Source organism: Herpailurus yagouaroundi, unplaced genomic scaffold, assembly GCF_014898765.1.
Source record: "Herpailurus yagouaroundi ecotype Mexico unplaced genomic scaffold, PumYag 222, whole genome shotgun sequence".
Classification (NCBI taxonomy): domain Eukaryota; kingdom Metazoa; phylum Chordata; class Mammalia; order Carnivora; family Felidae; genus Herpailurus; species Herpailurus yagouaroundi.
The window spans coordinates 10,942,891-11,013,259 of record NW_024412453.1 but is presented as its reverse complement, the minus strand read 5'-3'; the positions used below and the strand labels follow the sequence as shown (position 1 = coordinate 11,013,259).

The following is a 70,369-nucleotide window of genomic DNA, read 5'->3' as shown; positions in this document are numbered from 1 at the left end:
GCACCTGGGTGGCTGAGTCGGTTGAGCGTCCGACTTCAGCCAAGTCACGATCTCGCGGTCCGTGAGTTCGAGCCCCGCGTCGGGCTCTCTGCTGACAGCATAGAGATTCTCTCTCCCTCTCTTTCTGCCCCTCTCCTGCTTGTTCCCTCTCTCCCTCTCTCTCAAAATAAATAAACTTAAAACAATTTTTTTTACATCAAAAAAAATGAAAAGAGGATGCCACAGATAGGAGCTGAGGAACTGGTGTGGGTGAATTTAACAACTTCGTGTCCGCCTCCCTGCTCTGGTGAGGGAGGAAACCAAGGCCAAGAAGGGACAAGGGACCTGCCCAAGGTCCCATGGGAACAGGAGAACACCAGGGCTGGATCAGAGCTCCAGGCCGAGCTCTGGCTGCACCATCCTGCTAGTTGTGGGTTTCAGTATTAAGCAACATTCACGCAGTTCTTGATTGTCCCACTTGCCTAAGGCCAACTCGCGGGTACTGGGGTCGACCCTTCCTCCCAGAGACACAGGCTGCAGGGAGGAAGCTGTCCGGCCCCCAGGGTGTGTGTGTGGGGCGGGGGGAATGGTGCTCCTGGCTCTGCCTCCACTAACATCCTCCCTCCAAGGGCCTCTCCGTGGGTCCAAGCAGCCAAGAACTTCCCCCACATGTGGGAGCTCTGCCCAGGATCTGGGGCTGAGCAGAGAGCAATGGGGGGCCCTCCCTCTAGACAATGGGGGCAGGACAGAAGAAGGGCCTCAAGGAGCTGACCTTCAGCTGACCTTCAGCCACAAGGACACAGAAGGCGGGCAGGGCCCCATCCTTCCTCTGGCCAGCTGCTGCCCCCTGAGCCAACACTGTGTCATGCTGGGCTTCCATGTGGAAGAGGTGAGTCCTGCTGGGCGGGAGCCGGGGCAGCGTGCTAGGTCACCTACAGACAGACGGTCAAGGTCAGCGGCTGTCAGCACGTGCTGGGCCGCTGCCCTAGGAGCTCCTCTGTGGCTAAGAGCCTCAGGCGTAAGAGACCCGTAAGTCCCCAGCTCTGTCATCCTACGCCTTCCCCACTCCCCCACCATGCATCCTCAACCTGAAGTGCTCTTAGGATGGGGAACTCACTACCAACAGAGCATTCGATCCCACTGGCGCAGAGTCCTAAATCAACGTTGTCCAAGAGAAATATGTGAGCACACTGATGGCGTTTCCAAAAGTAAAATGAAATAAGTGAAACTCATTGTAAAAATGTATTTTCTTGAACCCAACATATGCAAAATGTGATCAGCATCTCACCAACATTTAAAAAAAGGTAGTGGCATGTTTTTTTTTTTTTTTTCAACGTTTATTTTTATTTTTGGGACAGAGAGAGACAGAGCATGAACGGGGGAGGGGCAGAGAGAGAGGGAGACACAGAATCGGAAACAGGCTCCAGGCTCTGAGCCATCAGCCCAGAGCCTGACGCGGGGCTCGAACTCACGGACCGCGAGATCGTGACCTGGCTGAAGTCGGACGCTTAACGACTGCGCCACCCAGGCGCCCCGGTAGTGGCATGTTTTACATTTTATTTTTTGCACTGGTGTTTTATTTAACACTTATGCACTTCTCCGTGGGGTTAGCTCTTCTGGCGTTCCACGGTCACTCGGGGCTGGTGGCTATACTGCTGGACAGCGCAGCTCTCCGTCCTGGACTTTTTCCTCACGCTGAATTAAAATCTAACACCCTGACATTTTTACACGTTGGCTTTCTTTTCATTCACGGTGCTTACAGATGGACCAGCTATTTGATAATCACTAGGAACGACAAGTACACTGTTATGCTCTTAACTCTGTGCCAGCCGGTGAGCCCGGATGCCTTATGTGAGTTCCATTTAAAACCCACATAGCCCCATAGCGCCATTTTTCAAAGGAAGATGTGGAGCATTAAAAAGGTCGTATGGTTAGCCAGTGAGAAAGCCAGGACATGGCCCCAGGTCTGTGATCTATTCACTTAGTCTCTAACACCACAATGTCCAGCATGGTCGCTGCCACCCTCTGTTACTGCCGAGCATTCGAAACGTGGCTGGCCTGAATCGAGGCATGCCATAAGTGTAAAACACACACCAGATTTCCAAGACATGGTATCAAAAACCAATAAATAATTTTTGTGTTGACAACATGCTGAAATATTAAGTAAAATGTGGTCTTAAAATTGATTTTACCTGTTGCTTTTTTTTTTTTTTTAGAGTAGCTATTGGAAAATTTAAAGTTTCCTACGCATCTGGCATTGTATTTCATTGGATAGCACTGCTCTAACCTGTTTCCTTCAGAGCTAAATATTTTCCTTTCCTTTAATGGTTCATGCATGATATCATTTCTGATCCCTTCCCTGAGGTGCTCCTTTGGATCAGTGCTTCTTGCAGTGAACAACGGTTCAGCTGACTATTCTCCTGTGATCTGCCTGTTCATGTCTTTTGCCCAGTTTGGGTTTGAGTGGTCTTTCCTTTTTTTTCCTGTTGATGATCAGACTTCTTTGTAATTAGAGGCGTTTACGTGTATGTGTCCATTGCCATGTTGCAAATATTTCCCCCCAATCATTATCAGGCTTTCAATTTTTTCTGTGGTATCTTTGGCTATGTACGTTTCTGTCTTTATGCAGCCAATTTGCAAATAGTTTCCTTTGGGGGCTTCTGGATTTCGTGTCATGCAAATCCAGGGCAATCTAAGATTTTGCCCACTCCCAAATTATCAAAAAGTATTATCTGCATTTCCTTCTGCTACATTCACTTTTTAATCCTTTTTGCTTTCATCCAACTGGAACCATTTCTGTTTGTGATATGAGGAAGGGATCTGACTTAATTTTCTACCAAATGTGTAGCCAATTGTCCTATTTAGTGAATAATTCATTCTTTCTTTTCTTTATGAAATGCCATTTTAAAAAATCATCTTTAGGCTCTGTTTTCCCTCTGTTGGCAGGCAAGTCAGCCACCAGCAGCTCCAAATTTACATTTCACCAGCTCAACAAGCTCAGCAAATAAAAGTTTTCTCTAGGTAGTCCCAGCATAAGTCCCAGGGCTGACTCTCAGTGGACATCTTGAACCAACATGATGGCTGGGGATGGATGATGCTGACTGGCCAAGTCTGACCTACCTGTCTCCTGGAGTAGAAGGGTGAGGACACTTGAAAAAATGGGGAGGGTGGTTCCCCAAAGGGAAATTGGGATGCTGGTGAGACAAAAACATGCCCAGCACAGTGTGCATTCTCCTAACTGGTCACTGGGTGCCCCAGAGCCCCAGCTCCATAGACATTTTGAGAGGAGGTCCTTAGGTCCCCAGTGTTCTAGCCAGGCTTCCCCTTCAAACATCAGCGAGGGTGGTGTCTGCCCCAGGAATTCAGATCTGACTCCAGATGCACTCTTTGCAGGGGGATCCCTGTCAGTCTGGAAAATCAGCCCAGTGGGGTTGGGGTGGACTGTCTTGCCCACTCCTGCCCCAGGACCCTTGGTCAGGTTCCTTCTCCCTGCCAAAAGGGGTGGGGCTCCGGGAGGGCTGGAAGAAGGAAGGGTGACAGCAGGGCACGGTCAGTGTCTACAAACAGAAAGTGGCTCTTTCCTGCCTGTCCCTGAGAATGGTACTGTCTGGGCTGGCTCAGGAAGTTGAGCTTCTGCAGGGAAGGTCCCCAGAATGCCTCTCTGGCCTCCGTCCAAGGGCAATCCCTGGGCCACTAGGGAACAGCCTGAGGATCCAGAGATCAGGCTCTTCTGCAGAGACGTTTTACAACACAGGCCAGAGTGTTGATCTTGGGGAGCAGAAGCCTGTGTTTCTACATAGGATGACCCAGCCCTCAGAGCATCATGCCACTGAGGTGGGCATGGCAAGCCCCACCCTCTAAGCCTACACAGGAGCAGGGCGTCAGTGGGTGAGGCCAAAACCAAAATTCTTTTGGTAGCTCCCTGTTTCCACTGAGCTCTCCGAAGCACCCCCACTAAATAATAATCATACACTAAGCAGAACAATAGTAGCTGAAAACACTATATAAAATGAGAATAAAAGTCTCTTTAGAAAACTTTGCTCCATCGGGTGACATAAAACACATCAATTAAACAAAAGCAGGCTGCTTGAGATGCAGGGTGAGGACACCCAGGTTCAAAGCTCAGCATTGCCACTTGCTGGCTGTGGCCTGGGCAGCTTGTTAAACACTTCATGCTTTTGCTGGTTGCTCTTCAAAATGAGGCTGAGGACAGCCCTGCCTCATAACATTGTTTGAGGGGGCACCTGGGTGGCTCAGTTGGTTAAGCATCCGACTTTGGCTCAGGTCATGATCTCACGGTCCTTGGGTTCGAGCCCTGCGTCAGGCTCTGTGCTGGCAGCTCAGAGACTGGAGCCTGCTTTGGATTCTGTGTGTCTCCCTCTCTCTCTGCCCCTACCCTGCTTGTGCTCTGTCTCTCTCTGTCTCTCAAAAATAAATAAAGATTTTTAAAAAAAGATCGTTTGAGGTTCCACGAAACGAATGACTGCAATACATGACCAACACCAGCAGCAATGTGTTGGGTGACTGTAGCACATGGGAAGGGAGATGGATGGTAGCCATGTTGTAAGGGAGGGAAGGGAGAGTGTGGGAAGACTCTGGGAAGCCATGGAAAGTGGATTTAGATTAGATGTAAATATATCTTGCAAAACCTCTAGGACAGCCACTAAGCAATTTTTTAAAGAAGAATAACTGATAGGCAAGGAGAGGAAGAAAAAATAGAATCATATAAAACAATTAAAAATGCTCAGCACAGAGCTTGATGCAGGACTCAATCCCATGACCCTGGAATCATGACTCGAGCTGATATCAAGTAGCTCAAATGACTAAGCCACCAAGTGCCCCAGGATGGGAAGCTTTTTTTTTTTTTTAAAGGAAGAAAAAGGGCACTGAGGATTGATTTTAATCCAACTGCACCATTATATTAAATGTAAATGGGCTAAATACACCAATGAGGAAACAGAGACTGGCAGAGCAGATAAAAAATAAGACTTGTCAACCAGGGGCACCTGGGTGGCTCAGTTGGTTAAGAATCCGACTTTGGCTCAGATCATGATCTCATGGTTTGTGAGTTTGAGCCCTGCATTGGGCTCTGTGCTGACAGTTCGGAGCCTGGAGCCTGCTTCAGATTCTGTGTCTTCCCCTCTCTCTCTGCCCCTCCCCCACCCATGTTCTGTCTTTCTCTCTCTCAAAAATAAACATTAAAAAAACAAACAAACAACCACCCAAGACTCAACCATATGTTGTTTACAAGAAACCCACTCTAAACACCAATAAATGGGAATGGAAGGCAAAGGACTACAGAGCCAAATTGCCCAGGACTGACCCAGCTACCTCCTCAACCTCACTGAGACAGTTTCCTCTGTTGTAAAATGGGGATAGTAGTTCTGATCACATAGAGGTGTCATGAGGATTAAATGGGCTAATTCATAGGAAGCATTTAGAATGAGGATTGGCACAGAGTAAGCACTGTAAAATGATAGGTTTTCAGCATCACCATTCTTATTATCCACGTGCAGGTTCACGACTTGTCGAGCTCTCACTTCCAACCAGCCTTTCACTGAAAAGCTTCCCCTAAATAGAAACTCTAGAGCTACCATTGTTTCCTTGAGTTTTAAGACCAGGATCAGCTACATAATTTTCAGGGCCCAGTGGAAAATGAAAATGCAGGGTCTCTGGCTCAAAATTACTAAGAATTACAAGATCATGCGCAGGCAGAACATTAAATCAAGTGCAGGGCCCTTGTGAACTTAGGGCCTAGTGAGATTGCATAAACCAAAAGGACAAAGTCAGAATCTAGGATGCCAAACACCCCCCGTTCCCCCTCCCCTGGCCCAGCCTGCTCCTCCCCATCCAGATCCGGAATACGGTGACCTCCTGACTCTGAACACACCTCGCCCCTTCAGACCTATGGACCCTCAGCCCAGATGTAACCCCTGCACCCATTCGGAAGCAATGCTTTGCTGCCTCCTTTCTTTTCATATCCTGGACCGACCCACGATTTCCAGGGGGCTTCCTTTCTGGACCCACCCAAGCTGGGGGGCCAGGTTTGGTAAGGGGAAGGACAGAGAACTAAGAGTTTTTCTGGGATCCTTATTTACTGCTTAGCTGAGAATCCCTGGCCCATACAGTGCCCACCCTCGGTCACCCAGTTGGCCACTCACAGTCCCTACTCCAAGGAGTTAGGGCTGGCCGGAGACCCTCAAGGTTTTGGGTTGTGTTGTTTTGTTTTGTTTTGACCTCTGGGAGCCTTGTTTACCAGCCTGGCAAAGTCCAGGGGCTCACTCACTCTGGTCCCTCCCTGCCCTGTCCCAAAGGTCACCACCCAGGGGCCTTTGGCCTTTGCGGCACTCTCAGGGCTGCCCTCGGGGATGCGGGATGCAGGCGTGGAAGAGGGGTGCCTACTGGCACAGGCACTGGCATAGGCAGCCCCGAGTGCCCAGCCTAAGGCGAGTCCCAGCAAGTGTGGGCAGGAAGCAAACAAGCCTTTAGTGTCAGGCGGCCCGCCAGGCTCTGAACGCGCCCCCTCGGTCCTGGGGGGTGGGGTCTGATAGCAACCCCTCGGGGGACTGCAGGGCAACCCGCCCCCACAGCCTGTCCCCCTCCGAGCCTGACCCCCTACACCCGCCCGTGTTTTGCACACCCATCCCTCCCAGGCTGCGTCAAGGGGGAGGGACTCCCTGCAGGCCTGGGTGCCGGCCAGCTGGGTTTTGATCTGGAAGATACCACCCATCCCAGCCTGGGCAGGGCACTGGGACAGCCTCTTGCTCCTCCGCCTCTTTCCATTCTCTGCCCCCTCAGAAATGAACCTCCCAGGCGTCCTGCCAAGCTCAAAATCCTGAAATGCAGGCAGCTGCCTTGTGGGGGCTGGCTGCAGGGTGGGAAGCCAGGAAGGGGGAGAGCTGGGGTGGGGCGGGCTCCCTCTGATGCACCGTGATCCCTCCCCCTTACCCCTCCACGGCTGCATCAGACAGAGGGGCCCCCCCGTTCCGGGGCGGTGGCGATGTTTTCAGAACCCCAAATCCAGAGCCCGGTGCTCGCAGGAACACTGGTGGGCAGAGAGGGCTGTTTGAAATCCGGGACCCAGCAGGGTGGAAGGCAGGAAAGAGCTGTTCGGATAGGGAGCTTGACACTTGGCAGAGGTAAGGAGGGAGGGAAGGGAGAGGAAGCGAGCGCAGGGCACCAAATCAAGGGACTGTCTCTGCCCAGCAGCTACTGGATTGCGAGAGCGGACTTGTGTAATCCCAGAACAGGGCCTAGCATCATAGGGGTGCCAAAAATGCGGACCTTAATGATTGTTACTATCCTAATTGTTGTTACCCTGGCCTGGTTCCTCGGTTCCCCACAGGTGTGAACGGTTCGTTGGCCTCCGCCTGCATTGGGGGTACGATGTCTTCCCAGGGAAGGGGGAGGGTTTAGCCTCAGGATGGTCTCGAGGACACTTCTGTCCTCTACCGGGGCCTCAACGGCAGAGGCCGGCTCCCACTGCCTCTATCTCGGACCCCAGCGTGGGTGTGTCAATGTCCACTCTCTTTCAGCTCACGTCCCCAGGGGTCTGTCAATCTAGGTAGCTCTAGAGTTTCTTCTCCGGGTGAGCTAGTCTTGGGTAGACAGGGCAACAAGTACACTTGGGATTGAATTAAAGTTGGTCACCGGAACTAATTCCATTCATTCTGCAGTCATCCATTCATCTGACAAATATTTCCCAAGGCCTGTCACCTGCCAGACGCAGCGCAGGAGGTACGGTGGTTAAGAATTGAAGAAAAACATGGAGCCCATCTCCTGGCACGGAGTCGACCAGGGGTGCAGGCAGCGACCTCCCACGGTGATGGACCAAACCACCCGAGGGGCGCAAAAAACAGCACCCTGTTGGGTTCTGATGCCAGGGCTGGGGATGGGCCCAGGAAGCTGTATTTTTAAAAGTACTTCACGATTCTCCTTATTGAGATAGTTTGGAAACACTGCCCCAAAAGAACAGGGATTTTTTTTTTTTCCTTAGGGAGAGAGAGGATGCGTGCTGGGGAGCAGGGCAGAGAGAGAGAGAGAGAGAGAGAGAGAGAGAGAGAGAGAGAGAATCCTAAGCAGGCTCCATGCTCCGCAAGGAGCCCGATGACACAAGGCTCGATCCCACGACCCTGGGATCATGATCTGAGCCAAAATCAAGAGTCAGGCACTCTACTGACAGACACCCAGGTGCCCCGAAACAAGAATTCTCAACAGAGCTAAGCACTGGGAAGGAAGGGAAGCTGAGAGGGCCCTGCGGGGGGCTCCTGCTGTCCTGAGGCAAAAGGCTGGTATCTGGCTGAAGGAGGGAACAGGATGTGCAAAGGCCCTGGGGGGAAAGCGGGAGGCCAGTGTGGCTTGAGCTCAGGGGGAAGGCGGAGCTGGAGAGGTGGAGCAGAGTGAAGGTTGGGGTTGGGGGCACCCTAGGAGCATTGGGGAGCCCTGAAAGGTTTTGGGCAAGAGATGCCAACATGATTGGTGTTCGAAGGATTTTTCCTTCAGCTGATATGCACGCTGAGCCTTACAGCCAGATTGGCAAAATCAGGCTTCTCTCGAAATTCCCTTCTCCTGTGGGGCGCTCTAGAGGGAGGAGGGGGAGTCCAGGTAGCCTGGAGGCCAGCCTTGGCAGACAGGAAGCTTTGGACTTGGTTTTTGCTCCCACCTTCGGAACCCACCCCCAGGGGGGAGGCTCTGGAGGGAGGAGTTTGTTTTCCAGTCCCACTGCCAAGATCCACCCCCTGGCTCCCTAGGCCCTCAGAAGCCGGTGCCAGGACCAGCCAGCACCCCATTCCACCCACCTCCTCTGCCCCCCTGGGATCTCCTGCCAAGATGTTAACAGAGCACAAGGGGAACACAGAAAACCAGACCCTCAGCCCCACAGGACACGCTTTTCCTCATCCACGTACCTACCTGACTGAGCCCCTTCTCCCACCGCCTCGGGGCCTGCGGTGTGGCTGGCAGCCAGGAGCTGGGGGGGTCCCAGCCCCTCCTCAGCCCTGCAGAAGCCAGTGGGTAGGGAGGAGGCACTTGGGGAAGGTGGGCAGTGCCCACGAGGAGTGGGCTACCAAGGGTGGTTGGCACTGAGCTGGCCTACACCCTGTGTCCATTCAGGGACTCGGCGGAGGTGGGCGTGGCGTGGCTAATGGGGCGGGGCTACAGGCTGGGCCTTATTTGCATACAACCATGAGGGGTGGGGCCAAGGCTCAATTGTCTTCATCTGCGATCTCCCTACCTGCACAGTAGCCAGACCCACGTCTCCACTGCCTGTCCAGCATCTTTGCTTCTCTGGACCAGTTAAACGTGGAGGGAGGGCAGGAATGACCCCACCCCCCACCCCGGTCCAGTGAACTGATGGAAACGCTCCTGGGGCCATTTCTGGGCAAAGCCAAGTCCCCTGGGATTTGTGAGCAACCAGGATGTGGAGGCAAGGTGGGGACGCACCAGCGTTTTCTGCTCCTTCCATCCCAAGGGTGATTCACCCCCTCCAATCCCTTCCTGGGGGCTTCAAACCCGCTCCCCCTCCTCTTGTCCCAGGGGCAGCAGTGAGGACCCCCTCACCAAACTTACTGTGTCCCGTATGCTAGCTAGCAAGTCCTTTGAAGGCCCCATCCCCCCGGCCCCTCCCCCGTTTCCAGCCCCAGAGCTCTCTGGGTGGTGGCAGGAGGTCCCTGACCGACAGTGGACAAGCAGGGCCAGCTAGCCAGCCCCTGCTGTGTGCCAGTCTCTGCGGCCTGCAATTCATGTACCTTATCTCCCATAACCCTGGCTGAGCCCCCTGTGAGTAGAAACCATGAGAACACTGTCCCCATTTTACAGATGAGGAAATCAAGTCCCGAGGCACTGAAGACACTTGCCCACAGTCACCCAGACAGTGAGCTGGAGAGCGCAGATTTAAACCCAGGCAAAGGGGCTTTGGACCCCTTGCAGGGAGTGCTTTTAACCCTCATGCTGACTCCACCTGGCCTGTGGGGAAAGGGGAAGAGGGTGACAGGAGACAGAAGCCCAGAGCACCCGGCGAGGTGACTGGGGGCAGGGCGAGGACCAGGTAAGGCAAGCCAGGAGCAAAGGGTCAGGAGGCCCTTGGTTCCGGCACGCGTGGACCTTGTCCCGACAGGCCCCTGAGCCCAAAGGGCCTCCTTACACTCATGTGCGTGTATCAGTTTAGTATGTAAAATGTCAAGATATTTTCCAATTTTTCCATCCACACGTTTTCTTACATCTAATGGAAATGTTCCAGAGTCCACACAGACATTTACTTAGGGAGGAAAATGAGGCTGGAAGGAAGGAAAGGCCACAACTCCTTCTCCTTCTCCGTCTTGGCTAAAACCGAGGTGAAATTCACACACCATAAAATTCACCGCCTCAAAGTGCACCACTCAGGGGTCTCTCCCACCTCCACCGTGTTATGCCGCCACCGCCTCTGCGGTGCCCGGCTCCAAAGGAGGCCTGTGTGCCCATCGAGCAGTCCCCCCCACCCCACCCCCTTCTCCCCAGATCCCTGAGAGTGAGGCGCACCTGAGAGGGAGCCCCTGCTTGCAGTCCTGCCCTGCTAGGGCATGAGGGTTCCCTGCCTGCTTCTCAGTGCCCTATCAGGATGACCCCTTATTGGGACAGCAGGCCACACACCCCTTGGGAAGGCCAGTTCTCGGACTCACAACCTCGGCTGATGGGTCTCCTTTATCTTCTGAGACCACCAACAGCCTGCGGCACTCACTCCCGCCCTCCAACCCCACACACCCTGCCGGGCCTAAACCCGCCAGCCATGTGGTGGGGGGGGGGGGGGGCGGGGAGGAGTGGCGGTGCCAGCCTGGATGCCCCCCACTCAGGCTATCCTGGCCTCCGCTCCCCACGGGTGCCCACACCCCTGCCTGCTCCCACAGGAGCGCCAGGAATCCCAAGCAGCTTAGTTGGGTGGGGAGGAGGGAAGGACCAGCTGTCTTTGGGACACAGAATTCCTCCCTGGAGCCTGGCTGCAGTCAGTCACATGGCACCGGAGAAGGTACAGCAGGAGGCTTACAGTCCAGCCCCCAGCCCAACAGAGAGATCAAGAATGTTCTGTGCGTGTTTTTAGGGGAGGAATAGAAGGACTTCACATAGTTCCTTCGGAATTTAATTGTGTGCTTTGAACCTGCCTCCCATTCCTTCCCCTCCGCCCTCAGCCTTCGTGAGGGGGACACTTGTCAAGAGTGCCCCGGGAACGACGGGAGCAAACAGCCAGGACTTTGTGTGATGGTGACGCACTGGCATTTCTGGGCAAGACAAACACGCAGCCGCCTCCCTCCCAGCGCCTTGTGGCCTGATGCTGGCTGCTGTGTGTGTGGAGCGGGGAGCGTCAGCGGGGAGCCCCCTGGGGGTTGGGTAGGGCCAGCTCGTCCTGTGTCACTGCAGGCGAGTGACCTAGCCTCTCCGTGCCTCAGTTTCCTTGTCTGCAGGAACTCTAAAAGATGAGAGTGGAATGACTTGGGCCAGAGGGGGAGACACCTGGCATCTCACGAGCATCAAAAGGTGATGTTTGATTATTATTACCGACGTATGTTAGCCAAGGAGGAGAAATGCTGTTCCCCGGGCAGCCGCTGGGTGAGTAAGGCTGTGGGGGCCTCTCTTCCTGTGGGACTGGCCTTTGCCAGTAGCCTTGCCAGACCCCTCCAGGACTCTCGGTCCCCCTCATTAATACCTGGCCTTTATGTGGGAGGCTGTGGTCAGCGGCTCAGACCCTGAAGTCACACAGCAGGGCTGAAGTCCTGTCTCGGCACTTCACTACTGTCTGTGTGACCATGGGCAAGTTTCTTAACATCTCTGTGCCTCTATTTCCGCTTCCATAAAATGACATAAATAGAACCCATGTTTCAGGGCCGAGCAATGATTAAATGGGACAGCACTTGGAGAAACTATCTGGGCCAGAGCAGTACTCAATATATGCAAGCTGGCGGGGCGCCTGGGTGGCGCAGTCGGTTGAGCGTCCGACTTCAGCCAGGTCACGATCTCGCGGTCCGTGAGTTCGAGCCCCGCGTCGGGCTCTGGGCTGATGGCTCGGAGCCTGGAGCCTGTTTCCGATTCTGTGTCTCCCTCTCTCTCTGCTCCTCCCCCGTTCATGCTCTGTCTCTCTCTGTCCCAAAAATAAATAAACGTTGAAAAAAAAAATTTTTTTTTAAAAAAAAAATATATGCAAGCTGCCATTTCTTTTCTTTCTTTCTTTCTTTCTTTCTTTCTTTCTCCCTTTCCTTTCCCTTTCTTTCTTCCCTCCTTCCTTCTTCCTTTTCTTTCTTTCTTCCTTTCCCTTTCTTTCTTTCTTTCTTTCTTTCTTTCTTTCTTTCTTTCTTCCCTCCTTCTTCCTTTTCTTTCTTTCTTCTTTCCTTCCTTCCTACCTTCCTTCCCTTTCCTTTTCCTTCCTCCTTCCTCCTTTTCTCTTTCTTTCTTTCTTTCTTTCTTTCTTTCTTTCTTTCTAAGAGGAGTGCTTAGTGGGAAATTTATATTTATATTTATTTTTAAATGTTTATTTATTTTGAGAGAGAGAGAGCGAGCACCAGAGGGGAAGAAAGAGAGAGAGGGAGAGAGAGAGAATCCCAAGCAGGCTCCATGATGTCAGCGGTCAGCCCAGAGCCCAACACAAGGCTTGAATGTACGAACTCTGAGATCATGACCTGAGCCGAAACCAAGAGTCAGACACTTCACCAACTGAGCCACCCAGATGTCCTATCTGAAGTACTAGTTTAAACACTGTTTGAGATGTATGATGTATGTTTTCTGCCCATGTCTTGATGCTCGTGCGGGCTCAAGGAACTCCTCCTGGCAATGCTGAGGCTTCCCTGGGGTCCTTACAGAGGGCAGGCTTATTTATGCTGGGGGCACTGAGGAACGGAGAGGTTGGAATGGCCTGGGCTTGGTGAGTGAGGAGAGAGGAGGGGCCAAGGCTGTGGAGGGCGGTGGGGGCGATCATGCATTCGTGTGGAGTGCAGTCGGAGTACTGGGTTTCACTAAAACCGCAGGGGGAGGGACAGCAGACTACTCAGCAATGACAAGCAACCAGCTATGGACGCACACAAATGGACGAATCTGTTCCGTCGTGATGCTGAGCGCAAGAAAGCAAAAAAGGGGGAGAGTACAGAGCATACGACTCCACTTGCATAAAATCCTAGAAACCACAAGCTAGTCTATAGTGATAGAAAGCAAATCCGTGCTCCGCCGGTTGAGGGGGAAGGATGATGGTGGGGGGCGGGGGGGCAGCACTTGTCAGGGTGATGGGTTCATTCGCTATCTTGGCCGTGGCTGTGGTTTCTTGGGTGAATAGGTGTGTTAAAACTGATCGGGTTGAATTCCCTAAATACAGGCAGCCTGCAACTGCTCACACACTTCCCTGAGGCTGGGGGAGGTCTCTGGGGGGGACTCAGGGGAGAAGGGAAGAGGTGTGGGATGGCTGAACGGACCTGGGGAGGGGTCTGGGTTGGAGCAGCACTTGGAGGAGCTGCCCAGGCCGAGCTAAGAGCGGCTAATCCCCGTGGAGCAGGCGGAGCTCAGCTTGAGGGAACAGGAGTAAGAGAAAACCCCGCAAATTCACTCTTTCAAGAGACGGGTGCACACTTGAAGCCCATTTTTTAAAAAAATCTCACTGGACTCCTCAGGGAGACAGTATGGTCTCCCCCTGGGATGCTGACAGCCAGCTGAGGACCTGAGTCCTGTGAAGATAGGACTTGGCCTGGTGTGGTCCCTGCTGGGGCTGCAAGGCCCCGGACAAGTGTTGGCATGTTCCAGATGCTCGGGGAGTAGGTCAAATGAAGGTGTGAATGAATGAATGAATGAATGAATGAATGAATACAACCTCCTATGGAGTAAGGTAGCTTCCAAGGGCGGCCCTCCTGTGCATCCTAATTCCCAGCCAACTTCATTCCCAGACCAGATGGTGGTCCAACTCTTGGAGTCTTCAAGGTCACCCTCGGCAAAGACAGACCCAGCCTGACCCCTCCGCTGTCCTACGGGGGCAAGAAAGTGGACAGAGACCCCTCAGCAGGGTTCCCGCCAGCAGGCCCAGGAGTTCCGAAGAGAGTGAGAAGCAGTGGTTTCAACTCTAACTTGCTGTGTGACCCTAAGCAAGTCACCGTGCCTCTCTGGGCAGGGCTTTCTCTTCTCAAGAAAAAGGGGTTGAAAGTGACACCTGGGGAGGCCCTCACTAGCTCCATCCGTTCACTGGTCCATCCAGTCATTCAAGAAACACCCTGTGGTTCTAAAGCCTTTGGGATCACCTTTGTTAACCAGAAAATGAAAAATCCCCAGGACTCTTGCATTGCTGTTGAGGTTTTACTATACTTTTCCTGGACTTGGCTTTGCCGAACTAGTGAAATAGGACTGGGAAAGAGAATACATGAGAGCATTCAAGTTCGTAAGCGTCTGGCCTCCTGCAGCTCTAGCCTTTGTGTCTTAGACCCCATGCTCCTTTTAATGCACCCTGAGTGGGAAGCAGACCACAAGGCTAGTCGCTTTGGGTGTCTGGTCCAATGATAAATGATAAAACGATGCACACGGGGGGAAGCGAGGTATGGCAGGAAGTCAACAGGACAGGAGCCAAGCACCGTGGTCCCCACTCCAAATTGGCTTCCTCTGCAGTTGTGTGACCCTACGTGAGGTCTCTTTTCTTCTCTAGCCCCTGGGTCTCAGTTTTGTAGGCTGGATCAAAGGGTTTTTCAGGAAGCGTCAACAACCAAGAAGTAGCAAATCAGCTCCCTAAGTGGTCAGCAGGCAAGATATGGGGTGGGGGTCGGGTGGGGAGCAGGACCAGTGTGTGGCAATAGGGAGCAGTGGAGATTGTGTGCTCCCAGCTCGGAATATCAGCCACACCGGGGAATGTGGGTGTGGGGTAGTCAGATAAGCCTGCCTTTGAGCGAAGCCCCCAAAATACATTTTATTGCAGAATTTATTATTTAAATGTTCGTAATGAGTTCAATACATTTTTGAAGGCTTCCTACAAATCGAGACTTAGGTCCACGCCCATCAGCCTTGTACCCCCTACATCTGCAATCCTGTCTCCTCTCTTGTGGCCTCTCACTTTGTCTCCAAAGTCTGACGAATTTCTAGCACAAGCCTGGTCTTCTGAAAGATGCTAAAATGCTGGATTAGTCCACGGGGGCAGGAGAAGGCCTCGACGGTGGGCACACACACACACACACACACACACACACACACACCCCGTTCAGGGAGTGGTATGTCCCCTGGAGCCAGGAGGGATGGGGAAAACAAGTCGATCGGGAGCCCCCCCGCCCCCGAGTTCTCCCAATTTGTCCCCAGGCCTGGCAGGGAGCCAGCACTGGGGGTTGTCTCTGGGATTTCCCGCCCGGGCTCCCGTGGGGAGACACCCTGCGAGGCTGCGGTCGGCGTGCCAGCTTCTGAGGGCCACACCGGGACCTCACGTCACGGGGCTCTGGTGTTGCAAACAGAAGATGGACTGGAAGGTTCACCTCCCCTCCCCCACCCCCGGTCCAAACGCAACTACCCTTTCTCCTAAAACTCAGCCACAGGCCACAGTCCAAGACAGATATATATACATTTGCATGTGCTTTTTGGCCATTTGTGATTCTCTAAAGAAAGTGTTTATGGGATACACGCTATGTGTGGGGACTGAGGGTACAGAGGTGACTAAAATCTCAGGGTGTCGCTGTTCCTCCAGTACACCTCACGCCCCATCACTCTGCCAAAACCAATTCTTACAGTTCATCCAAAGCCTCCTGGCACCAAGTCTGGCAGTCTGTCTTTTTTTCTTATTAAAATTTTTTTTTAGTAGAATCCGAAGCAGGCTCCAGGCTCCGAGCTGTCAGCACAGAGCCCAACATGGAGCTCGAACCCATGAGCCATGAGATCATGACCTGAGCTCAAGATGGACGTCTAATGGACTGAGCCACCCAGGCACCCCAAAATATTCTTTAAAAAAATGTTTATATATTTATTTTAACAGAGAGAGAAGGAGAGGCAGTGAGCAAGTACACAAGCAGGGAAGGGGCAGAGAGAGAGAGAGAGAGAGAGAGAGAGAGAGAGGATCCCAAGGAGGTTCTGTGCCGTCAACATGGAGCCAGACTCGGGGCTTGAACTCACGAACCATGACATCAAGACCTGAGCTGAAATCAAGAGAGGATGTTCAATGGACTAAGCCACCCAGGAGCCCCTTATTAAAAAAAATTTCGTGGGGAGGGTTGATGGGGGGTGGGAGGGAGGGGAGGGTGGGTGATGTGAATTGAGGAGGGCACCTTTTGGGATGAGCACTGGGTGTTGTATGGAAACCAATTTGACAATAAATTTCATATATTGAAAAAAATTTCAAAAAATAAAAAAATAATAAAATCATACCTTCTTATGACGTTAAAAAAATAAAATAAAAAATAAACATGTTCTTTGCAAAAAAAAAAAATTTCATGGGGCACCTGGTGGCTCAGTCAGTTGAGCGTCCGACTTCGGCTCAGGTCACGATCTCACGGTTCACTGAGTTCGAGCCCCACATCGGACTTTCCGCTGGCAGCACAGAGCCCATTTCGGATCCTCTGTCCCCCTCTCTCTTTGCCCTTCCCTTGCTTGTTCTCTCTCTCTTTTTCTCTCTCTCAAAATAAATAAAGTTAAACAAACAAATACATAAAATTTAAACATTTCTGAACAACGAGCACACCCAACATCACTCATCATCAGGGAAATCAAAACCACAGGGAGGTACAACCTCACCCCCATGAGGATGGGTACCATCAAAACCCCAGAAAATAACAAGTGTTAACCAGGATGTGGAGACATGTGAACCCTTGGGATGGGATTGGTGGTTCCTCAAAAGATTAAAACTAGAATTACCACATGACCTAGTAATCCCTCTCCTGGGCACATATATACCCCCAAATAAGTGAAAGCAGGGTCTCAAAGAGATAGTCGTACACCCACCCACGTTCATTGCTGCGTTACTTAGGGCAGCTAAAACACGGAAGCAACCTGAGCCTTCATCGACAGACGGACGCGTAAGCAAAATGCGGTCTATACATACAACGGACTGCCATCTGGCCTTTAAGAAGGAGGAAAGTCTACAACGTGCTTCAACACAGATGAACCTCGAGGATATTATAGTAACTGAAAGAAGCCAGTCACAAAAAGACAAATAATGTACAATTGGGCATGTATGAAGTAGACTCGTCAAAATCATAGAGACAGAGAAGCGCTTGGGTGACTCAGTCAGTGAAGCGTCCGACTTCGGCTCGGTCATGATCTCACGGTCCGTGAGTTCAAGCCCCGCGTCGGGCTCTGTGCTGATGGCTCAGATTCGGATTCTGTGTCTCCCTCTCTCTCTCTCTGCTCCTTCCCCATTCACGCTCTGTCTCTCTCTCTCAAAAATAAACATTAAAAAAAATCATAAAGACCGAAAGTAAAATGGTGGCTGTTGGGGGCTCGGAGGGGGGGCTGGTGAGTTAGTGTTTGACGGCTATAGAGTTTCAGTTTCACAAACACAAAACCAAAGCACGACTCTTCGGAGAACTGGATGATTCTAGGTATAGAGCAGGAAAGAAAAAATCAAGATGAGCCTGAAACATCTTGTAGGGCCAGAAGTAAGGAAGTGCTCAAAGATCGGAAGGCGGGGGGGGGGCCCCCCCCCGAAGACAAAGGCTCACAAGAACCAACCTGAACGAGCTCCCAGTGGCCAAGGCAGGAACAACTGGAGTGGCACAGTAAATGACTATTATTAGCTCATAAGCCAAAGCATAAAACCAACATCCCTGAGTGCATGGACCCAAATAAACGATAGGATAAATAAGGCCGAAAGGGCATACTGAGGAAAGAATTATGAATGATGTGTGTAGATACTCTCCCTTCAAGATGGCGGCCTTAGTCCCCCTGCCCTCCAGCGTGGGCTGGGCTTAGAGACTTCTAGAGCATGGGAAGGAAAACGCAGTAACACATGGTGGAGACACCTGGCAGGCACCACCTTCTGCGAGGAACGGAGTCACCATCACCGGAGTCGTCACCCACCATGTGGATGTCACAAAAGCCCCGATGGGAGGGGACAAGACAGGCACTCAACCTCAGTGGTCTCTCCCCGCCCCCCAAAACCTGTAATGCCAGACTCATCGTGAGAAAAACATCAGACAAACCCCAATTCAGGGACAATTGACAAACACCTTCAAATCCCCACAAACACGAGTACTCTTCAAAATCGTCAAGGTTACAAGAAACAGGGACTGAGTTTAGTTAACAGTAACACACTAATGTTAATTTTTCTAGTTTTGGCAAATGCACCTTAAGGACAGTTAGGTAAGATGTCGCCGTCAGGGCAAGGCAGGTGAGGGGTACACGGGAACTCCCTGGGTCCTCTTAGAGACTTTTCTATAAACCCAAAGCTAGCGCAAAGGAAAGTCTATTTATAAAAGCACTTCCTCCTGATTAATAAAGGAACACATGTTCACTGCGGATAATTGTTCATATAAACAAATAAGAGACCAGCGCTTGCTTAGCATTGACCGCGAACATTCCGGTGTGTTTCAATACAGTCTTTTTTCCTGTGCACTTTTGGCACAATTGAGGATAGGTTAACACCACCATCTTGTGCTTGGGCTTTCAGCCTTGGAAGCACATTCCCTCCGTATTCAAGCGTTTCGCATTTGCCGTTGTTTACGTAGCTACACCATATTCCACGCCTTGGCTGTGCCTGCTTGGCTGCTGTCTCTGCTGCTAGATAGAACAATTTTCAGAGGTCTCTTAGAGCAAATTAGCTGTGACGCGTACATCTGGGTCTGCATTTGGGATAGCTTTCTAAAGAGAATCTTAACAAAGAGGTTCGTGAGTGGAAGGGCGTAGGTATCTTTAAGGCTCTTGACGTCGCCAATTTGCTTTCCAAAAGCGTGACACTCAAGGGTATCTGGGCCAGCGGGATACTTAGAACACCTGCTTCTAAAGGGCTTTCTTTACCCCCACGCTTGCCTGTCCATCTGCAAGCCCCTGGACACCGTTTCCTCTGGATGCTGTTTGCCCCTCTCGGTGCTCCCTGTGCCCCTGTGTCCCCGAATTCCGCAGCCTCGAATTCCAGCAGTGCGTCTCTGTCTCACTCTCAGGACCTCCCTACCCCGGCCAGTCTCTTCCGGAGGCTTTGGGTATCTCCCCGGTCCCCAGACGCAGCCTTGGTTAACCTCTCTGTTGCGCTCCGAGACCACATTTCCAACTTCCCTCCCCTCTTGACTCCTCGGCACAAGGAATTATTTCTAAAACACCAGCCTGCTCACTTCACATCCCCACATTAAAGATCCTACGGCCTCCTGCCTGCAGGAGGGCCTCCTTAGATCCGTGCATTCAAGGCCTTAAACAGCATCGAAACTCATTAGTAGAAAAAGGGACTCTGTCCTCTTTCAAGCAAGCTTACCTCAAGGACAGTCTCCACAGGATGGTAGGTCATCTTTAACACCTCTTTAGGACTTGATCTCCTTTCTAGAACAAAAGGAGAGACAAGATCACCTTGGGCGGACAATACTTCCTGAGCCAACATCATTAGCAATATTTTGTTTTGCTCCACTCTGGGCACAGGCTCCTGTCTGCAGTCATGCCACAAATTCGCCTTTGAAACAAATCTAAGTTGGTTTTTTTCTTTTAAGTGTAACAATCTAAAAGATAGAGTGAATAGGGGCGTCTGGGTGGCTCAGTCGATTGAGCAATCGACTCTTGGTTTTGGCTCGGGTCATGATCTCATGGTCGTGGGATCGAGCCTTGTCGGGCTCCACGCTGAGCAAGGAGCCTGCTTGGGATGCTGTCTCTCCCTCTCCTCTCCCTCTGCCCCTCTACCCCACTCCCTCTGTCTCTGAAATTTAAAAAAATTAAAAAAAGTTTTTTAAAAAGATCGAGTAACAGTAGGGGTGGTGCTTGGTCACAGCAGACTGTGCAGGTGTTACTTTTACTCCAAGTGTGGTCCCTGGACTATCAACCCCACGCGGCTGTTTGTCAGAACCTCAGGACTCAGGTTCTGCCTCAGACCCACGGCCTCAGAGCCTGCACTTAGCAAGGTCTGCAGGTGATCGTGCACGTGCACCAAACACTGGGAAGCACCGACGTGAATAACAAAGCTTGGGAAACACTGGCCCCAGGAAAAAAAGTTGAAACTCTTTCGAGACGATTCCCGCACCTCTCCAAGGGCTTCTGCGCCTGGGACCATAGCTGCCTGCCTTTATTCAGGCCGTTCATCTCACCAAAAATCCCACCCTCTAATAGGACTTTTTTTTTTCCCATTTAATTGAGGTGAATTTCACGTGACATAAAATTAACCACTTTACGCGAGCAATTCTATGGCATTTAGCACATCTGCAATTTGTGCCACCCCCGGTATGTAGTCCCCAAACATTGCCATCACTCCCAAATAAAACCCTGTAGCCACGGAGCATCGCTACCCATTCCCCTCTCCCGGGCAACCACCAATCGGCTGTTTTAGGGATTTGCCCATTCTGGACGTCTCCTATGAATGGAATCACACGATACGTGGCCTTTTGTGTCTGGTTTCTTTCACTTACCGTGATGTCCTCAAGGCTCATCCGTATTCTAGCAGATGTCAGCGCTTTGTGCGTCTTATTTTATGCAGAACAAAATTCTATTGCATGGACAGGGTACCTCTTGCCTATTTATGGACATTTGGGTTGCTTTCACTTTTTAGTTATTGCGATTAACCGTACTATGAGTATCCGTGTACCAGTGTTTTTTTGAGTACCTGTTTCCAACGATCCTGGATATATACTTAGGAGTACAACAGCTGGGTGATACGCTAGTTCTACGTTTAACTCTTCAAAGCAGTGTGACTTCTGCCTAGAGCTCTCTCTCAACCCTCACCTGCCTCTTCCTGCCCCCCCCCCACCAGAACTGATTTTACCTCCTTTTTCTCCCATAGCGATTTCCAAAACACCCCACATAGCAACGCTGGGATTCACACCCAGGACTTGTGGCTCCAAATCCTGGCTTTTTGCCCGGCCCCACACAGCTGACAGCGGCCTCCACCTTGGACTGACCTCATTTTGTACGTGAGGGTGCTCCGGCTGGGAGCCCGTTCAAGGCCACCCAGCTCCGAAGTGACAGCTGGGTTCTGGCCAATCTCAGCTCCGGTATCCGGTCTTCAGATCCCGTGGTCTACACACCGTGCTCCTAAAGGGACAAATGGGTTGGTCTGTTTGTTTTTTAAATGTGGTCTGTTCCATTCCCGGGGGTGCCGAGACCCTCTCAGTGCTCCGTCCCCAAGAAATCTGTCTGTCTCCTCCCGGGATCCGCTACGAGGCCGGTTTCTGCAGCAAAGAATGACCTCCAACATCTTGGGTTTGGGCACATTTATTTGGGCTCTTCATACATTTTATATATATAGTTTGGGGTCTTTCCCATGATAGGAGGAAAGGGAAGAAACGACACTTTATTTTATTTTTCTGCCTTTTTCATTTTCACCCTGTGCAGGGAATGGGCACAGAGCAGGATGCCAGGGGCCGGAGGCGGCCCCTCAGGTATAGCCCACCAGGCGCGGGGTGCAGGGGAAGGTCTTGCGCATGCCCATGCACTTTTCCTGGTCGATGCACAGCGTGTTGGCCTTGACGGTCAGCTCGTGCTCCAGCCGGCACTTGGTCATTACCAGCAGCTGCAGCGTGTCCTGGGTTTCCCGCAGCCTCAGCCTCAGGGTCTGCAAGGTGTCGTCGATGGTGAATACCTCATTCATGAGCCTGGGGCGAGAGCAGAGAAGGCACAGTTGGCACCTGCCAGGGGCCAGGAACTGTGCCAGGCGCGGGGAGGCAGCCCTGAGCGAGACGGACGAGGCTCGGCTGTCAGGGAAGACAGAGGTGGGACAGGGAGACAAGGCGGTTCGCGACGGGCGCTGCCGAGGTCGAAAAGCGCAATGGAAGACACGGAATGTGTGGGGCAACAATCTGGTGGGTCCTCATTGAGTTCAGTGTCGACTTACCACGTGACCCAGCAATGCCGCGCCTCGGTGTATACCCACGAGAACTGCAAGGAGACCCTCGAACAGATATTTGGACGAATACCTGTGCGGCACTAATCACAAGAGTCAAAAGGTGAAAACAGCCCCACTGTCCTCCGACCGGAGGAATGGCCAACCGAAAGGTGGTCCATCCATATGATGGGATATTATTCAGCCCTAACACGGAGGAACAAAACCCTGCCACCTGCAATAGAGGGAGGACCCTTGAAGGCTCATGCTGAGTGAAAAGAAAGCAGACACAAAAGGTTATGTATTATGTGAATTACATGAAACTTCCAGAACAGGCAAATCCACAGAGACAGAAAGAGGAGTGGTTGCCCGGGGCTGGAGGGTTTGTGGGGTGTCCTTTTGGGTGGAATGAATGAAAATGTTCTGGAGCTAGACAGTGCGTGTAACTGCACAACACTTTGAATGTTGTTGGTAGATTTTATGTTGTATGTATTCTGTTCCATTAAAAAAACCAAAAAACTCTACTAGCTTGGCTAGCGCCATGTGGATAAAAGATGGTCAGGTGGGGTGTCCCGTCTTGGCGCCCTGCTCGGGTCCCCATTACTGGCTGGGGCACCCGTCCTCCCAGCTGCCGTGTGCACTGGCCATACATATTGACCTTCATAGGCCCACGCTTCTCCAGAGAAGCCAACGGCTCACCCACATAGGGGTACAAAAGGCTGTCCCCTGCCTCCAGGTGGGACCACCTCCATGGTGCAATTCATGATGCAGAGACTCCGATGCGATCAGGACGAAGCCGGGCTCCCCTATCCTGCCTCCCCCCACTCCCTTTCTCCCGAAGCTCTGCTTCTGGGGAAACTTCCAAAGGCATCAGGAAAGGCCCTTCTGGGGAGGGAGCTTGTGACCCGAGAATAAAAGATGAGAACCAGCTGGCTGCATGAAGCCCAAGAGGGAACGTATTCTACAGGACAGGACTTCCCAACGCTGGAGATGTTCTATACCTGCACCGTGCTCTCTGGGCGCCACTGGCCGCGTGGGGTCCGTGGGCACTTGCAATGCAGGCAGGGCAAGGGAGAAACTTGTTTTTGTTAATGGTATTTCATTTTAACTCACTGAAATGTAAATGGAGAAGCCACATGTGCAGCTGGTGGCTACCCAACTGGACAGAGGGCAGGGCTAGAGCATAGAGCACAGCAAAATCCAAAATCGAGGGGGCTGGGTTGTCCTCAGGGCCGTCGGAGGCCCCTGGGGGGTTAAATGGTGTGCGAGTGTTGGAGGGGGTGTGAGTCGCTGACTCAAATTTTGGGAAAATCTCCGGGCCACCGCCTAAAGATGAGATCGGAAGGGGCAAGAACAGGGGTGGGAGAGGCGTTACGAGGTTGTCACAACATCCACGTGGAGTGGGTTGAAGGGTGGCCCCCAAAGATGCGTCCAAGTCCAAAACCGCAGGGCCTGTGAAGGTGATACCATTTGGAAATAGGGTCTTTGCAGGTGTAGGTGATCCTGAGGTGAGGTCAACCTGCATTCAGGATGGATCCTAAGCGCAAAAACGGGGCCCCTTATCCCAGGAAGGAGGGGGAGATGCGAGGCAGAGAGAGACACGTGGGAAGAAGGCCGTGAAGACAGAGGCAGTGGCGGTGATGCGGCCCACGCCAAGGGCATCACGCACGCCCGGCAACACCAGAGGCCAAGAGGAGTCACGGTGCACACTCTCCCTCTCAGCCTCCAGGGGAGCCTGCCCTGCCACCGCGTCGATTTCACACATCTGGCCTCCGGAAGTGTGAGCGCATACAGAAGCATTGTTCAAGCCACCCGGTGTGCGGTAACTTGTGACAGCAGCCATAGGGACCTGTGATAGCGGCCCAGTCTCGGGGGCTGTGCCGTGGGTCCCGCCTCTGTGCTCAGGCCCAGAGGACATGCTACCCAAAGGGCTTGAGTTGGATATCAGGGTGGGCTTCCCTGTGGCGGCCCTGGGCTAGGGACAGGTCACATAGAAGCCTGGAAACTCTTAGCTGTCCTCTAGCCCAGCGCTGTCCAAAAGAACTTTCTGCAGCCACAGAAATGTTCTGCACTGTCCAATGTGGTAGCCTCTGGCCACCCATTTGGACTGTGGCTCGTGGACGTCAGGAGCTGAGTTTTAGGATTTGTTTCATGTTCATTAATTTAAATGTAAATATAAACGGGTGTCCGTTCTCGGGAATGGGCATGGGCGGGACCTGAGCCAGGAGAGGGGGCCAGAGGGGGAGGGGCTACCTATAGAAGAAACAGGAAAGAAGGCCCAGAGGTGGAGAAGGAGGGATGGGGGCCGGCGGCGAGGAGAGTAATGCATAGACGGGTACACTTCAGCTGCTGGAGAAGGCAGATGGCTTGGATCCTATTATCTGCTGAGCTCCCAAAGCCCTCGTGCACACACATACATATGTACACACGGACACATACAGACACACGTGTGAGTGCATGCACGCACATTGCCCGGGGCTCCTGAGCCAAACATGGCCCACCCATGCTCCCCGTCTACCCCCTTCGGGGGCACAGCTGGTGGACACAGAGGCAGGGAGCTTCTCCCCGAGTAATGGGCCTTCCAGGACAACATCTGGTCCCTGAAAGCCCTGTTCCGTGAAAGTCCCCTGGGGGTGGGTTATCAGACACCCCTTGGCCCCAGAGGGTGCCGGAACCAACCTGAACATCTAAGAAGCAGGAACTTGTACAAGAGGGATCGGGAGAGCTTCCCCTGAGCCCTCACCTGGGACCTGGACCCCTGCCAGCCCAGCTGCAGGGGGACCCTGGGCACGGCACCCACTCCCAGGGTGAAGAACTTCCAGTCATTTCCAGGCCAGCAGCAGGCTGGGGAGCAGGCAGCCAGGTCTTCAAGTTCAAAGCCTGGGGCCACTTTCCCTGTCCACTCCCAGCCAACAAACACGCCCAGCTTTTCTGTTTCCTGAATGATTATCTCAGGCTGTGCCCACATCAAACACCGTCACCTGGAGCCACCCAGTGTTTTCTCTCAGAATGTTCTTCCTCCTTCCTCCCCAGCTCTCTTCTCCACATCTCGGCCCATCTAGCTCAGGAGGGGGACAAGCCACAGAGCCCTGGGGCTTTTGTCACGCAGCAGCAGCTAGCTAAGCCAGTGTCCCTAGCACACAGGGCACACACAACCAAGGGGCCTGACCTTGGTCACACAAATTTCCGTGTCTGGTGGCCTGTTCCTGCTTTGCCCGGCCGTCATCCCATTCCAGACCCCAGCCCCGCGCTCCCAAACCCCCGTTTCAGGGCCTGCATGAGCTTTGCAACCCCTCTCCAAGGAGAAGGGCCTCTCCTTCACAAAGCGGGATGGGCGGGATTAAGCTATTCCAGCGTTCGTGGGTGACAACTTTACAAAGAGGGAGACAGAGACGGAGGGAGGTGTGCTGGAGCCCCTCCCAGGGGCTGGCAGGGGCACGGGGATCTCCGGCCCGGGAGGCTCCCTCTGCTGAGCTCTCAGGGGAAAGCTGGAGGGTTCCCAGAGCACAAGGTGGTGGAGACTATCCAGGGGACCCCAGAAATCTAGCCCCCCGCCCAGTGTCCTGCTGAGTAGTGGGGCTACACATCCTGACTGGTGGGAGGGGGGTCCATTTTTCAGACAGGTTTCCTGGGAGCTCGCGGGACCCACCCCTCTGCGTCCTGGCCTCCCCCACTCACTTGAACTGTGGGATGTCCCTGCACAGCTCCACATTGGGGCGCCAGGTCCGGCACTCCAGCCTCGTCTGCGCCACCTTCAGTGGGCACTCCTTGGCCATGATGGACCTTTCCAGAAGCATGATGGTATTCTCAGCCTGGAAGATCTCCTGCAGCGTCTGCGGGGAACACGTGGGGTGTCAGGGAAGGAGCAGCCCTGGGCGGCAGAATGCTTCAGTGGCTCTTTCCCCAACCATGAGGGCTGTGGGGGGCAGGGACTGTGCTCCTCAAAGACAATCTCAGGATAACAGCTGGGGCACTTCTGGTCACCCAGGACGCAGCGGACACTGGGGAGGGGCAGGTGCCAAGGCTAGTTGTGTTTTCAATCTCCAATACCCACCGGAGTTAGCCAATTAGTGTTCAGGCAAAAAAGGGACAGAGAGGGAGAAAGGCCTTTAAGCACAATAAGGGGCACCAGGGTCGCTCAGTGATTAAGCATCGGACTTCGGCTCAGGTCATGATCTCACAGTCCATGAGTTCGAGCCCCACGTCGGGCTCTGTGCTGACAGCTCAGAGCCTGGAGCCTGCTTTGGATTGTGTCTCCCTCTCTCTCTCTGCCCCTCCCCTGCTCATGCTCTATCTCTGTCTCTCTCTCTCTCAAAAATAAACAAACATTAAAAAAAATTTTTTTTAAAGACTAACACAATAATCCAAAACAATAGCTAATCTCTGAACCGCTTTAATCCGAATTAATCTAGGTTTTTCTAGATCTTTTTATAATCCAAAATGCACCTTTCTAGTAACTAGATCAGTAAATAAACTAGAAAGGAAGAAAAGAAAGGGAGAAGAGGGGAAGAGGCTCAACATTTTCTATTTATGTGTAGAAATATTTTCCCCACTCTAATGCCCTGTAGAGAAGACATCAGCTGTAGCTGGTGAAGTGCAGATCCCAGGAAGGGACAGGAGAGAGGCTCCTGGGGACCCGGAATGTTCTATATCTTAACCTGAGTGGAGTTCCATAGCTGTAAACACGGGCGGAAGACCCTTGTCAAAATTAATCAAGCTGTGCACTTTACTGGAAGACTGTCATAGTTCAGTAGAAAACAAAGCTAAAATCGGAAAAAGGTCATTTGCAGGAAAAGATTGGCAAGGCGTCGACATTTCGTGTTGGGGGACTTTTATAGGATTCTCTCGACGTCTGTGTGTTGGAAATTTTCCATAATAAAAAGTAACAGCGTGAGAGGACGAATAAAGAACAGGCACCAGAAGGAACCTGATCCTGCCCTTGGCCGACATAAGCACACCAGAACTGAGAGTACTCAGCAGATGTCACCTCACTGAGGCTGACACGTCCCCTCTCCTCCCTATCATCACCGTCAGTGGCTCCCGTTTCCCTGGGGACCCCTCCTTCCAGAAGATTCTTTGTGGGTGGGCTGCACTAACACCCCTTCCAGACTTGGCAGGGCCGGATGGCGCCCCGTTCTGACAAGGCTGCCTTCCGCTGTCTGTTTGTCTGTCTCCCCTGCTAGCACGTACACTCCAAGAAGTTGGGGGCTTGTCCATGCCGTACCCCCATCGCCAGGAACAGTGCTTGGTGCAGAGCGAGGGCTAGCACATAAAAGCCAGCACACCCAGTTAAAGGTGAATTTCAGATCGACAACAAAGCACCTTTTTAGTATATGTGTCAGCTACCACGCCAGATATACCTGCGCTAAAAAAAATGATTTGTTGTTACTCCAATATTCCTGTTCAACTGGGACGGGCTGCTTTTTATTTGCTAAATCTACAAACTCTCCTCACGGCAGGAACTCAATAAAGTCACTTAATGAATGAATGAGTGAGTGAGTGAGTGAGTGAGTGAGTGAGTGAGTGAGTGAGTTACAGGGAGCACTGGAAGTCTAGATGTTTAGCCAGCTCTCCCCCATCGTCCTTGTCCACCCTGAGGCTTAGGAACAGGGTACCCTGAACTTTATAGTGGTCCAGTCCATCTCAGATTTCAGTATCGGAAAACACCACTGGCACATGAGTGTGCCTGCCTCCTGAATGGAGCAGGGATCACAAGCGTGAGACCCAGTCCCCGCCTTCAAGGACATTACATTCATATTGTTTTCCCTCTTTTTGTGAGCTAGGAAATGCTCACAAGTCATAACCTATTGACTATAACCCGATGACATAACCTGATGACTATTGTAGCTGGGCTGAGCCCGTATTCTACGGGCACAAGAAATTAAAAGGCAATTTTTTTCCAAAGAATTAAAGTCCTGACTTCCCTATCAGCTTAGGGAAAAAGCCCGGAAAGAGCGTGTTTTGCTATTTCAAGGTAACAAAAGGATGTCCTTTCCCTATTGGGGTGGAGATGGGTGGCAGGGCTATGGGGGGTCAAGGGGGCCACTGACCCTCCTTCAAAGCCCATGAGGAGGAAGCCTGGCCTCTCACCGGGTCCTCACGGAGCCACTCAGAACCAGAGTGCCACTGACCACATGTTGGTTAAACATTATCCCGTATGTTCTGCGCTCGGCACATGAGCGCATGTAAACACTCGAGTGCAGAGACAGCTGTTAGAACTTGTGGGGATTTTCCTTAAAAACCTGCCCCTTTGTGTGTGTGTTGGGGGGCGGGGGAGAGGGCTGGCACAGACGTGCAAATCTCCAAAAGCACCACCCCAGCCTGGTACAGAAGAAAATCAAGCCTTCTAGAGCTGAAAAATGCTTCTTGGCATCACGTTACCCCATGCAGAAAACAGCCCCTCCCTCTCAGATCTACGCGTCTGTGGCCTGTTGGCAAGGGGGGTAAGGAGGACATCACTGAGGGTTTGGCTGCTGGGGTAGCTGCCAGCCGTGCCCCCTGCCTGAGCCCATGAAGGCAGCTCCCAGGATGCTTTGCTTCCTCTTAGCTGCTGCTAAGACACCCTTGAGCTGCTCCCAGGCTGTGTTTATGTTGGTTTCTCCCGTTGGCTCTCTTGGTCCCCTGGTCCCCAGCTCAGGGCTCGGCCAGCCTCCCTGGGGGCCTGCAACTTTACAAGAGGCCTGACTCTTGAGTCGAAGGGTGGTGCTCACACTCATTCATGTGCTCAATCATTTCTTCATTCACTCATTCTTCTACAGTCTCGCCGATCCACTCGTCGACTTACCAAATGTTCACTGAGCACCTATTAGGTGCAAAGCACTTGTAGGAATCAGACACGGCACTGAACACAACAGACAGAAAACCCATCCCGGTGGAGTTTACATTCTAGTGCAGAATTCACTCATTCGTGTGCTCCTTTATGCGATAAATATTTATTATACGCAACGCACACCGCTTGTGAAGCACCGACAAGGCTTTGCTACAACTGTAAGTGCTCCCTTGAGCATGGCCGAAATTCAAGTTCCTTCCACCCTCTCTCTGTTAGGAAAATATGCATTGGATGTGGTTAGTGTGCAGGACATTGGTGGGGGACGGGGCCACCCAAGGGGCCTCCACTACATGTTCTCCAGGAACTGTCTCGCCAGCACAGCGGAGGGACAGGGACACAGCAGCCGCACCATGAACTGAAATTCATTGATTCTCTTTCAAGCCTGCCAACCACTTCCAGGGGGTCACGCGAGCAGAGGTGGAATCCAGAGTCTCCCGCAGGCAACAGGCTGCAGCAACATTTTAACAAGTTTGCTCTACTTGCCTTATATGTATTCTTGTAGCTCCTTTCCAGTTATGGCAAGCGCCGCCAGTTTTCCATTTACACAAGGGACGGAAATACGTTTTAAATGAATGTGTTTTTAAGCCCCTTTCAGGGACTGGATTTAAACTGAAATATAAATAATAGCCCAGGTGGCTGGTGGATCTGGTGACGTCAAGAAGGTGGCCCAGGAGCGACTGGGTTTGGGAAACCCTGTATCACACTGTCTCCCAGGCACACGGATGCAGCAGGTGGAGCGGGGCTGGGGAGCTGGGCGGGTGGTCACAGCCCAAGTCCCCTGCCTCCCTCTGCTGGCGTTGTGGGGGTGCTGGGTGCTGAGTGTTGTTTGTATCTCCAGGCCACCACCTCCCGTCTCCCCTTTGAATTTCTTGAGCAGGCCTGCTGGTGCATTTTCCAGAATAGTAGGGGTTTTCCAGAATCGGCCCCTCTAGAATCCATCAATGACTCACACCCAAAGCAAATCTGCCCAAACTGTTCCCCATAACCTGGTGTCCAGCCTCTGTCACTCACAGCCAGGGTCCTAGAAGGGAGGAAAAAGCCACACACACACACACACACACACACACACACACACTCTCTCTCTCTCTCTCTCTCTCTCTCTCTCTCTCTCTCTCTCATTCTGTCTTGGGGACAGCCCCTGTCGCCCACCCCAGTCCTACCCACGTGGGCAATGACTCAGCCTCCAAAAGTTTGAGGAATGTGACCTCCAAGGGCCAGGAGCCAGAGACCAAGTGGACTGACCAGGGGCAGGAGCCTGAGACACAGTGGCCTTGACCTTCATGCCCAAGAGGAAGCTAAGAATTTGCCCGGTGCTCATGTAGGCACCAAATGCCAGCCTGGCCCACCAAGCTCCAGGTCAGCCGGGTCCTTGGACCCCAAATTCCATAACATCCCATGGGAGAAGAGCCCTGGGTCTAAGAGGATGACCCACATATCCCAGTATATCCCCTCCTGGGTATATACTGTGGGAACCCAAGACTGTCAGGAATAAATATATCAAGGATGTTCCATGCGGTATCACTCGTAGTGGGCAGTAAGCTGGCAATGGATGCCATTGGCCATGGAGAAGGACGAGTAAGAGATAGCAGACGGGCACTGCAGATGATTTTGGTGGCCATTAGGTGTAGACTAGGTGCGGGTAGGACCAGGGTTGGGTCTTTAAAACTACACAGGGGGAGAAAAGAAGGCAAACGAGTGAACTCTATTACACAATCCCTTTGGAGAAAATTAAAAATCCCTGCACCTACAACGGCCATGCACATTTTGTAAGAATACATCTCGACCAAGAGGTCCACGTTCAACAGTTAAAACGGCCATCGATGGGAAAGTCGTCTATGTGAGAAAAGGAGGAAGCAGGAAGGACAGGATAAAAGGAGGGAAAAAGAAATAAGCAAGGGGCTTTTTATAAACAGGATGCACCAAGAAGTGAGGAGTATGATAAAGTCATCTCTCTTCCCTGGGGTCAGAAAGGAAAAAGTTCCCACAACCCTACCAGATTTAAAGTTTCCTTTTAAAATAACTTCTGTAGTTTAGGTTCTTCCTGGTTTTTTTTTTTTTTTTAATGGGAGAAAGCCAATTAAAAAAAAAAAAAACCATCTGATAGTAAAGGGTACTGATTCTGGACTTTGGCTGCATGTTAGAATCACTGGGAGGGTTTTAATTTTTTTTTTAATATTTATTCTTGAGACAGAGATAGAGAACATTAGTGGGGAAGGGCAGAGAGAGAGAGAGAGAGAGAGACCCAGAATCTGAAGCAGGCTCCAGGCTCTGAGCTGTCAGGACAGAGCCTGATGTAGGGCTAGAACTCATGAACCAGAAGATCATGGCCTGAGCCAAAGTCAGACGCTTAAACAACTGAGTCACCCAGGTTCCCTGCTGCGATGGTTTTAAAAAAATACAGATGCTTGGGGTGTCTGGGTGGCTCAGCTGGTTGATCGTTTGATTCTTGGTTTCAGCTCAGATCATGATCTCACGGTTCATGGGATCAAGCCCCATGTGCGGCTCTGTGCTGACGGTGTGTAGCCTGCTTGGGATTCTCTCCCTCTCTCTCTGTCCCACTCTCTCTCTCTCTCTCTCTCTCTCTCTCTCTCTCTCTCAGTCAAAATAAATAAACTTTACAAATATAGATAGATAGATAGATAGATAGATAGATAGATAGATAGATAGAGAGAGAGATAAATAGATGGATGGATGGATGGATGGATGGATGGATGGATGGATGGATGCCTGGGCCCTTCCGCCAGCAGTTCTGATTTCGTGGGTCTGGGTATCAGGATGTTTCAGGAGCTCTCGGAGTAATTCAGAAGTGCAGCCACAGTCAAGCTCCATGGGTTCAAGCGGTACAGAGACACATGAACATTATGTCTCCAAGGGAAGGAAGCAGGTCAATGACCACAGTCATGGGCTTGGTGTTGTCAGTCAAGGCTGTCTGTCTTGGCAGGAAGCCCCAAGTGAAGTCAAGTGATCCAGTTCATCCCCAACACTGACCGAGCAGGTCGAAGGTACTGTTTGAGATGTGCACGTGGGCTTGGGCTTCCAGAAAGGGGTCTGGGGAAGGAGTAGTAGCCTCATCGCAAGGCTGAATCCGAAGCCAACCACTTTAAAAACCTGACACTCCAACCCCCAGCCCAGAGCTGTGCCCTTCTTTCACCATGGCCCGGGTAATCCAGACCCCGGGCCAGGCAGGCAGGAAGCTCAGTGCTCGGGCAGTCTTTCAAGGTGGGAAGGTCTGGGCAAACCCAGTACCCTGATCCCAAGGTCAGGATCCCTCAGACAAGGCACCTGCTACATTCATACGTGTGTGTATGTGTGCGTGTGTGCACACACACCCTCATACCCACCCACACACACAGAATGAGTGTCCCAGATACCGACACCTCCCTTTACACACCATCCCCTCTGCCTGGATGCTCCTTCCCCAGACACCCACATCGCTCGTTCGCCTCCTTCAGGTTGTGCCTAGACCGCGCAGAAGAATGCAACCCCCCACCCTGGCCGGCACTCCCAACCACCCAAACCCCTACTGTATTTCTCTCCAGTCCTTACACCTGCTGACATAATACGTGTTTTATTCATTAATGTTAGTCCTCTCCCCCGACCAGAAAGCAAACTCTGGGGCGCCTGGGTGGCTCAGTCAGTTAAGTGTCCGACTCTTGATTTTGGCTCACGTCATGATCTCACGGTTCCCGGGATCAGGCCCCATGTCAGGCTCTGTGCTGCCAGCGCGGAGCCTGCTTGGGGTTCCCTCTCTCCCTCTCTGCCCCTTCCACGCTCACACACTCTCTCTCAAAAAAAATAAATAAATAAAGATTAAACAAAAAGAGGACAGACGTTGGCAGTAGCCTGCCTGACCATATCCAAATCCTAGCCCACACTGGGTGACCTCAGCCAGTGTCCTAGGATCTCGGAGCCTTTCCGGTAAACCGGGGATGGTAATACCCCCACTGCACAGAGTGGAGGTGAGGGCACGGGGTGGCCAGCCCGGGAGGAGCTCCCGGAAACCCCAGCAGGCGTGTGAGCCCCCTCCACCGCCCGGCACACGGAGCCGTGAGACACACACACACACCCATCTCAGGAGCCACATGAACAGCAGGGGTCGTGACCTGCTCTTCCAAAAGCAAGCGCGTGCGTGCATGTGACCTGCTCTTCCAAAAGCAAGTGCGTGCGTGCATGTGTGTGTGTTTCTCCCACAAATACCCCTGGAAAGGACCACAAGAAAGTCATCACGCCCCTTCCCCATCTTTCCTTGGCCAGGTAGAGGCATCTCTCTCTCTCTCTCTCTCTCTCTCTCTCTCTCTCTCTCTCTCTCTCTCCTTCCCTCTTTTTCTCTCTCCCCAGCCCCTGAGCTCTGAGGGTTTCCCAGAAGCACCTCCTCTCCCGCAGGCCTTAGGGGTGTTAACCTTTCTGCTCCCACAGAGCCCAAGAAGCAGGGGGGAGAAGGAGCTCGCGGGGCAGGGCGCAGCCTGGCTCAGAGGCTGGGCGGGCCGCCGTGCGATTGGCCCAGGGGGGTCACCCCATGGGAGGAGTCTCAGCGGCCTGGGCCCAGAAGCTGGCACACGATTGGGAAGGAGGTGGCGATGGTGCAGGGCTCACCTCACTCTGCTCCCTAGGCCCCAGCTCTGTGCCCTGTGAGCTGCAGGCCGCCTGCCAGTGGGCGCTGTGAGGCTGAGGGTCGCGCAGCGCACGGAGGGTGGGGAGGGGCAGGTCACTTGGTGCCACCGGGCCCCTGTGCAGTCACACAGAGCCACGTTCAAATTCCAGCTCCTGACCGGGAACGGGTCACTTGATCCCCCTGTGCCTCGTGCCAGAAAGTCCCCCACATCCCCTGAGCCCCTTCTCACTGAGCCAGACGTCGGGGGGCGGGGGGGGCTCCTGTTCTCATCTGCAAAACCAGCACGACACTAGCTCACCCCAACGTTGCTGTGGGCATTAACTGAGATAAGGTGGGTCAAGTGCTTAGTCGGGCGCCTGGCACTTGCACAACCCCCACCCTGCAATGTTCAGTCTGTTAGATTTGTCCTTTGGGATCTTTGGTCTTTTTCTTTTTCTTCTTCTTTTTTTTTTTTTTATATAAGACAATAGGAAACTGAGATTCACTTGACAGAATTTGGCTTTGCAGGCAACTCAGACTCCCTCAGACCTCCAGTCCAGGGCTCACACTTAACCTCCATTAACCCACTTATTTGGGCGTAAGGGGTCAAGGCAGGGGTCGCCAGCGCAAGGGAGGAGGAATGTCCTCTTTCTCAGCTTCCGGAATGTGGCTCAGAGAGGGAGCCAGTGGGAGGCAGATGGTGGGCCACACGCCCTCAACCCTCCTCCCCCAACCGAAGTTCTTTCTGTTAACCGACCCCCCTCCAGGTAGATCCCCAGCCACCAGGGACTCCGTGCAGGGTGTCTCGGAGGTGGGAGCCCCAGGCGGGAAATCAGGAGACCCAGGTTCCCGTCCAAACCCTACCACAAACCAGCTGTGGAACCCACACCCCCACTCAGCCACTGGGCTGCACTGGCGATTTCCTCATCTGGCAAATGGGGACCAGGGCCTACGCTCCCCCACTGGCTAGGATGCTACAAGGCTCCTGGACCAGGTGACGTGTGCTATACCTCAAAGCATCATGGGTCTGCCCCGTGTGCCTGGACCCACTTCCCTGAGACCCAGCCTGAGACCTGTTAGCTGCAGGTATGGCTCTCTGTGTTGTTGTTGTTTTTTTTTAACGTTTATTTATTTTTGAGAGACAGAGAGAGAGAGAGAGAGAGAGCAGGGGAGGAGCAAAGAGAGAGGGAGACACAGACCTCGAAGCAGGCTCCAGGCTCTGAGCTGTCAGCACAGAGCGCAATGCAGGGCTGGAACTCACAAATCGTGAGATCGTGACCTGAGGTGAAGTCGGACGTCCAACTGACTGAGCCACCCAGGCGCCCCTTGATTTGGTTTTTAAGTCTTCAAGTCAAGTTTTAAGTCTTCAAGCCTTCAAGTCAAGCCCCTTCAGACGTTAGGGAGTCCCAGTACACAGCCTTCTGGAGCACCTTGAGGATGCTCTAGATAGTGAACAGATGTTTCCAGAAAGGTCTGTGGGGTAGGTATTTCAGGTTTTAGGAGCCACACGGTCTCTGTCACAACTACTCAACCTGGTCACAGCAGTGCAAAAGTACCCACAGACAACACGTAAATGTATGGGGTGGGGGGGGGGGGGTCCTGTGTTTCAATAAAACTTTATCTACAAAAACAGGCCAAGAGGGGGCAGAGTTGGCCCCGGAGCCAGAAGTTTGAGACCCCTGCCTGTAGCCCATCACAGAGGGAGCCCCAGTCATCAGAAACGGCCCATCTCATACAAGGCTAATGCTCCTCTGAGGTTTCCTGCATTTAGAGAATAATTTCTCTACTGCTCTGCTACTCAAAGTGTGGTCTGTGTACCAGCATCACTGGGTTCTGAGTGCTTATTAGAAATGTTGGGGCACCTGGGTGGTTCAGACATCCGACTCTTGATTTCAGCTCAGGTCATGATCTCACGGTTTGTGGGTCTGAGCCCTGAGTCGGGCTCTGTGCTGAGAGTGCAGAGCCTGCTTGGGATTGTCTCTCTCCCTCTCTCCCTGCCCCTCCCCCACCAAGATAAGTAAATAAACTTAAAAAGAAATGCAGGGTATAGGCCCTACCCCCCCGACCTACCAAGGGAATCTGCATTTTAACAAAACCCTCAAGTAATCCCACGCACGTTAACGTTTTAAGATGGCAGGACAGCGCCGGATTCGTAGCTGGAGGCAGATCTCTCTGGCCGCCATTTGCAGGGTGGACTGAGGGGACCAAGATGGCCAGTGGGCAATGGAGAGGCAGAGGACCCACATCAAGGCGGGATGGAGAGACACGGAAGTCACAAGGTCACGGGACTACTGAGAAAGCAAAGCAGGGGGCACTGGTAACGGATGGGAGCACGCCAAGGGAGGAGAGGCCAGATTTCACACACCTGAGCCTGCCCAGCCCCTTAAAATCAGTAGGAACCGCCTAGAAGACAGGTGAGGGCGCCACCAGCCTGTGTTCGAATGCCAACAGCACCCTGCTGAGCATGTGGCCTTAGCAAATCGCCAAGAGAAGGAGACAGAGAATCCCAAGGAGGCTCTGTGCTGTTAGTGCAGAGTTCAACCCGGGGCTTGACCTCACCAACAGGGAGCCGAAATCAAGAGTCAGATGCTTAATAGACTGAGCCACCCAGGCGCCCTGACCAGAGCACTTTCTGTCTGTTCATCTGTCCCTCCATGTATTCGTCTATCTACTTAATTATTTACTGCCCTTTTTTTTTTTTTTTTTTTGCCAAGCCTTAAGCCAGGAGACCAGGGCTCCTCAGCCTTTGCACTACTGACATTTGAGGAAGGGGAGTTAACACAAGAAAAGCCATGAGAACCCTGGCTACACACAGGAAGCTTAGTCTTTAGAGTTACGGTTAATCTTCTCTTTTTCCCTCTTGCACCCCGATGGCCAAGCAGACCGTGATCAGCCACCCTCAGCCCTTGCAGGGGAGCAGCTGAGGGCAAACCTCCCCCCCTACCCCATCCCTCTGTGTGCGCAATTGCCAGGTCCGCCTAGGCCAAAACCAACCTCGAGGCTCAGCGGAAAAGTGCCCTGATATTCCTGGCTGGAACAGAAATCCATCCAAAGGCTTTGAAAGTCGGGGGGAGGAGGGGAAGGGGTCCAACGAGGTTGTTGGCCATGTAAAACTATCTGTCGGCGTCTTGTCTTGTGACAGCAGAGAAAGCATCTAAGGCCAGGAAATTATTTTTGATGTGGAGGAAAAAAAAATTGCATTTAGCAGTTCCAGCCGGCCTGAGGCTTCTGGATGCTTTGTGCAACCTTGCAAATTCATTGTTTTCCAAATTGCGCGAAGCCAAGGGGTTTCCAAGGAGATGCCTGGCTCAAAGGCAGCTTTCTCAGCTCAGGAAGGGAGAAGGCCGCTAGGAATCCTTTTGCTGGTCAAATGGTGGAAGGTTTTCAAGTGTAGCCAAGGCCAGGGGCAAGGAGAGTGAGGACAGGAGTGTTCTGGAGCGACCACACCAGAAACTCAGGTCGTGAAGACTCCGGAGCATGGTGTCCCAAACTCGGCACCTTGACACATGGAGACAGATATGTCTTTGTTGTGGGGGCCTGTCCTGCGCCTTGTGGAATGTTTATCGTTATCCTTAGGTTCTACCCATTATCTGTCAGTCCCACGCCTGCCTCCCAAACCTCTCCAGACACTGGCAAATACCACTGGGGAGGAAATTCACCCCAGGTGAAGAGCAGGATAGATGTTGACTAAGCCCTGCTCCCGGTGAGGGCTGTCCAGAGGTGGCCAGCTGCCTTCAGGCAATACAAACACCAGCTGCTGAGAGGCTGTCTGAGGTCAGGGGTCCGGCAAGTCCTGGAGGGGTTTAGACACTGGTGGAGTCTCCCTGCTAGAGAGGACACTTGTGTGAGTAGGAAAATTCATGGCAATCCACTAGCGCAGGCCTTCAAGCGTCTCCTTAACATTTATCACAATTTCTAATTAATTGTTTATTTTTTTAAAAACCAGTCTCCCCCAGTAGAACGGAAGCCCCCTTCCGGGCAGGGATCTCACCCAGTTCGCATTATATCCTCAACACCTAAAGAGTCTAGTACATAAGATGTGCTAAGTAAACAGCTGCAAAGGGAGGGGATTAACACCCATCCGTTCCACGTCTATGCCTGGGATACACCTGGAGAACTTGTTAAAACTCAGATGGATGGGCCCCAGAGTTTCTAATTCAGAAGGGCTGGAAGGGAGCCCAATAATTTGCATTTCAAATACATTATTGGGTGAGGCTGATGCCTCTGGCCCAAGGACCACACTCTGAGAAAACACCGGTCTGAACTCGGAACCTCTGGTTCTCCATCTTGGCTGGGGGTAGCTCACAAGGTTGGATGCCCGGGGCCACACCCCAACCACTTAAATCAAAATCCCTAGAGGTGAGACCCAGGCATGTGGGTGGTTCCAGTGTGCAGCCAAGCACAAGAACTGCTCACCTGCCCCTTCCCCTCTGATCTCACAGCTGGCAGGATTACTCCTGTCGCATACATCGAGACACGGAGATTCAGAGGAGTTAGTTACTTTCCCAAGATCCCTTAGCTGCACCAAAATTCATCCCTGGTCTTCTGACTCCAGATGCCATGTTCTTTCTGCCACCTTGCCGTTCCTCCCTCCGGATCAGAGATCCGACTATGGTTTTTTTACCATCCTTCCAGCTGATACTCACGGGGCACCAATACGGTCACCGACACAGCTGTTTTTTGTTTTTTTGTTTTTCTCACAAACGTCTGCCAAACATTACTGCTCCCATTCGAGAGATGGGGAAACCGAGGCACAGAGTGGTGAAGCAATCCGGCCTTGGCCATTTAGCCAGAAAGCGCTAGAGCCAGAACTCAACGCGGCCATCCACACTGTACCGTGGGGCTGACACACGGGGGGGGAGGGGGATGAAGGATGTCGAGATGCAAGAAAATTCTGGACCTGGACAAGGCAAGCAGATGCAACAGCTAGGAGCATACAAGGGGCTGGGCGGTGGCTCCCGAGCAGACAAACAGCCAAGGACCCGAGAGTGGACAAGTCACACCTTGGAAGAAATTAGGAAACCGCTAGGTGCTCTCTGCCTGGGCCAGGCTGCCTCTTACAGGCTTCCTGTCTCCTCAGGAACCAATCCCAGCGATTGCCCCACCCCCGGCTTCCAGTCGAAGCGTGTGATTGGCTAACACCAACTAAAGCTCTGCCGGTGGGAGGAGGGAAGGAATAGCTTCCCTGAGCCTTGGCGGTGCTCGCAGAGTGACCTCAAGACAGCCTCCTTTGTATGGTTCCCCCCAACGGACCCTTGCTGGTTCTGTCCCATTCTCTTCCCACCTCTCCTGTCCCATCCCTCCAACTTCCTGCGTTTGTTGGACACCTTCCCAGCTCCAGACCTCTGCTCTGTCTTCCCGATTCCAGCAGCTTCTCTCCCATTTGTTCAGTGTCACTGCGGACAGATAATGGGTGACACGGTCCCCCCACCCCCAACCATCACCTTGCCACTTGGCACAGGCCTCAGAACCGCCCATACCTGAGCTCTCGGGGAGGGGGGGGTGCCCCTCACGCTGAGTGTCCCCAGGCACACGTGGCCCAGGTACAGCAAGGAGACCTTGGATCCCTTCTGGGGCAAAGCGGAGCATCAGGCAGAGACCTACCGCATGCCGCCCCGAGGCTTCTCCTGAGTTAACCTGCCCCAACCCACATACCATCTTCACAATTATTTCCGATTTTTCTTCAAATCAACTCCCTTGACAAGCGTTACTTGAAACGGGATCTTTATTTTATTGCCACAAGTGGAAAACCAATCTCCCTGGCCATTAACAGAGGCTACCATAACAAGAGAGAAAATGGAAAAAAGCAGCGAAGTCTCACTCAGTTCTGTTGCCTTTAAAGGTTCAAAGCCTGCCCGAGACTGGATGGCTGTCAGATAGAGAGACGGTCAAGGCAAATCAGTATCACGTCAAGGCCTGACGCCCTCGGCAGGCCTGATGGAGAGACTCCGCAAAGGGAACTTTCTCACCGAGCTGCAGGGGTGTTCAAGGCCTGGCCCTTGCCCCCCCCACACCAGACTGCCCTCTAAACTGGGCCAGTTTTAGAAAGAGCCGTCAGTAGCTTGGCTGTGGGTACCCGTGCTGGACAGGATCCGGCTGCTTGCAAACCACGAAAGTATTTCCCACTCCACAATGGGTTCCAGACCTCCTTGGACAAACAGAGGGGCTGGCAGAGGGGTGAGGCCCTCACCCCTCAGACGCTGTGCCTTCCTGCCCTGGCCCGGCCTCCCAGGAAAGCGTGTTCTGCTGGTGTTAATGACCCCTTGGAAAGCAAAACTCCACAGACACCCCAGAATGAAAGCAAAGGCTTTCAAGGTTAAAACTCACAGTCCCTCTGCATTCTGTTAAACTCTTTCCGTGCCCGGCTGCTTTATTCATCTACTTTCCGGCATTTCCTCCCACGCACTGAGCAAAACAGGCCAATGCACGATCCTACTGGAACCCGGGGAGGGGCCCAGATGAGCGAAGTGGGCAGTGATGGGATGCGGTGGGGACCCAGGCAAACTGCAGGGCCCGGGCCCTGTCCGAAAAGGTGGCGGCCACTCAAGTCCTGCCCGCTGTTCCCCTGTGGAAACCTGAGCTCAGAGTTGCTAGAGCTACCTGTTTTTCAATGGAACCTGAACTTGAACTCACGAACCGCGAGATCACAACCAGAGCCAAAAACAAAGAGTCGGACGCTTAGCCGACTGAGCCGCCCAGGCGACCCTACCAAAATACTAAAAGCAAAAAAGCCAAAAAACAACTCTAGCAGAGTATGTAAAAACATAGGGACATAAATGTCCGTAGCACCTTTATAGGTGGCAGCCCGAACTGGAAACAACTTCACGTCCTTCAACAGGTCAACGGAGAACTGCTGAACAATAAGGAGTAAACTAGGACCCTCCCTTGTGCTGAGTGAAAAAGCCAAATTAAAAAAAAAAAAAAAGCGTACAGGGTAGGTGTCCCTTTATAATGTGGTCTACAAGATGCAAATTCGTCTGTACTGACAGAAAGCAGATCAGTGGTTGTGGGGGGTGGGGAAGGGATGACAGGCACAAGAAAGCCTTTCATACATTGACTACCTTGACTCAGGTGATGGCCTCGTGACATTGACTTGTCAAAACCACTCACATTGTACGCTTCAAATATGTGCGGCTAATTACGCATCAGGGATAAATAAAGCTGTTAAAAGAAAAATGTGAGGGGCCGAAGAGCAGGCCCAAGACTCCTAGTGTTTGTCCTTGGACTTAAACCACCCAGCCAGCCTTTACTTGATGTGCCGGGCGCCATGCATTTCGCGAGGCGCTACATTGCAAAGGGGAGGGGCTGCTGAGAAGTTCTCAGGACCACAGTGGGGCAGAGCAGCCTGCTCAGGGTGAACATGGGGATCCACGGACACTGGCAGTTTCTATCCAGACAGAGGCTGCACTCTCGGGCCAAACTCCCAAGGTTTTCGGAAGGATCCAAAGCGGTTGAACTTTTTTTCAAGGTAAACCAAATGCCCTCTTAACTAGCTGCCAGCTAGTCCATGGAAAGTACCAAAGGCAAACAGGGCAGCAGGGAGGCCACGGCAGTAATCCGGGCAAGACATGGTGGAGGCTGGGCCAGGGTGGAGGCAGAGGGGGCAGAGAGAAGCAATGAGATTCTGAAAATAGAACCAACCGGATTTGCTGATGGAGTGGACGTGGGGTGGGAGAGGAAGAGAGGCATCCAAGTGGTCTCCAAGGTTTGGGATGGAGCACCTGGAAGCATCTGGAAGCATCTGGAAGCACCTGGAAGCATCTGGAAGCATCTGGAAGCCGGAGCCACAGAGGGAGATGGGAGGGCTCCAGGTGCGGCAGGGAGCAGGGTGGAAGTCCTCAGGGTGAAGCTTGCTCCTGTTTGCTGCCCTTGATGACAAGAAAGCCCACCACGCATGCAGGGAGACAGCTGTCCACGGCAAGTCGAGAAATCCGACTTCTCTCTTTGACAGGCTGACAGAGGCTGCGCTTCTGGCTTATCCTGGTCCCCCAGCTCCTGGCGTCCTCATTTGCTCCGACCACACCAACGCTCAAGATGGGAAAATGGGATTTTGACTCGTCAAAACCATGACCCACCGAGGGGTGGCAGAAACCCCAGGAGGGGCGTTTGCCTCTGCACGAAGCAGGCTGACCCGCAGGAGGGGGTAAGCAGGCCCCATCCGTGGAGGGAGGGCTGACGGGGCTCGGCTCAGAAGTTTGGAAAGCAGATGCCATCAGGGCAAATCTGATTAGACTGGAGGGCCGAGGTTTGCCTTTTAGAAGGGTTTGGTTCCCCCTAGTATTGAGTCTGGAAGGGAGGAGGACAGGGAGGACGAAGAGGGAGGGAGAGAAGGGGAGGAGACGGCTGCATACCCAGATGTCTGTTGAAGCCAACTCGCTCTATCACCTCCAGTCCAGTTATTTCCTCCTGGCAGCACTCACACCCTCGTCCCCCGCCCGCCCCAGCCTGTTCAAACCACAAACCCTCAGGCCCCTGACCTGCTCAGCCAGAATCTGCCTTTCAACGAAATACCCGGGTACTACCGGCCATTAGCGCGCATGCAGAGGTATTTGACACACAGGGGTCTACACTGCTGTTTTCACCTTCCCCCTCCCACCACTCGTCACACAACTAACAACTCTTTCTTCAAATAAATTCAATTGTTAAAAAAAAAAACAGGGGCGCCTGGGTGGCGCAGTCGGTTAAGCGTCCGACTTCAGCCAGGTCACGATCTCGCGGTCCGTGAGTTCGAGCCCCGCGTCGGGCTCTGGGCTGATGGCTCGGAGCCTGGAGCCTGTTTCTGATTCTGTGTCTCCCTCTCTCTCTGCCCCTCCCCCGTTCATGCTCTGTCTCTCTCTGTCCCAAAAATGAATAAACGTTGAAAAAAAATTAAAAAAAAAAAACAAAACTTAAATGCATTGATTCGACTATAAAATTTTACATCACTATCATCAGGGGAAAATCAGCATCATCTGCTGTAAGTGCAAGTAACCATAAAAATGGACGAAACCGTGGAAAACCATGTTGTTCACACTGGCCAGGGGCACTGGCCACAGTGTGAGCCACGGTCACTTAAGCGTCTGACTCTTGATTTCAGTTTAGGTCATGATCGAACGGTTTGTGAGTTCGAGCCCCACATTGGGCTCTGTGCTGACAGTGCAGAACCTACTTAGGATTCTCTCTCTCTGCCCCTACCCAGCTCATGCGTGCATGCTCTCTCTCTCTCTCTCTCAAAATAAAGAAATAAAATACACTTAAAAAAAAAAAAAAAAAACTGGCCAGACATTGCTGCCTGCCCCCAAGTTCTTAGCCGGAGGCTGGCGCTCTCTGTTTAAAACAGGCGAAGAAGGCATTCTAGCATCCAATCGGGACTTGCCTCTTGAGATTACTTAAAGGACTGAGAAAAGATGGAAGGAGGAATCACTTTCTTGCTTGTAACACACACAGCGTCACCTCCCCTGCCAGGGCCTGGCTCCCATACTTCAGGATCAGCACTGTTCTATCGCAGTGTCCCCATACCTCCCCCAACCCTGCGCCTTTCCGCCATATTGAGGGTCCACCTCCTACGAGGCATGTTCAACTCCGTCACTGGATGCAGCTGAGGACTTATGCTGATCTGGAGCCCCCGGGGGCCCCAGCTCTCAACAGCAGCAGCCTGTTCCCAGGCCATCAACTGCTTCAGCCCGGAGAAGTCACCAGCCTCTCTCCTAGCAGAGGTCAACAGGACTGAGGCACATCACAGGCCCGAAAGTGCAAGGGGGAAATTCAAGGACGGGGCCCAGAATGAGTGACAAGGTTTGGGCTGTGGCCTCGGGGACGGAACCCTAGGATCATGGTACACAGCTAAGGCTGTCTTCTAAACCCCTGCTGGACTCAAAGTCTGCATGGGGAACTGTGTAGACGTGGCCACTCTAAGTGGATTCCTAGGACCACTTGGGCAAATACTTGCTCTGTAGCACAGGTGCGGATGGGGCCCTAGAATTCTCCGGAAATGCTTCTTGCCAAAAGCAATCAGGCTGAGCTCAACAATGAACAGTTAAAAAAAAAATTTTTTTTTAAGTATATTTAAGAGATTGAGCAAGCACGTAAGCAGGAGAGGGGAGGAGAGGGAGAGAGAGAATCCCAAGCAGGTTCTGAGCTGTCAGCGAAGAGCCAACACGGGGCTTGAACCCACGACCTGTGAGATCACAACCTGAGTCAAAACCAAGAGGCAGACGCTTAACCAATTGAGCTGCCCAGGTACCCCAGAACAGTTATAACTTTAAAGGGAGCACCCTCAGGGGCGCCCGAGAAGCTCAGGTGGTTAAGCGTCTGCCTCTTGGTTTTGGCTCAGGTCATGATCTCACAGTTTGTGGGTTCAAGCCCACGTTGAGCTGTGTGCTGACTGCTCAAGAGTCCGGAGCTTGCCTCGGATTCTGTGTCTCCCTCTCTCTCTGCCCTCCCCTGCTTGCACTCGCTCTCTCTTTCAAAAGTAAATAAACATTAAAAAAAAATTTTTTTAATGACTATTAATAAAAATCCACATGATTGCAAAACGTCTCTGATCAGCGGGGATGAGACTGTTAGTAATAATCCCAAACTTGCCCGGAGAAATTTAGGGAAAAGGCTGTGCTCCCCACCTCCACCCAAAAGATAGTTTTCCATTGGTAATATAAATACTTTGAGTCAGGTTCTATCAAATGTTTACCACATGCCAAGCACCACACACAAGACTCCACACCTTAATCCGCTTTGAGTAATGTCCTCAAGGAGGAATTCTCGTTCCCAGTTTCACGGGTGAGAAACCAGCCCCTGAAACCCACCAAAGGAGCTTCCCGCATCACCTCCAGGCCTCAGACTTTGTGCCACTAAACATGCCAACGTGCGGCATTTGACCCACAATAAAAAATGTCTCATTAAAAGAAAATGCTTGTGCAATAACCGAAGGGTGGAAGCGATCCCCGTGTCTCCCTGGGGAAATGGATCCACGGCGTACACATCCGATGAGATACTGTCCAGCCTTATGACAGAAGGACATTCTGACATGATCTGCACGGAGGGACCTCGGAGACACTGTACCCAGTGAAATAACCCCGTCACAAAAGAACAAAGGGTGTATGATTCTACAGGTGCAAAATACCCAGAGCGGTCAATTCATAACAGACGGGAAGTAGGATGGCAGCTGCCAGGGACACAGGGGACGGGGAAGTGGCCTTGTGGGCAGGGAGTTTATTAAACACGGGAGTTCTTTTCAGTTGGGGAAGACGCAAAAACGTTCCGGAGACAGACGGTGGTGGTGGTCGCACAACAATGAGCGGGAGCTTTGCACGAGTGAACTCTACACGTAATAAGGATTGTTACGGACTGAACAGTTTGTGTCTCCCAAAATTCACGGCAAAACCTAATCCCCACCGTGACAGTAAAAAGACGTGGGGGTCTGTGAGAAGTGATTAGGTCATCAGGAGGCTCACGAATGGGATGGGTGTGCCCTGATTAGAGAGACCTCAGAGAGCTGCCTCAAAAATCCCTTCTGCCGGGACACCACGAGAAGACGATGTCTGTGGACCAAGAACCGGCCCGCCACCAGGCAATGAATCGGCCAGTGCCTTGATACTGATGCTTAGGATCATGAGGGATAAATGTCTGTTGTTTCTAAGTCTATGTTTGTTAGAGCAGCCTGAACAGACTAAAACAATTGTACATTTTTTGTTATGTTTGTTTTACCACAATAGCAGGACAGTTCTTCCTGGAAGAAGGAAGGAAGGAAGGAAGGAAGGAAGGAGGAGGGAGGGAGGGAGAAGGGAGGAGGGAGGGAGGAAGGAAGGAGGGAGGAAGGGAGAAGGGAGGGAGGGAGGAAGGAAGGAGAGGGAAAGAAAATTGAAATTAAAAGCATATTCATGGATCATTTTTTTTTAAAAAAAACAACAGAAAATTCAACCTCGTAGGTTCCTCTCCTTCATCACACAAAGACTGAAGGGGTGTCTACTATGTGCTGAGAGGTACACCAAGCAGGGGGGCTCCCTTGCTGAAACGGGGGCGATGCCCTGAAGAGACGCAGACAGACAAGCGAACCAACCAATACAGGAAAATCACGGCCACCGACACAGCGCTTACTATGTTCCAAGCACCGGTTCGGCGGCTTTATATAATCCTTCCGGCAGCTCGGAGGCCAGAACCATTATCATCTCTATTCTACAGAGAAGGAAACTGAGACACAGAGAGGTTAAGGAACCTGTCCAGGATTGCGGAGATGGTGAAGCCAGGATTCACACCCAGGCATTCCATGCTTCTAACCCCACACTGTGGGCTGGAAGGAGCGATGATAAACTACATAAAATGCCGTTTGTAGTCAGCAAGCTACAACCTGTGGTCCACATCCGGCCCACTGCCTCGTTTTGTAAATAAAGTTTTATTGGAACGCGGCCGCGCTCCTTTGTGTGCCTACTGTCTGTGGCCCATCTACATGAACAGAACTGAGTCTGTGACAGAAACCGTACGGTCTGCAGAGCTGAAAATAGAATCGGGCCCTTAACAGAAAAAGTTCCTCAACCCTGTTCTGGAAAGATTAACAGAAAAATGTCCAGTAAAGGGGGGAGGGGAGGCATAGACGCCAACTCTGTCTTCTGAAGGTATCTCACATCTCTCCCCTCCCCCACCCGTCTGAGGCTCCCACCCTGGCACAGGCAGCCATCCCCTCGCCCCGGACGCCTTCCAGAGCCTCTTAACCATTTCCCTGTGAGCACTCTTCTCCTCTGTAGCCCTTTTTCCATCCAGGAAGGAAAGAGACCCACCTGGGGATAAGATTGGAGCCCAGTGCCTTTTGCTTAAAACCCTTTGAAGGCTCGCTACTGTTCTCAGAGCAAAATCCAGACCCCTCACCAGGACCTGCCAGGACCGTATGACCCGAGCCTGCTCCGTGCTCCAAGTTCATCCTCCATGTGTCCTTTGCACTCGTCGCCGCTCTTGGGAATGAAGAATCTTCCCAACATCCCTTGGCTGCCTAACTCCCTAGTGACCTGCTCTTGATGAAACTGTCACCTGCTACCGGAGCTATAGAGTGGTGTATGTGGAGGGCTTACACCGCCCAGCAATGTCCATTGAACCTTGCCTGCAAACCCCTCACTGCCCCCCAAATATACATACAACATACCTTTGTGGCTGTAACTATTTTATGAATGCAGGTTCAAGGCTAGTCCCCTGCCCTCCCCCCCACCACACCCTGCAATCGGTCATCCCTAAGTCCTTCCTGTGTGCACATTTCACACCGCTCTCTTCCAGAATGCAAGCGCCAGGGGGATCAGGGCATTGTTTGCATGGCCCCTCCTTTCATTCCTAGCCAGCGGCCAGCACGCATCTGGCTCCCCAGGAGGCTCACCAAGTGTGTGCAGAGCAGGAAGCATAAAATCCATGCAGGGAGGACCCCCCCCCCCCCCAGAGGTGAGGGGCGGCCTGTTGCATTCGCACAGGAGTAGTGGAGAGGGCAGTACGGGGGAAGCAGGAAGACAGTAACAACATTAGCCGACCCTTCACCCCTGACGCTGGGGAAGCCTTTGAAGGTAAAAGGTTACATTTGCAAAGATGCTGATGTGGGCGGAGATCTGCTCGGGCCCATTTTCTGGGCCTCTGATAACCGCACCCACTCTCACTGGTCACGTTCAGCTGCAAGGCCCCGAGATGGAGTGAAGGACCCCAGGGCTGTCAGCAGCTTCTTGGGTGCTGTGGTGACAGCCGGGCCAAGCTCATCACCAGGGTCACAAGGAAAAGATTTATCCCAGATGCTCGAATGCCCCTGGGACGCTCAGGGACCCTCACCTCTACTGGTGGACAAGTTGGTCGACCCGGGATGGTGGGATGGGGCAGGAGGGCAGGTTGGCCAGATGCTGCTGCCGCCCTCGGGAGGAGGTGAGGATTCGGAAGCGTGGACGGTGGCCCTGGGGCGTCTCGCTTACCTTAGCCAGCTGTGTCTGGAGCTTATTCTTCACGTCTGTCACCTCGGAGATGCGGGCGCTGAAGGCCAGGTTGGTGTTAGTAAACTGCTTCCACATCTGGTCTGACAAGGTCTCCAAGAGGTTCTCAGCCTCCTCCCGAAGCCGGATGGAGTTGGCCCGCATGTTCTGTGAGTGCCTGATGTTGTCGTTACTGAACTTGGCCCAGGTCTCGGGCACGGAGACCCTGCAGGGGGCACAAAGACGAACTGAACACAGGAGAGGAATCGGGGGGCTGAAGACAGGCCTTGGGGATCCCCCGATCTGGAGAGTCTCACCTTGGGCACCCCTGACATCTGGGTCGGGACCATTCTCTGTTGGGGGGTGGTTCACCCTGAGCCCCCCTCTACCCACTAGATGCCAGCAGTAGCTCCCCTCCAGTCGCGACAACTAAAAATGGCTCCAGACATTGCCAAGTGCCCCTTGGGGGAGGGGACAACTGTCCCCTCGCCCCGGTTGAGAACCACAGGGCTAATCCAAACCCCCCACTTCACAGAGGAGGCGGCTGCAGCCTAGCAAGAGCGGATCTCCCAAAGGGCACTTGGTGCCTTGTCACAGAGCAGAGATTCCTTCGAGAAGCTCCTTGTCAACTACCCTCCCCAAAGTCACAGACACAGGCCGCGAAGCAGAACTCGGGGGCACATGCTGACTGCGGGGCTGCTTCCGTTCCGCATCGATCACTGCACAGACTCATTCATTTGACCAGAGTTCTCTGAATGCCCACCACATGCCATGCATCGTTCTAGGCACTTGGGAGAGAACCATACACAAGAACATCAACCTCCCTGTCCTCAGGGCGCGAAGTTGCCAGTAGAGGACGAAGGACATTAAATAAAGATCTGCACACACGGAAGGACTGTAGACAGAGAGGGACTGATGGGGGTGGTCATAACGTGCCCGTCAGGGTCATAAAAGGAAATAAAAAGGATGCTCAGAGGGCATTGAGGCGCCCTTGGTTGAGCAAGCTCACGCAACCGTCACGACCAAAGTAGGGAAGGGCAAGGGGAGAGGGCGAGGAAGGCGTTGGGGAGCCCTGGAGGAGTACACACCCTGGCGGGGGAGGGGTGCTGGAAGAATAAACCCCCAACATCCTTCTCTCCCTGCCCTCAGCCTCCCGCTGGTGCCCCCCCTACTGGCTCGAGCCCGAGTGGGAACCCCACGGAAAGGCGGTCTGCAGCAGGCAGTCTCCACTATGGGACCGCCCACAGGGCAGCTGAAGGATGGCTCTTAAGGCAGTCCCGGAAGGCTTCTCAGAGGCGGTGAAGCCTAAGCGATTCAGTTTCGACGACAGAAGGTACTTCCTGCCTTCCTGCCTGCGTACGGAAATCCTTGCAACATACAACCAATGTGTTGCATGGGGGTCCTCTCTGGGAAGCCCATGAGAAAGAGGGACACGCACTTCTCTGAGCGGGCTCCAGGTCTGGGGTCAACCAGACTCGGTACCTTTTTTTTTTTTTTTTTTTTTAATGTTTATTCATCTTTGAGAGAGAGAGACACAGAGCTCGAGTGGGGGAGGGGCAGAGAGAGAGAGGGAGACGCAGAAGCCAAAGCAGGCTCCAGGCTCCGAACAGTCAGCACAGAGCCGGACGTGGGGCTCGAACCCAGGAATCGTGAGATCATGACCTGAGCTGAAGTCGCACGCTTAACCCACTGAGCCACCCAGGCACCCCCACTAGGTACATTTGTAAGGTCTTTTCTAGCTGGGAAGCCTCCAGTTCTTAAATAAATCATCTTTATTTTCAGGCAGTAGAGAAAAAAGAGACTCAGTTTTCTGAAAGAGGAGTCTCTTTTCAGACATTTTAAAGCATGCTTAGGTTGCATGGTGAAGAGAAATTAAAAAGCAAACATATAATATGTGATTGTCTTGTCTGTCTTTTGCAGGAGTTAAAAATCAAGCCGTAAAGGAGGTCTAAGCCTTCTGGAGATGGGAGAGGGTGCTGTGTCTGATGCTGACCTTTCATCCAACAAACACTTGAGGCTCAGAGAGGTAAAGTGCCTTTGCCAAGGTCACACAGCTACTCACCATCAGTCCAGGAAGAGGGAGGCACCAGGGACAGCAGAAAGAGACTGCAGATTGACTCTGTCTCCTGCTGCCGAACGGGGCACACTGTTCAAGGTCAGGAGCAGCAACCTCTAAGCCCTTGCCCTCCCCTGGAGCAGACAGCTGTGCTTCTGAGAGAAGATAACCAAATAACCTGCTCAATCACACTCTCCCTGGGGGGGATGTGCCAGAGGCAGCTTGTCCGCTGGTGTGCCTCCGTAGGGGGGACGTGGTTTCTGGAGCCTGTGCCCTCTAGATGCAGGAGGCGGCAGGCTTTGCCAGGAGGCAGGAAGGTGCCCAGGTAAAACACACAGGCTTGGTGCCCAAGGTGGGCTCAGATTATCGCTCCTCGGCCTTTTGCCTAAGATCAAGTGCAACGTGGGCTCAGATGGGTCCAGTCACTTCAACTCTCTGAGCCTTAGCCTCCTCATTGTAAAAAGGGGATAATAATGGTGCCTACCACCACCCCCCCCCCGCCCCCGCCCCGGGGTTGTTGAACGACTAAATGTGAAACCCCTATCTTGGCCACCGGCAACAGCAAGCCCTTGATAAGTGTTTATCCTTCACAAGATGCTGTTTGTAAAGTGCAGTGCCCAGCAGGCTCCGAGTCTCGGCCGTGAGCTTTCAGGAAGGCATCCATTTGGGAAGGGAATCCTCCAGACTCCAGCTGCGGCTGAGGGGGCCGAGGCCCCTGAAGTCCTGCTCGCATGGCCAGCCAGCCCCACAGGGGAGTCGAGTCGCCTTGTCAGGAAGAGGAGGAGGGTCCCCAGAAGCTGCTACTGCCGGCAACCCCAAAGGGTCATTTCAACCCTTGGGTATTTACTAAGGTCCAGGAGGTGGCCCCGGGCTCCAGCCAAGGAGATGAACAAGAAATTCCTCTCCTTTCTTCCCTCCCTCCCTTTCCCCTTCCATTCATTCATTCATTCATTCATTCATTCAACAGTTACTGCACACCTACTAAGTGCCAAGCACAATTTTATGTGCTAGAAGTTTTTTGCTGTTTGTTTTTTTTTTTTTAAGAGACCAAAATAGGGGCACCTGGGTGGCTCAGGTGGTTAAGCATCCGACTCTTGATTTCGGCTCAAGTCATGATCTCATGGTTTGCTTCATGAGATTGAGCCCCAAATAGGGATTCTCTCTCTCCCTCTCTCTGCCCTTCCCCCACTCCATACATGCACTCTCTGGTGCGCGCCCTCTCTCAAAAGAAATAAACTTAAAAAAAAATGAAACCAAGATAGATACCACCCCCCACCTGTACCCAGAGCACCTCTCTGTCCAGCCATCATGACCTTGACTTTGGACTGCCAATCAGGAAAGCAGGCCCTAGTTCTGCATGAAATTCCATCAACAGTGACATGCCCATGACGTTGTCAAGCACACAGAGGCACCTAGCCCAGAGCTGCTGTGACAAGTAAATGGGGTCACGCAGCAAGCACTCAATAAATATTAGCTGCTGTCACTCCCCCACACCAGGCTCTGTGCTCCGCGCTCCCCACACCCACCTTTTTATTCTCATAGCAACTCTGGGAGGTGGGCACTGTTTTTATTCCAGTATAGATGAGGAGATCGGAGCCCAGAGAGATTAAGTACTTTGCCCCAAGCACTAGTGGGGAGGCTGAATCTGAAGCCAGGCATTCACCGGAGGGCATCAGTTACTCTCCCAGCTGAGCTTGAATGCCTCCTCCTTCTGGTTACACCCGTTCTGTTTTGGAATTTGTTTGGTGGAATTGCTAGTCAGGGTGCCCGGCACGCCCTGGCCCAACGGCAGTGGCTGTGGGACCCTCACTAAGCCAATCCCTTGCACCCTCTCGCTGGAATTTGAATCTTGGGTAAAAGGGGGCAAGAACAAAGAGACAGTAGTGCGCTGACAACACAGCTGATGAGCTCCCACTTCCTGGCTCGTTCAAGCTGCCAGGACCTTCCCTTCTAGCCTTCTCCTGGAGTCTGTGGCTCCCCCACAGCCTTCCAGTAAATTCCATCTTGTCTGAAGTTAGCCAGATTTGGATTCTGTGGCTTGCAACTGAGGATCCCCACTCAACCACTTTACCTCTTACTTTACTGGGGCACAATGACCTTTTGTGGCTCTTGGCAGGAGCAGACCCAGAAGCCCTCAGTTCCACCAAGCTTGGCCAGAGAGGGGGACCAAGAACCCAGGACTTACGTGCCATCGACTTTCTCCATGCCGTGGAAGAAAGTGATGCAGTCTGACGTGTTCCTCAGATTATAGCACTTCTCATCGATAAACTGGGCCGAGCTTTTGTCCTCAAGGTCCCTCTCGAGAGCGTGCTGAGCATCTCGGTTATCCCTGTGGGGGGCAGGGATTTGTCCGTAAACTGTGCACTTGCCCAGAGTCCCTCACGCGAGGTCAGCCAGGAGGGTGGTGCAAAGCCACCGGTGAAAGCCAAGTCTCTGGACTCCCAGGAGGGTGCTTGATCTACCCTCAATGGTTTCTCCACCTTTTTCCCACCTTAATGCCCCCACCGCATACCCAGCGCCTCCCTGTACTTCTTCCTTCGCCCCAATCCAAGCAGATCCGTTGTCATTTAGAACAGGGATGGGCAAACATTTACTGTAAAGGGCCAAATACGAAATATCTTAGGCTTGGGTCGTATGGTCTCCGTTGCAACTACTCAACTATGCAGGAAAACAGTCTTAGGTCATAGGTAAATGAATGGGCGTGGCTGTGCCCCAATAAAACTTTACAGAAACAGGCTACGGGCCAGATTTGGCCCTCCCAGCTGTACTTTGCTGACCTGACTTACAAGATACGAATTCACACTTTGGAAAAAGCCTGGAGTCAATTTAAATCCCTTCGCAGATCATTGTGTCTGACCTTCTGCCAGGCACAGAGGGAAAAGACATGATTAAGACCCAGTCCCTACCTTCAAGGTGCTCACAGATTTGTGTAAATTCAGCACAAATGAATAAAGAATGAGAAGGGCAACAGTAAAGGTTTGAAAAGGGTACAGAGTAACACAGAGAAGGAAGCCACCAACTCAGGGTGAGGAAGTTTCTGAGTTGGGCTTCCTAACAACAGCAGACAGGTGAACCGAGTTGGGTTGAGGGGATGAGAATTCCAAGCTCAGGGCACCACGTGTGTAAAAAGCAAAGAAGGTAGAGACATCCAGGTGCTTGGAGACCTGTAACCAGCGTTATGAAGGCTGGCAGAATCAGGGACAGGGCAGAGTCAAAGATTTGTGCGGCACCAGGAGCCAGGTGGAGTCAGGAACTAACTGGACAGTCAAAACAGGGTGGAATCTAGAGACTGGGGAGAAGTCAGGGATTGGGCAGAGTTGGTGACTAGGTGCAGCCAGGGATTGGGCAGCCAGGGATGGGCGGAGTCAGGGTCTGGGTTGAGTCCGTGGTGGGTGGAGCCAAGGAGTGGACAGTCAGGTATGGGTGGAATCGGAGAGTGGGTGGAGTCAGGGACTGGGCGGAGCCAGGGATTAGACCGTCAAGGAAGGTTGGAATCAGGGACTGGGCGGAGTCAGGGACAGAGCAGAGGTGAGGAGAGGACAGTTGGCAGGCCGAGTACTTGCACCTGCAGGGTTAGTATCTTGGCCAAGAAGCTTAGATTTAAAGGCCACCGTGTGCCAAACTCCAGACCCTGGAGAACCACTTCCGTGATTCTTGCCGTATTCTCAAAGTACCTGCACCATTATTTACTTGTTACTTTTCTTTTTTAAAATATAAATAAATGTGTTTTAAAGGGAAAATCTACCTCACTGTCTTTAAAGGAACTTCAGTAGCCCTATTAATGGGTCACCTCCAACATAAATACTAAGTAAACACGAACAGAATCCTAGACAGATAGAATCTGTTGTCTCCAGAAGGTTCTAAGCCTAAACCTTTTTGTTTCTCTCTTGATTGAAATAAGATTAGTCCGTGTTAAAGACACACAAGAATCGACTAGGACTTTTGCCTTGAAGTGACGGGGAATAAAGAAGGGACTAACCTTCACTAAGCCAGGTGATGTCTACACCACCTAAAGTGAGTGTGCATGTGTCCGTCTGTCTGTCTCTCTCTGATCTTTATCTCTTTCTGCCTCATCTTTCTTGGTTTCTCTCTGTCTTGGGGACTTTGTGTCTCTCTTTGTCCCTCTCCCCTGTGTCTGTTCATCTTTTTTACACTTTCTTTTTCTGCTATGGATCCGGATGCTGGTGAGGGGTTTCAAAGAGGCCAGAAGCAAGGACAGTAAATCCTGGCGGTGCGCTCCCACCACCTACCAAAATGCTCAGGAAGTCATGCTGGGACAGGAGGAACCATCCTGAGGTTCCTGGGGCCTTCTGAACTAGCAAAGCCATGGAGAAAGGGGGCCCTGTCCTGCCTAATGAACATGAAGACCAGAATGCTAGAAAACATCTATGCCAGAGCATCAGAGGGGACCCAGGGCCTCTGCATCCCTGGTCAGCTGGTCCAGCTTCCTAGCCCACGCTAATAAGCCTAGAGAAAAGGGGGCCGCCTCTGTCTCCCCTCCTTGGCCCATGACATAGAGCCCACCCAGTGCCACGGCTCACCCTGATGGCGGCCTATGAGGAAAAGCTCGAATATGGCCTCTGCCCCGCCAGGAAGTGCCTTTTGTGCTTTGCCACGGAGCATCTGGTGAGGTAAGGACATAGTTCTGCCCAGATGCAGGCCTGAGGCCCCACCCACAAAACCCTGAGTCAGCAGCCCAGTGCCAGCGCGGCCGCCACCTGAGCAGGTCAGCGATGGAGCCTCCCCACAGGGGCAAGGCCACACTGAGTTCTACCCCATCAGTGAGGCTGTGGCCAGTTCTAGATTAATTAGGGTGCCCCGGAAGCCATCCTCTGACAAACGGGCCAGTGCCCGGGGTCAAACAGCCTCTATGGAGGGTGGCTGGTACTCAGTCCCAGCAAAGGGGAGGGACGCCTCTCCACCTGCTCTGGTTCTCTCCTTCCACCCTCCCTGCCTGGGCTGCCTTCACCTCTCTGCGTCTGTCCCCAGTCTCCATCTATTTTCCTCGTTCTGTGTCCATTCCTCTCCATTTCTCTGGCTGCCCTTACTCTCCATCCTGTTCATTGCTGGGGTCACACCGCAGTCCCCTCCCACCCCCAGTCCTGTCTTGGGATTTCCCTTCTGGGGCCCAGCTCCCCAATCCCAAGTTTCTGGGCTTTTCTTCCCCCTCCTGGCTTGAACTGCAGCCCTCTATCACCACAACACCACGGTCTGCCATCGCTCTATGTCAACCACAAACGGAAAACCACTCTTTCTTGTCCGGAATGGGTGATCGTAAAAACAAGGGCAAGAGGGGCGCCTGGGTGGCGCAGTCGGTTAAGCGTCCGACTTCAGCCAGGTCACGATCTCGCGATCTCGCGGGATCGCGTGATCTCGCGGTTCGTGAGTTCGAGCCCCGCGTCGGGCTCTGGGCTGATGGCTCAGAGCCTGGAGCCTGTTTCCGATTCTGTGTCTCCCTCTCTCTCTGCCCCTCCCCCGTTCATGCTCTGTCTCTCTCTGTCCCAAATATAAATAAAAAATGTTGAAAAAATTAAAAAAAAAAAAAAGGGCAAGAAAAATACAATCAAGACATGTGCCTGCAGCCACCGCTGTATTTGCATCTCATTTCGGACCCCACCACCTCTGACGGCGGCCCTGACCGCACCCTTAGGTCACCGCCCCGGGTGCTCTCTTATCCCCGGTGACTATCTCCTGTCACAGCAAGCCAGAGCAGCAAGCCCCCAGGGCTCATGCGCAAGCTGCCCGGCACCCCTCAGCATCCCAGCCAGGCTACCCATATGCCCCATGCAGCTGGAGGGGAGGCTCGGGCTCTCTTGCTCTCGGTGTCTGAGTAAATGACAAGGAGAAACCAGCAGAGCAGCGTGGGCTGTTAAGGGTTAAAGGCAGTGCCCAGCTCCTGTGTCAGGAGTCAGGAGGGAAGGCTGCCTCCCAGGGGACCCGGGGGCCAAGGGCTCAGCTATGGGCCCCAAGCCCTGTAAAACCCGGGCCTCCTTTTAATTAAGAGGGGAGCCTCCTGGCCTGTCAGGATACTGGCTATGTCATCTTCCAGGAACAAAAAGCCGATTTCTTTTGAAGACTCCTGGCTCCAGGCGTCCACCAGATCCCTTCCAGAGATGCCCTGGCCACTCACCTTGGTGCCTGATGCCACGCTGCTCTGCCATTTCCCACAGTTCAGAACTCACATGCAGAAGCCACAGGCTAAGAGGGGCCTCAGGGAGGCCGTTTCTTTTGTCATGACCCCAAGGGCAAAATCAGAGCGACCAGACGGGGCACAGCTGCCCACTGAAATTAGCCACGGGGAAGGGGGCGGTCAGGCATTTACAGCCCTGAAATTGGCAAATGCTGCGAATCCGAATTCTACTTTCTTTCCCAGAGAGCCTGTTGTCAAACTCTCACCAGTACACGCTGGCTGAAAGACCGAGTGACCGTCTGCTTGCCCTCGGAAGCCCGGGGAGACCCAAAATAGATTCCAAGAAGGGAGAGAGAAGGCAGCTCTTACCGCATCTGGATATCAATTCTTTGAGCTAGTTTTCTCATGTGTTCTTGGCAACATTTTAGCAAATCCACTTCCTGCAATGAAAAATGTCAAAAGGTCAGGGCACTCTGCCTCCCCCCCCCCAGTGGCCCCACCCTCCTACCCCTCACTGCCCACCTTTGACCCCACAGGTGAAAGTTCAGGGTGGGATCCATTTCCTGCCTCATCGCAAGCACGTGATCCCTGGGCCAGCCGGCTAAGGGTCAGCTGTGGAGGCTCCACATTCTTTAACTTGCTTCCTTTGTTATATAATTCCAGATTAAAAGAAAATTTAACACCTGCTATGTGCCAAATGCTCATCGCTAGATTACTTTATCATTAAGTTAAATAATGCATATGATATGGTACAGCGTGTGACAAATAGTGGCTCAGGAAACGCTGGCTTTTTTAAAAAATTTAAATCCAAGTTAGTTAACATATGGCGTAATCATGGTTTCAACAAACGCTAGCTTTTATTATTGTTATTTATTGGTATTATTATCATGATGCCCATTTGGAAGGGTCCAATGGCCTCATTTCTCCCTGTTCTACCCCCCATCCCCTGCAACCTCGGCCCCCACCAAAGCTTTCTGAGCCCTGACTTTGCTTGGGGTGACGTGTGACTTCTGCTCCTGACAGGCAGATCAGAGACCTCTCTGACCAGCGGGGGGCCCCCTCCTCCCCCCGGGGGGTGCTGGGCAGACCCAGGAGGCACCTTACCTGGATAAGGTTTTTCTCCACATTGTCGTGGACCAAGTCAATCCCTATCCTTTTCTCTCGATGGTACAGACACTCCAGGGCCACCTGTAGGGAGCAGCAGGAAATAGTGTTTTCCCCGCACCTGTATATAGACCCTGAACGGAGGTGACTCACAAATACATTTGCCATGATCTGTCTTATCCCCGGGAAACCCGGATGATTCATCTCTGTGCATGTGGGTACGCTTCCTGCATGGCTGTGCGTGTGGGTAAGCTTCCACACCCCCCACTTGTCTCTCGGTGGGGACCGTGAGATGCCATGACTGAGGATGGGTATGATACTGCTGCATCTCTCACAGATTAGCTGTTTGGGTGAAGTCAGCTCGACAAATGTAAAGCCCTAAAAATACGGTCGATCGGTATTGCCTACGCATATACGTGAAAACCCCTTTGTGAAGATCTGTCAGTGGGGGGAGAGCTTTGGAAAGCGATCAGGCCCAAGGGAGACACAGGCAACCCTGTCGCACAGCCGCACACCTGGAGGCTCATGTCGTGGGGACAAGGGCAGAGGGGAACCGAAGACGGGCCTCCGAAGGGGCTGCTCAGGGGAGCTTCCGCAACAGGGGGCTGAGAAAGGGTGGTGATTGGGCCGCCGGCCTGTGATGTCACAAAGAGTAGCAGAAGTGTGAAGGAAGCAGACGAGCACCGCATCTTGGTGCCGGGTGGCAAACACACCTGCGAACTCTGAAAGGAGAGGGGTTCACTGATTTCACAAGGATTTACTGAGCCCCTCTTCTGACCACACCCGATCAAGGTGCTGGGGATACCACAATCAACCGATCAGATGGTCCCTGCCGTAACAGAGAGGAGACAACACACACAAGCAAACACACACAGAGACACAGTCCTGTGATTAGGGCTTGGATGAGAACAGTCAGGGTGATGTGAGTGCGTGGGAGGAACCGGTGGGGGGTTAGCCAGGAAGGACTTCTCTAAGGTGGTGACAGACCAAGATCTGAATTAGCAGCAGCAGCAGAGAAGAATGGAAACAACGTGCCCGGAAGAGGGAACAGCAGATGCAAAGGTCCTGAGGTAGGAGGGGAGCACACAAGAAGCCACTAGAACCGGAGACGTGGAGGCTAGTGCGGTGAGCACAGGCTGGGCTGCGCAGGCTCTAGAGTTGGTGACAGAGGGGGTTTTTGTGAGAGAGTGTGGAGATCCAGCTTAATATTTAAAATCGCCCCTCTGGCTGGAAAAGGGGAGGGAGGGCAGGAGTGGGGAGGACAAGAAGGAGGCAGTCACCATTGTCCAGGGAGGTGGAACTGAAAGGTCTCGGGAGCAGCAGAACATCATCCTATGTGACCGCACTTAGCCCCCAGGGCACGAGGCAGATAATGCCAGTTCCTTACCCAATGTCCACCCCAGGACCCAGGGAAAACCACTCACTTACCCAGACTCCTCTGCAGCCACGGAACCCATGAGAGTTCTGGCACATGGGCCAGAAATGGAAACGCATGGTGCTTCCTTCCAGAAAACTCTCCTTCCCTGACACGGTTGCACATTTGCTCTTTGCCCTACCCCTATCTTTCTGCCTCAGACGAGAACATCAAAACGCTCCTGAAATCTCCTTGCGCGCAGTAGGACAGAAGCCACATGCTAAGGATGGGACAGCTGAAAGACGGGCACCTGGGTCCCTTCCGGCATCACGTGGAAGCTGCAGCAGCCCGCTTTGTTTCCCTCTAGAATTCTCAGTGTGGCAGAACAATAAATTCCTTCTTGGCCGAGCTGCAGGCCAGTACCCATTACATGCAGGCAAAAGCAATCCCAACCGGTCTGGGTTACGGTTGGAGAACAAGAAGTGTCCAGAATGCCCACATGCAGGTATTTATTCGTCTAGCCAACAGATATTTACTGAGCACCTACTGTGTGCCATGCACTGTGCTATGTTGGGGAGACGTTCAAAACGTTGGCCCCGACCACGGGCAATCAGCACAGACACTGTTCACTAAGGACCAGCACAGACACGCTGCCCGTCACAGCCGGGTATCAGTCTGGAACACACCGGTGACAAGGCAGACAGAAATCCCTGCCCAGGGAAAAAAACAATCAGTAAATATATGTGCCGGGCGCCTGGGTGGCTCGGTCGGTTGAGCGTCCGACTTCGGCTCAGGTCATGATCTCACGGCTGGTGGGTTCGAGCCCTGCATTGGGCTCTGTGCTGACATCTCAGAGCCTGGAGCCTGCTTTGGATTCTGTGTCTCCCTCTCTCTCTCTGCCCCTTCCCCACTCACATTCTGTCTCTCCGTCTCTTAAACATAAATAAACATTAAAAAAAAAATAGAAAAATAAATAAGTATATGTGTAAGTTACAGAGTATGTTAGAAAGTGTTAAGGGCTTTGGAGAAAAACACGGCAGTTAGTTTAAGTATATCCTCTAAAGACCAGCACGTGCGTGCACACACACACACACACACACACGCGCACGTGTGGAATGTCTCGATAAAACCTCGGCAGTTCTGATGTAAGCCCAAGGAGCAAAGGAAATCCGGTTCAGTCTCAGGAACCCTGATTTGACTGGAATAATCCTGCGCCGTAGGAACTGATCACAGACGATCACGCAGCTGGAACCCACCTGCAAGGTGCCTGTTGCCTTGACCTTCCCTCGGGAGGAGCAGAAAACCGGGGCTGCGTCTCAGCGGCGGCCTCGCCCCCCCCCCCCACCCTTACCCACACTCACCTGCAGCGGACAGTTGAGTTCGTCGGCTGCGCACTCCAGCCGCCTCTTGACCGTCTCCATGCTGTGGGTCTCGTTCAGAAGCCTCTCCAGCTCGTAGCCCAGCTCGGACTTCCAGAAGCCAATGTCCGACAGCCGCTGGCCCAGGTTCCGGCAGGTCCCCTCCTGCATCTGGCGCGTCAGCTCGTCCTTGTCCTGCATGAGCCGCATGGAGTCGCCCGTCAGCCGGCTGGCCCACAGCCGTGAGGCCTCGGCCCCTCGCATCTGCAGATCGTTGGACTTGTCCCAGTCGCGTGGGCTGTAGCGGCAGAAGAGCGCCGAGCCGAGCGCCGGCAGGATGGTGGGGGGCCTCAGGGGGCTGCGGCACGTGGCTGTCTCGTCCACGCAGGTCTGGGCGTTGGAGACCTTGTAGAAGAGGCTGGGTCTCCATGACTTCAGGTAGCGGTGGCCAGGCAGGGAATAGGGCTGGTAACATTCCTGGGTCTCCGGGGCGGGCCCAGCGGGGGGCAGTGCCCTGAAGGCACAGGCTTTCTTGGGGCCACAGTAACTGGCTGTCTGAGAGGTTCCCAGAAACTCCATCCTCCCCCATCAGCTGCACTTGGGCAAAACTCTGCGTGGCCACCGCACCACAGGAAGGGGAAGGCTCTTCCCTTAGGGATGGGCAGGACCTCTGTGACTCGGGACTGTTGTCATAAAGCCTGGGGGAGCGGGGCGTTGCTGGGACGCTTGCTCATTTCAGGCCAGCTGGGCCCGTATTGTCCCCATCAAAGCACATGCAAAAAAATAATAATAATAATAAAATAAAGTGAATTGAGTTTCTCAATCCACACAGAGGTACAAAAATAGCCTTTGTCTATTTTTCCATAACAATCGAATGTGCCTGTCCCACCTAACTGCCTATGGGAGCAAACGTGATGTAATCCACTCTGGCAAAGTCTTAAGGGCTTAGGGCCAGTCTGGTCCAGGTGAGTCGTCTTCCTGTCCTCTTTGTCCCCAAGACGGCACCAAAGTGGTGCGTCCATGGCGTGGCATAGTGCTCAGCAATAAAAAGGAACCTCAAATCTATTAAGCTCAGTGGAAACAGGCTCAAAAGACCACGTCCTGTGTGATCCCGTGTAGATGGCATTCTGGAAGGACCGATGCGTAGGGCCAGCAGACAGATCAGGGATTGCCAGGGGCTGGGGGAGGGGATAAGACTGACCACAAAGGATCAAAGGAGCGTGAGAAAACGAGAGGGTGGGGACAGCAGGTTGTGTTCTATACCTTGACTGTGGCGGGGGCTATACAATTGTCAGTATTTGTCAAAGCCCACAGAGCTGTCCTCCAAAAAGGGTGACTTTTACTGTGCATAAATTATACTTCAGCAAAAATTAACTTCATAAAGGGGGCTGGGGACGGATTGCAAGGCAGAGACCCTGTCTGTCCGGCTCCCCCCTAAGTCCCAGCACCCAGCACGCCGCTGCCTGAATGAATAGACATCCAGAACCGAGAGGTTGTTGTGCCGGAAAGAGGCTTCAACCTTCTGTTCCACACCAATATTTTGATCCATCAAGAAACTTGCCCCCTTCCTCGGCTGCCGGGAGCAGCAATGAGAGGTCAAGGTACAGAACAAGAGGGGAGCTTGATTTGTGGGGGCCTCTTCCACTTCTGAAACGGGAAAGAAACTAACCCTCAAATAAACGGTCCTTGTCAGTGAAGTGTGACGGTCCATGGGAGGTTTCCCCGACTTGCCTAAAATCCCTACAGTTGATGGTGGCTAGGAGAGACCTAAGGCAGAGAGGAATAACATTAAGCAACTTCTGTACAGCTGATGCTTTACATATACTCATTTATCCTCCGCAGCGAACCTAGAAAGAAAGGCTTAACACCCACCCCTATCTTGTATGGTGGGCTCTCTACCCCCTCCATACTGACCATGCTTACTTTGTAGCAAACTTTGTACGACCTTTAAGATGAACTCTCATGGGGCACGTGGGTGGCTCAGTCAGTTAAGCGGCCGACTTCAGCTCAGGTTATGATCTCACGGTTCGTGAGTTCGAGCCCTGCGTCGGGGTCTGTGCTGACAGCTCAGAGCCTGGAGCCTGCTTTGGCTTCTGTGTCTCCCTCTCTCTCTGCCCCTCCCTTGGTTGCTCTCTGTCTCTCTCTGTCTCAAAAATAATAAACATTAAAAAAAAGAAGAAGAAAAGATACCCCACACAAGAAGGTCCTACACATTGAAGGCAGTCAAGAAACAGACCAAAAAGATTCAGGGTGTTTTGTGAGCACTAAACATTCATGTTCAAAAATAATAACGTGAGCAGTATCTACGATGGGTATAAAGCAAAATTTAGATTCTTCTCATCACCCCTCGCTACTTCCAGCTTTCCCAGATAGAATTACCATTATCAGTTTTTTCTATCTTTCCCGAGATCCACTATGCATGTACAAGCACACACACGCAGATTCTGGTTGAGTTGGGCTGGGGTGGGGCCAGAGATGCTGTGTTTCTTACGAGTTCCCAGCTGAGGCTGGTCCGGGGACCACACTTGGAGTAAGGAGGCTCTGAAGGAAGTTTTACAAGGGAAATGACCTTGTTTTCGCGTTCCTTGTCATTGTATCCCCCGCGCTTAGTAAAATACCTGGAACGTAGTAGGTGCACGATTTGGGCTGGTTGAATGAATTTAGAAAAATGGATGGATGAGGGGGTGGATGGAGAGACGGACAGATGGATGGATGGATGAGTGAAAAGAACTTCAGAAGCCATTAAGTGAGAAAGAGAAATTGAGGACAGTTGGCCACAGCTCAAGTAAAAAGGAATGGTAAATGTGATAACCCAGTCCTAAAGACTCAGGGAATCAACTTCCAAAAATTTAGCAAGTGAAAATACTAAAAGTCAGGCCTTTTGAGAATAACTTTCAGGGGACTTCTAAGCAGCCTCAGGTCAAGGGTGGGGCAGTGGCGTTTTCAAGGTCCATCCATGTTGTAGCAGATATGAGTACTTTTATTCCCTTTTTAAAAACACTTATTTACTTTTAAAAGAGAGAGAGAGCAGGGGAGGGGCAGAGAGAGAGAGAGAGGAGAGAGACGCCGAAGCAAGCTCAATGCTGTCAGCGCAGAGCCCGATGCAGGGCTCGAACTCACGAACCGTGAGACCATGACCTGAGCTGAAATCAAGAGTTGGACGCTTAACCGACTGAGCCACCCAGGTGCCCCTTTTATTACTTTTAAAGCTAGGGGCGCCTGGGTGGCGCAGTCGGTTAAGCGTCCGACTTCAGCCAGGTCACGATCTCGCGGTCCGTGAGTTCGAGCCCCGCGTCGGGGTCTGGGCTGATGGCTCGGAGCCTGGAGCCTGTTTCCGATTCTGTGTCTCCCTCTCTCTCTGCCCCTCCCCCGTTCATGCTCTGTCTCTCTCTGTCCCAAAAATAAATAAACGTTGAAAAAAAAAATTAAAAAAAAAAAAAAAAAGAAAGCTGAATAACATTCCATGGTGTGGATGGGCCATTCTTGTTTACTCATTCATCTGTCGGTGGACATTTAGGTTGTTTCCACTTTTCAGGTATCATGAATAATGCTGTTGTGAACATATGTGTGCGATCCTCTTGATTATATATCAAGGGGGGGGGGATTGTTGGGTCCTGTGGTAATCCTTTTGAAGTTACTGTTGAGTTTTAATAAGATGTAAGGTTCAAATTCGCGCATTTTTATTGCTTCTTCTCTATTAAATATAGTACACGTAGAAGTTCATTCAGGGAACCCCTGACTACCCTGTCTGCCCTCCTACATGCAGACTCCCTGGGTTCTGTTTTGAGAGTAAGTTCCTAACGGTTGGGAATCAGGGCACTCTCTTTGGGTGCGGTTTCCGTCTCCAACCCCCCGGCGTGCCTTGTACACCTTTGTTCAGGTAGCAGACCAGAGATACGCGAGGAGAGCCGAGATGGGAAGAAAACAAGACTTGGTTACCTCCATTCCGTCATTCTGTGTGACCACTTGTGCCCACAAAGTACAATGGTGAAGCAGAGTGTGACCTTCGAGGTGTAATAATTTTATTTGGAAAGAGGACATTTAAATTTTTTTTAATGTTTCATTATTTATTTTTGAGAGAGAGAGAGAGAGAGAGAGAGTGAGTGAGGGAGGGGCAGAGAGAGAGAGAGACAGAATCCAAAGTAGGCTCCAGGCTCTGAGATGCCAGCAAAGAGCCCGACGCCGGACTGGAACTCGAAAACCACATTATCATGACTTAAGCTAAAGTCAGACGTTTCACCAACTGTACCACGCAGGCACCCTGGAAAGTGGACGTTTTAGTTCACACATGAAATCTTTCCTGAATGCAGATGTAGGGGCACCTGGGTGGCTCAGTCGGTGAAGCGTCCGACTTGCCCTCAGGTCATGATCTCACAGTTTGTGGGTTCGAGCCCCAAGCGGAGCTCTGTGCTGACAGAGCCTGAAACCTGCTTGGGGTTCTGTATCTCCCTCTCTCTCTGCCCCTTCCCCTCCCTCAGAAATAATAAATGAATAAACTTAAAAAAAAAAAACAAACCTGAAATGTAATCTTGGTATTTGTCAATCATATCAACAGTAACCAGGAACAAAAGTACTACTGGGAACACTGTGGTTCAGAGGACCGGGGTGTTCAAACAATTACCCACTTCGGGTGTCAAAGATGCTAGGTGGCCACTGAGTAAAGACCGCTTATCCACCTCTTCAAGGTTTTTTTGTTTTTTTTTTCCAATCGTTTTCCAAGCATGCTGATGGGAAACGCATTCTCTTTCTGGAATCTCTGTGGGAGGTAGACGGGGTGGGACTGGGAAGATGAGAAGGAGGACACTTGAGAGACACCCCCTTGCCCCCAGTGGGGCTCCCAAACTGGAGACACCACGTCCAGCACTGACTATTTTAATGCAATCTCTGCCTGCAAACCTGCTATTTTGTGATCGCTGCCTGGCTTCCACGGGCCGTGAAGGGACAGCTTCATGTCCCTGAATTGAATGCGAAACCCAGCCGTCTATCAGACCATCTTACTTAGGTGTTGCTGAAGCAGCACAGTCTGGTTAGAACTTTCTGCAGCGATCGAATCAAATCAGCAAGCATTCCTTGGGTGCCCCCTGTGGGTAAGCAGTGATCCCTCACCTGCGCCGAAATTTGTGACCGGAGGTGGCTGTAAGCAGTGCTGAAAAAACCAGCAAAATGTGGGGAAGATAGAAAATCCGGGAAGAAGCTGTCTTCAAGGCAGCCTCTGTGTGAGACCGTATCTCTCAAAAACAAAAGCGCATTTTACAGTAAGGCATTTCCCCCCCACTTTGAATTTCAAAAGGTATCTTTTTGGCGCTTAGAGCACCAGCCCTGGCTTTCTGGTAATCTCTCTGGGAATCTCCCTGCAGATACATGCCTGCATGCGTGCTAAGTGTGTGCATATATGTATCTGTATTCCCGCTGCATTGACTGTGGCAGTGAGAAAAAAAGCAGAACTGACGTCCATCAGTACAGGATGGCTAAATAAAATACAGAACACTCGCTGTGAGAAATACGCTGCAGCATAAAGGGTAGATAGGCCTGTAGGTGCCGGTAGGAAGAGATTTCTAAGATATAAGCGAAGGAAGCAAGATACAGGACCGTTTACATGGTACGATACCACTTACAACAGATACATATGTACTTGTACAAACAGAAACACTTCTGGAAAGATACGCAGGAACCATTGCCAGAGTGCTTACCCCTAGCAGGGGCAAGAATGAAATTGGGGGGTTAGGGGCACAGAGGGAGGCTTTTAATTTTTGATTAAGCTATATATGTATATGTATGTGTATATGTATATGTACATGTACATGTACATGTATATATACACACATACATGTACATATACACACATGTATATGTGTATACATGTGTGTATATGTATATATATATAACTGAAAATAAAACTATAATATATATATAGCTTAATCAGATTAGATTAGATTGATTAGATTAAGCTATATATATCATAGTTTTATTTTTGTGTATATGTTTCATATATACTAGCATATATAGTATATATTGTCTAGTGCATATTATATATGAGATACTTATAATTTATATTTATACTTATAATTTGCATACTTATAATTTAATAGGACTTCCACATTTGGTCAAGATCACATAATAGAGATTGGCTGTACCCCTCAACTGAAAAAATTCAAAAACACTCAAACTATATAAAGGAATGATTTTTTTTTTTTTTTTGAGAGAGAGAGAGAGGGCACAAGTGAGAGGCAGAGAGAGAGAAGGAGAGAGAGAGAATCCCAGGAGGGGTGGAGAGACAGAGAGAGAGAGAGAGAGAGTGAGCAATGATTTTTTAAAGTTTATTATTTTGAGAGAGAGAGAGAGTGATCAGGGGAGGGGCAGAGAGCGAGGGAGAGAGAGAATACCAAGCAGGCTCCATACTGTCAGTGCAGAGGCCTACTCAGAACTCGATCTCCGGAACTGTGAGATCATGACCCCAGCTGAAATCAAGAGTCTGATGTTTAACCAACTGAGCCACCCGGGTGCCCCATAGAGCAGTGATTTTGACGTCAGTGGATATCAGGCCATGAAGGACAGTCATTCCTGAGGGACGAGAAACACATGAAGTGAGTCCGACAGTTACCCCAGCTCACTGCCTGGACACAGATTCCAAGCCACAGCACAGGTATGGGGAATGCCCTGCATGGAGGGGACAGAGCTGGGAAAGTGGAATGCCAGGGTGGCTGGAGTCTGAAGGACAGAGCTCCAAAGAGGAGAGGGCTACCTAGAGTGAGCTCCGGAGATATGCAGAGGGGGCCCCCTCCAGCAGAGCATCACCAGAACGCAGGTGTGCAGACACAGCCCCAGGCTGGGGAGAGAATCATCCTGAAAGATTAGAGGGAACAATCCCCAGAGCTGGGAATAGGTCTCCATCCCACCAACCACAGTAGAAAATTTCATAATTTGGGCAGCCTCAAGTCAAATACTCAGAAGGGTTTTGCCTCAGTGTTAGGGCAAAATTAGCCACGGACTTAAATACCTCTCTGGTTCTGTCTAACAAAGCTTGAAAGCAAGATCTCAAACGATAAAAATGTTTCTATGGGGCTCCTGGGTGGCTCAGTGGGTTAGGCATCCAACTTCCGCTCAGGTCATTATCTCACGATTTGTGAGTTTGGGCCCTGCGTCAGGCTCTGTGCTGATAGCTCCGAGCCTAAAGCCTGCTTCAGATTCTGTGTCTCCCCTCTCTCTCTCTGCCCCTCCCCTGCTTGTGTGCATGCAGTCTCTCTCTTTCTCTCTCTCAAAAATAAATAAATATTACAAAATGTACTTTTAAAAAATATACAGCTGCATTACACGTATTCGAGAGGTTAGGGAAAAGATAAGACTCGTTGAATGGAGACAGGGCAGATATATATACACACATACACACACGCATGAATTGAACATCGAGAGAAGGAAGTATAATGTCTGAGATGAAAAATACACAAGATGGGATTGAAGGCGTGTTTCAGTTACCTGGGGCTGCCATGACCAAGTACCATACGCTGGGGTGGCTTATGAACAACAGAGACATATTTCTCACAGTTCTGGAAGCTGGAAGTCCAAGATCAGGGTACCAGCCTCCTTGGCTCTGGTGAGGCTCTCTGGCCGGCTTATCGATGTCCCCCTTCTCTCTTTGTCCTCACGTGGCCTTTCCTCGTGTGGAGAAAGTGAGAGGTCTGGTGTCACTCGTTTCTTATAAGGTCCCTAATCCCATCCTAAGACCTTACTTCATGACCACACTTATCACCTCCCCAAGGCCTACCTCCTAACTCCATCACTTTGGGAGTCAGGGCTTCAACATATACATTAGGGGTGAATCAACATATGCATTAGGGGTGAATGTGGGGGAACAAGCATTCAGTCCATAACGAGGCAGATTAGACAATGCAGAAGAAAAAAAAAAATCAGTGAGATTGAAGACACAGCAATAGAAAGTTTCCAACAAGTAACAGAGAAAAGAAAGACAGGGGAAAAAATAAGTATAAAATATTTCTGAGAGAAATGAAAAAGGACCTAAATAGAGAAATGTATTATGTGTGTGGAAGCCTCAATAGCATTAAGATGTCAGTTCTTCCCCAGTTGAAAGTTAGAATCAAAGCAAACCCAGTGAAAATCCCAGCAGGCTCTTTTGGGGGGGGGGGGGGTAGAAATTAATAAACTGATTCTAAAATTTAAATGCAAACTCAAAGGACCTAAAATACCCAAAAACAACTTTGAAAAGGAAAAAGTAGGAGGATTTAGACTTTCTGACTTTGAGACTTATTATAAAGGTACAGTATGGTATCGGCATAAAGATAGACAAAGATCAATGGAGCAGCACAGAGTTCCAAGAGATCAATGCAGAATAGAGAATCCAGAAATATACCCACATATTCACAGTCAACTGACTTTCAACAAAGGCACAAAGTTAATTCTGTGGAGAAAGAATAGTCTTTTCAACAAATGGTGCTAGAACAATTGGATATCCATACATATAAAAAAAATGGATTTCAACCCACATCTTGCACTGTATACCAAAATTCTATACAAAAACTAACTCCAAATGGGTCACAGACCTAAATATAAAGATTCTAGAAAGAAACAGAAAATCTTTGTGACATTATGTTAGGCAAAGAGTTCCCAGATGAGCTATTGAAAACAATCCATAAGAGAAAAAAACGGACAAACTGGATTTCATCGAAATTAAGAATGTCTCTTCAAAAGTCATTGTTTTTTTTTCGAGATTTTATTTAAAAAATTTTTTTTTATATTTATTGGTTTTTGAGAGAGAGAGAGAGAGAGAGAGAGAGAGAGTACCAGCAGGGGAGGGGCAGAGAGAGGGAGGAAGACGCAGAATCCGAAGCAGGCTCCAGGCTCGGAGCTTAAGTACAGAGCCTGACACGGACCTCAAACCATGAACCCAACAGTGAGATCGTGACCTGAACCAAAATCGGACGCTTAACCAACTGAGCCACCCAGGTGCCCCAAGATTTTTTTGAAGTAATCTCTACATCCAACATGGGGCTTGAACCTACAACCTGGAGATCAAGAGTTGCCCTGCTTTACCGACTGGCAGCCAGGCACCCCAAAAGACATCCTAAAGAGAAGAGAAAGACAAGCCACAGACTAGGAGGAAGTATTTGCCAACCATATAATTGATAAAGGACTTGTATACAAAATATACAGTATTCTTGAAACACAAAATGAAACACTCAAAAAAGGTTTTTAAATGGGCTTAAGATCTGAACCGACATTTCGGTTTAGAAGATATGCTCACGGCAAATGAGCACATGAAAAGATGTTCAACATAATTACACACTAGGGAAATGCAAATTAAGGCCACAGCAAGATATCACTGTTCACCTACTGGAATGTCAACGTGTTTAATCCTCCCGACAACTAACCCTTTGCGGTAGTTAACGTTATGATTGCTATTTGACGGAGGAAGAAGCTGTGGCCTGAAGAGAAGACACAAGAGCTGGTAAATGGGATTTGAACACAGACACCCGGATTCTAGAACCCTTGTTCTTGGAAGCCTACACCCGAGGAGGCTTCCCTATATACACGAGATCTGAACCTTATTTTTCGACTCAATTGTATATTAAGTGCCCACGGTGTGTGTAGATAGCTCTTTGTTAGATATTTTTGCTGGATCCAAGGGAAGAGGTAGAAAATTCTCTACACCTAGACTTAATTTTTCCGGGTCTTGCCTGACTACTTTGATCATAGGCGGGAGGAGAGCGCCACCGACTGGTCAAAGGCGGAACTGCAGGCACCTCCCTTGCACTTCAAAAGGGCATGTTTTCTCCACCTGCCTGTGTTTAAAATGCTCTCGCCCTGCTGAATGAGCGTCTAAATGTCTAACCAGTTTCACCCAGGTGCTAGTCTTGTTTCATCCACTGGCCTGCAGTTTGATTTCGGGCAACTTTCCCTGCCTAGGCGTCTGTCCCCCTGTTTGCAAAAAAAACTCTGTAGTTCTCACCTACAATCCTAAGTTTACTTAAACACGAGCCTGTATTGGAGCTTTGCTCTCGGGCTGGTCTGTGCTTGGTGTTTTACCTGAATTATAGTGTTTTAGCCCCCACAGCAACCTCACGGAGCAAATGCTTTTATCATCCCTATTTTACAAACCAGCAAACGGAGGCTGCAGATAGGAAGGCACTTGCCCAGTGTTATTCACCTCATAAGATTTGTAGTCAGGAGCGGCACCTGGGTGGTTCAGTTGGTTAAGCTTCCGACTTCGGCTCCTGCCATGATCTCACAGTTTGTGAATTTGAGACTCGCGTTGGGCTCTGTGCTGACCGCTCACAGCCCAGAGCCTGGAGCCCACTTTGGATTCTGTCTCTGTCTCTTCCTCTCCCCCAGTCCTGCTCACTCTCTCTCTCAAAAATAAACAACAACAACAAAAGAATTGGAGTCAGCATTTTTCCTCCCCTTACCAACAAGGGGCTCCTGAAACCCTAGCAATTTCCAAAGAGAGCGATTAAGGTGTCTCTTGTTATGTTAACGAAGTGATCTCGGACCTCCAGGGGTGGAAGGGGCTGGTTGCCAGGGAACCAACTAAGCTTTTGCGGGGTTAGAACTTTCTATCCCTCCCCACCCAACCCTCCCAACACCGCCCAGGGGCTGGAATTTGGGCCAATCACCAACGGCCAATGATTTCATCTAGCGTGCCTGTGTAATGGAGCCTACATAAAATCCGAAAGGACCGAGTGTGGAGAGTTTCCAGTTTGGTGAACTGGCGAGAGAGCCGTGCCTGGAGAGGACACAGACGCTCTTGCAGTCTCTCCCCGTAACCTCACCCCGTGCATTTCTCTCGTCTGGCTGTTTCTGAATTCTCTCCTTCTATAAAAACAAAAACAGTAATCTGGTAAGTGACAAGTTTTTTTCTGAGTTCTGTGGGCCGTTCCAGCAAACTAATCGAATCCAAAGCGGGGGAGGTCCTGGAAAAGCTGATTGGTAGCTAGTCGGTCAGAAGACCAAGCAAGCTGGACTTTGGACCGGCGTCTGAGGTCCAAGGAGGTTGGGATCCCCACTCCACAGCCGGGCAGTCCGAAGCACAGGTGACAGCCTAGGCTTGCAACTGGCTTTTGGAGTCAGCGAAGGGGAGGGGTGCGGGTGGGGAGGCAGTCCTGTAAAAGTGAGCCCGCATCCTGCGGAATCAAATGCTATCTCCGG

General features: G+C 51.7%; 2 protein-coding genes across 5 annotated transcripts in view; one reads left to right on the top strand and one right to left on the bottom strand.

The window, feature by feature from the left end:
- Positions 1 to 21,266: 21,266 nt before the first annotated feature.
- TEKT5 (tektin 5) lies at positions 21,267 to 59,854 on the bottom strand. The gene is made up of 7 exons (XM_040459045.1): positions 59,216 to 59,854; positions 56,501 to 56,584; positions 55,766 to 55,836; positions 51,452 to 51,595; positions 47,214 to 47,436; positions 25,565 to 25,719; positions 21,267 to 21,659 (listed from the first exon to the last, which is right to left on the bottom strand). The coding sequence occupies exons 1-7, from the start codon at positions 59,789 to 59,791 to the stop codon at positions 21,443 to 21,445; spliced, it is 1,470 nt and encodes a 489-aa protein (XP_040314979.1). The 5' UTR covers positions 59,792 to 59,854; the 3' UTR covers positions 21,267 to 21,442.
- Positions 59,855 to 69,889: 10,035 nt separating this feature from the next.
- Positions 69,890 to 70,369, top strand: part of NUBP1 (NUBP iron-sulfur cluster assembly factor 1, cytosolic) — a 27,988-nt gene continuing 27,508 nt past the window's right edge. For 2 of the 4 annotated variants that reach the window (XR_005785636.1, XR_005785637.1), the window contains exon 1: positions 69,890 to 70,061. The gene's annotated coding sequence lies outside the window, so the exon portion shown is untranslated. The remainder of the gene's footprint in view (positions 70,062 to 70,369) is intronic. The other 2 variants (XM_040459041.1, XM_040459040.1) reach the window with 2 other exon arrangements.

What these genes read in the sequence shown, in the direction of transcription:
- TEKT5 (XM_040459045.1), bottom strand. Translation starts at nt 59,791, where the DNA reads ATGGAGTTTCTGGGAACCTCTCAGACAGCCAGTTACTGTGGCCCCAAG. An exon ending in AGAATTGATATCCAGATGCG is followed by an intron (nt 51,596 to 55,765) that starts GTAAGAGCTGCC and finishes TGCCCCCCACAG; the next exon opens with GGATAACCGAGATGCTCAGC. An exon ending in TCCAGACACAGCTGGCTAAG is followed by an intron (nt 25,720 to 47,213) that starts GTAAGCGAGACG and finishes TGTTCCCCGCAG; the next exon opens with ACGCTGCAGGAGATCTTCCA.